General features: G+C 49.1%; 2 protein-coding genes and 1 long non-coding RNA gene across 3 annotated transcripts; 2 read left to right on the top strand and 1 right to left on the bottom strand.

Moving 5' to 3' along the window:
• Nucleotides 1-1,376: 1,376 nt before the first annotated feature.
• LOC311531400 (serine dehydratase-like) lies at nucleotides 1,377-20,061 on the top strand. The gene is made up of 8 exons (XM_084648732.1): nucleotides 1,377-1,458; nucleotides 6,800-6,985; nucleotides 7,464-7,503; nucleotides 8,705-8,844; nucleotides 11,346-11,434; nucleotides 13,918-14,145; nucleotides 18,857-18,981; nucleotides 19,663-20,061. Exons 2-8 carry the CDS (start codon nucleotides 6,818-6,820, stop codon nucleotides 19,854-19,856), a joined length of 984 nt encoding a protein of 327 aa, XP_084504858.1. The 5' UTR covers nucleotides 1,377-1,458; nucleotides 6,800-6,817; the 3' UTR covers nucleotides 19,857-20,061.
• A 21,979-nt stretch (nucleotides 20,062-42,040) lies between these two features.
• LHX5 (LIM homeobox 5) lies at nucleotides 42,041-55,912 on the bottom strand. The gene is made up of 5 exons (XM_084648642.1): nucleotides 55,589-55,912; nucleotides 52,726-52,949; nucleotides 50,492-50,769; nucleotides 47,533-47,698; nucleotides 42,041-43,254 (listed from the first exon to the last, which is right to left on the bottom strand). Exons 1-5 carry the CDS (start codon nucleotides 55,759-55,761, stop codon nucleotides 42,887-42,889), a joined length of 1,209 nt encoding a protein of 402 aa, XP_084504768.1. The 5' UTR covers nucleotides 55,762-55,912; the 3' UTR covers nucleotides 42,041-42,886.
• A 468-nt stretch (nucleotides 55,913-56,380) lies between these two features.
• LOC311531641 lies at nucleotides 56,381-57,192 on the top strand. Its single transcript, XR_014714256.1, has 2 exons — nucleotides 56,381-56,436; nucleotides 57,065-57,192. It is a non-coding gene; the product is annotated as an uncharacterized lncRNA (long non-coding RNA).
• The last annotated feature ends 13,437 nt before the right edge of the window (nucleotides 57,193-70,629 follow it).

Below are 70,629 nucleotides of genomic sequence, written 5' to 3' on the forward strand. Positions count from 1 at the left end.
TTTCTTGTGTTTGTTTTAAACTTGCTACCTCTTAATTTCATTTGGTGGCCCCTTGTTCTTGTATTATACAATCATAGAATCATAGAATCTCAGGGTTGGAAGGGACCCCAGAAGGTCATCTAGTCCAACCCCCTGCTTGAAGCAGGACCAATTCCCAGTTAAATCATCCCAGCCAGGGCTTTGTCAAGCCTGACCTTAAAAACCTCTAAGGAAGGAGATTCTACCACCTCCCTAGGTAATGCATTCCAGTGTTTTATGAGAAGGAGTAAATAACACTTCCTAATTTACTTTCTCTATACCACTCATTTCTATACCTCTATCATATCCCCCCTTAGTCGCCTCTTTTCCAAGCTGAAAAGTCCCAGTCTTGTTAATCTCTCCTCATATGGAAGCCGTTCTATACCCCTAATCATTTTTTGTTTTGCCCTTTTCTGAACCTTTTCCAATTCCAATATATCTTTTCAGAGATGGGGAGACCACATCTGCACACGCTATTCAAGGTGTGGGCGTACCATGGATTTATGTAGAGGCAATATGATATTTTCTGTCTTATTTACTATCCCTTTCTTGATGATTCCCAACATTCTGTTCACTTTTTTGACTGCCGCTGCACATTGAATGCGTGTTTTCAGAGAACTATCCACAATGACTCCAAGATCTCTTTCTTGTGTGGTAAGAATTACCACAAATATACATTGTATATGTATAGTTGGGATTATGTTTTCCAATGTGCATTACTTTGCATTTATCAACATTAAATTTTATCTGCTATTTTGTTGCCCAGTCTCCCAGTTTTGTGAGATCCTTTTGTAGCTCTTCGCAGTCTGGCTGGGACTTAACTAACTTTCTTTTTCTTTTCTTCTTTTCTTTTTTTTTTTTTTGCTTCTTGATAACCAGCGTGGGGGGGATCAGAAACACAATTTGTGACATGTTGGTGAGTTTAACTTCAGTGTTAACCACCAGTTTTGGGAGAATCTGCTCTCCTTTTTTGCAGCCTGCCTTGACCTTGGCATTTTCAGTGACGGCTGCCCCAGAGTTACACACCTAATAATTAGAAAAACGTGGCCCCAAATCACTTGTGGAAATGGGACTTTGGCAGCTTAATCACTCTGGTGCTTTTGAAAATGTTACCCTGACTAAACAGTGAAACTGACAGCATGCAAAACGCCAAGTAAATAGACTGGCGAATAGAGTGTAATCTGTTGTTCTTCTCTAATCTCGTCCAGTTCTGTTTTATTCGGCGATGTTTGCAACAAGAGCCAGTGAAACATTTTCTGGGCGGAAGTGGGCTCGTCAAGATGACGCCTCATTAACTCCCTTTCCCCGCCTCCATTTCTTAAACTTTGCTCTGCTGTTTGCAGTTTGGAATCACCGGCTCCTCCCCATCTGTATGTGTGGGGAAGGGCATCGCCTTTCGGGCCTGGGGCAAGGAGGCAAGAGATCCCAGCCAGAAACAAGGTAAATATTCCAAATATGAAGCAGATGGCAGGCCTGTCACTATGCAACCCAACTGACAGGCAAAGCTGCTAAGGACATTGCTAAGAGGGCTGGGGAGAGGTGAGGTCAGGGAGCCAGTCCTGTCCTTGCATGCAGGGGGTGTGTCTGACTCTAAAGGGATTTGCTAAGGACACAGCCTTGTTCTTTCAGGGAGATAATATTTTCAGTTTAGGCTGAGATTATCTGTTTATACCTGTTAACCCTTGAATGAGTCTGATGCACTTCCCTAAGTGCATGTAGGTCGTGCATATGTGCCAGGATCACACTCCATGTCAGTAAATAATAAATGAGCGAGTGAACTCTGTTCTCTTTCTTCAGCCCTCGGGCTTGTCAAGCCTTTGACAACTGGTCAAAGGTTCTGATCTCAAGAATTCCCCATTTCTGAAGGCCACGCTGACCGCAGCCTCCCTCGATCGCTGGGTGACGTTGGTTGAACCTGTGCGGCTAGCAATGGCCATCTTTTAGCTTTCCCACGCGTGTGCTCTCTGAAGCAAACTGCCCGGGGACTATGAAGAGCAGCTCCTGAATGGATCAGGAGAAAGGATCCAACTTGGATTCAGACAGGCCCAGATCCTCACAGATATTTAGGCATTTACCTACCTTTGAGGATTAGGGCCCAAGAATCTTCCGAAGGAAAGGGCAGGGCAGACGGGTGGGGAATTGGTGCCCTGTTCTGCAGCAGTGCTGTCACCCTCAGTAATGTGTTTAATATCTCTGGTGCTGGGCTAGATAGACAGACAGATTTCTGATTCTCAAGGTGCATCAAAGGGGCTTGCTTGGGGTCCGACTCTCAGTTATAATAATGCCCCCGGTGCCCTCTTGGCAGCATAAAGGGGCAAGGAATGAAACACCCCCTTGTGCAGAGGTTCTCCTTCGTTGATGTGGAACTAGCATGAGAGCTCTGCAATGACCCTACTTCCAGCTCCTGCCATAGAGGGCATGTTCGGGACAGAAAGGGAGCATGGCTGATGTGCACTGTACTACTCTCTGCTTCCATAGGAGGCAAATCCTAAATCAGAGCAACTCTGAGGCTGCTCTAACTTACACCAGGGACTGGAAAGTGTCCTGCGGAGCCCCCTCAAAATATGTATGGTTAAAGGAACCACAAAGATGGTTACAATCTCTTTTGCCCACCTCATTCCTGTCCCCAGAGTAGGCACGGACAAACTGAGCCTCAGGTCCCCAGCATCTAACAGAGAGGCAGCTGGCTAGCTATGAACCGGATGAAAGTGAGGTGACAGGGAAAGTGCCAGGAGAAATTGCAGAGATTGTAGCAGTGCCCATGGTTGACAAGGTGCATCTATTGCTTGTCTCCGAGGTTTGGCACTTTGTTCCATCCCCGGCTGCTGCTGGATTCCCAGCTTGTGGCTGCTATATATGTTTCCTATTATCTGCACTTAGCACAGAGGTTGAGTCCTTTCCTTTGGTAGTGGGAGCTTGCCACACTTAGTCTTCCTTAGGTTTTGTTCCTTCCTGTCTCCATCATTGCCAGGGGTTCTTTGTGAGGCTGCACATCTGAACCACTTGGAAATTGCTGTTAGCACAGAACACAGTAGCTGTGATTAGCAGGGCCTGGTGGAGGAAGCCCACGACACCCACCCTCTGAGATCTGCTGAGTGATTTCTGGGGCAAGCCTAAAGTGCCGGGTCTGATCCTTAAGGCCCTAAATGTCCCAGCTGTTGGAGAGATCTCCCTGGCCGGTAGTGAGGCAGTTAGTATCAGTGGAAGTAGAACTGGCACCCGGGCACGCTCTGTGCAGGATGCACGGATCTGGAATTCACTTCCTTCCTGCATTTGCTAAGCCTGATGCTGATGATGCTCAGGAGGCACCTGATTGTCCCCCAGCAGGGAAAGGCAAATCACTGGGATGGGTGGGCTGATGAGGAGACAGAGGCAGGAAGTGCTGTCTGTCTGTCATAGAAGATTAGGGTTGGAAGAGACCTCAGGAGGTCATCTAGTCCAATCCTGGGCTGAAAGCAGGGCCAACCCCAACTAAATCATCCGAGCCAGGGCTTTGTGAAGCCTGACCTTAAAAACCTCTAAGGAAGGAGATTCCACCACCTCCCTAGGTAACGCATTCCAGTGTTTTACCACCCTCCTCGTGAAATAGTGTTTCCTAATATCTAACCTAGACCTCCCCCACTGCAACTTGAGACCATTACTCCTTGTTTTGTCATCTGCCACCACTGAGAATAGCCAAGCTCCATCTTCTTTGGAACCCCCCTTCAGGTAGTTGAAGGCTGCTATCAAATCCCCCCTCACTCTTCTCTTCTGTAGACTAAATAATTCCAGTTCCCTCAGCCTCTCCTTGTAAATCATGTGCCCCAGTCCCCTAATAATTTTTGTTGCCCTCCGCTGGACTCTCTCCAATTTGTTCACATCCTTTCTGTAGTGGGGGGCCCAAAACTGGACACAGTACTCCAGATGAGGCCTCACCAGTGCCGAATAGAGGGGAATGACCACGTCCCTCGATCTGCTGGTAATGCTCCTACTAATGCAGCCCAATATGCTGTTAGCCTTCTTGGCAACAAGGGCACACTGTTGACATATTCAGCTTCTCATCCACTGTAATCCCCAAGTCCTTTTCTGCAGAACTGCTGCTTAGCCAGTCGGTCCCCAGCCTGTAGCGGCGCATGGGATTCTTCTGTCCTAAATGCAGGACTCTGCATTTGTCCTTGTTGAACCTCATCAGATTTCTTTTGGCCCAAGCCTCCAATTTGTCTAGGTCCCTCTGTATCCTATCCCTACCCTCCAGCATATCTACCACTCCTCCCAGTTTAGTGTCATCCGCGAACGTGCTGAGGGTGCAATCCACACCATCCTTCAGATCATTAATGAAGATATTGAACAAAACCGACCCCTGGGGCACTTGTCTTGATACCAGCTGCTATGCTGGGAAAGTAGCTGGAGAGTCTCTTTTTTGTTTGTTTCAGAGTAACAGCCGTGTTAGTCTGTATTTGCAAAAAGAAAAGGAGTACTTGTGGCACCTTAGAGACTAACCAATTTATTAGAGCATAAGTTTTCGTGAGCTACAGCTCACTTCATCGGATGCTGTAGCTCACGAACGCTTATGCTCTAATAAATTGGTTAGTCTCTAAGGTGCCACAAGTACTCCTTTTTTTTGTTTTGTTTGTGAGATACCCAGAGTTTAAACTGGCATGGCTGATACATTGATATTGATTTGGAAGTCTCCATTTCTTGTTTTTTTAACTTTCGGTCCCATTTCTTGTTCATGTGCTAGACAGAGCTTTTGATCTCTGGGTAAAGGGTTCAGAGCCACATTCCAGTCACCAGTGACATGAGTTGGCTGGGTCTCTGAGCAGCATAGGAATCCCGCTCCTGAAGGTCTACAAAACAAGCAGTGGTGTTTTTCTACCTCCCACCAAACCCCCAGCCATGGATGAGCCCCTCCCTGCTGGAAATTAGGGGATGGGTCATCATCTATGGGAAGAACTTGCTTTAGGATGTGGTGGATTCTTTGAGCCTTGAAACCTTTAAATCAGACTGGATATCGTTCTGAGAGAGATGCTGTAACTCATATAGAAGTTATGGGCTTGATGCAAAAATTACTGCATGAGGTTCTCTGGCCTGTGCTGTACAGGAGGTCAGATTAGATGAGCATAGTTGTGCCTTTCTGGCCTTAACAGCTATGAATTTATTAATCTGATATTTTTCTTTTTGTTGAAAACTGAATTTGTTGAAAACCAGTTTGAAGGGAAATTTTTCAGCCAGCACTTCTCATAAATGCAACCACTGTTTCGTTTATAATTAGTATCATTTTCCCCCAGTAACTCCGAAAAGTACATAGCATGGCCAGTTTGAACAGGGAAAGGTAATATCACAGTACAGACCCATTGGTCATCTGGGCATATAACAACATTAAATAAAAAGGAAAATTTAAGAAAAATACAAGGAAAGAACACAGGCCTGATCCTCTGCTGGTGTAAATCAGCGTAGTACAATGGAAGTCAATGGATCTCTCCTGATTTATATTAGCCAAATGTCTGGTCCAATGTGAGTAAAGAAAGCCAAGAAATAACGTATTCACTATTGATGTCAGCACAGTTATCCAGAGTAACTGCAATAAATAATTATTAAATGTTCTTTTCCCCCCCAAAATAGAAGAATTTTATTTTACATTTTATATTGTAATAAGCAGACTAGTGTCCAGGTGTCACCACTGTCTTCTACTGCATGATATCAAAATTGCTAACGGTGTGTCATATGTCCGATACTGCTTTTCCTAAAGGAGAGTCTCCTTGAATTTTAGCTCAAATGGGAGGAGGTTCTGCTTCTGGAGCAAGAATACCTGGGTTCTGTTAATTACTAGGCAAATGGCAGAGCATTTCTCAAGCAGTTTGTTCGTGACACATCCGGTTTTGTGGCGCTGTCATTTTTTTTTTTTTAAACAAGAATTTAGATGCAAAAGCCAGGCAAATCACTGAAGGCCATGCTGTTACAATGATAGCAATTTGACTCAAATACAGAGGCCCTTTTTCACTCAAAATAGCTCACTCTTGGCATTTTTGCACAAAAAATAGGGGGGGGGGGGTTCAATTTGGCGATGAACTGCACAAATGTTCCAATTTCAAGGCATTCAGATGTCCTTGAAAATAGCTTGCAAGGCATATCCTTCCCTTGGAGCCAGATCCTGCAACTTTAATCCATGCAAAGAGACCCTCTCCTAGGTCTTGACTTTTATTTTTCCCCGGCGGTGCTCCACCCCCACTCCACCCCGAGATCCTTCCCCCACAGCACCGCTTCCTCCAAGGCCCTGCCCTTGCTCCACCTCTTCCCGCCCCCACTCTGCCCCCACCCCTGAGTCCCCTGCCCACTGCCTCCACCCTCCCGCAAGCACCTCCTGCCAGCTGCCGCAGAGCTGATTGGCGGCCCTGCCGAACAGCTGGGGCTGGTGGGTGCTGAGCACACACTATTTTTTTTTCCATGGGTGCTTGTGCCCCGGAGCCCCCACAGAGTCAGCGCCTATGGACACTCTGAAGAATGGAACAACACCTCTGTGCAAGGACAAAGCCCTTGTTTTGTGGTACTGGTCATTTTGCACCTACCTACTTGGTTCCCTGGGCAGAGAGAGCAGATTTTGGCTTCTTAGATTTTCCCTGCACCCTTATCCATGTGTGGCATGAAAGGCTGGATTCCTTCACTTACTCCAGTGCAAATCCAGGTTCGTTCCAATAACTGCCAATCAGTGGAAATGCTCCAGGTTTAACTGAGAGTAGGATTTGGCCTCTGGTATCTTTTGCCTTATCTCATTGCCTTGGGACGTGCCTTGTCTGTACTTTAGGTGTTTCCTTTGACACCAATGGCAGCTCAGTTGGACAGAGATGGGAGAGGGTTCCACATCCTCACTCCTGTGCTGGAAAGCACGGCCCTGTCAAAGGCTGCAGGCACTAGGGTCTACATGAAGCTGGAGAATGTCCAACCTACCGGCTCGTTCAAGATTCGGGGGATTAGCTACTTCTGTCAGGAGGTGAGCCCAGCATTGGGACGTTAGCCCTTGCTCTTCTGATGTTTTGAGGCACTTGGTGACTGACACAGTGTGCCATGAGTATGCCCAGAAGAAGGATGTGTGCATTTCTGTGTGTGGGTAGGGTGGTGCAAAATGCATTGGTGTGGGCGTAGTGGTGCAGAATGCATTGGTGTGGGTATGTGTTGCAAAATGCACTTGTATGTGCTTGCAAAATGGTGTGGAAACATTAGTGTATATGTGTGTGCAGTATGGGTGCAATATACATTGGTGTGTGTACATGGTGGTGCAAATAACGTGTGCATATGGCACAGAATGCATTCGAGTGTGGGTGTCGTCCAAATTGTACAACTGCCGTTGCAGTATTATAGCTGTAATTTTATCACTAATTTTACCTCCAAACGGTCTTGGCTGATGTACAGGACCAGCCCTGAGAAGTGAGTTAAGTGAATTCCAAGCTCTACTTTCTCTTTGGTTTCAGGCTGCCAAGAAGGGCTGCAAACATTTTGTTTGTTCAACAGGTAAATTTACTTCAAACTATTCTTCTCCCTTGGGCTACTTAGCAAGAAAGGGCCATTCTGCTCCATCACCTGATCCTTGGAAAGGTGACCCAGGCGTTCCCTGGGATGCCGATGCAGATGTCTTTAAAGCATAGGGGAAGTGGGACATCAGCTCTCGCCCTGCCAAGGCCCAGGTGAGGGCATCTGGCCTTTCAAATCCAGGCCAGAGAAGACACATTTGGGACTCAGCCAGGAACCCAAGGAGAGGGGAGCAGTGTGAAATGATGCAGTGGATCATTTCTGGGCATAATGTTTGTGTCTTGAGGCAGTCTCATGACTCAATGTTTCTAGCCTCAGCAGTAAACAGAGAGCAGCAGGTCTGGAGGTACAGAGGGAAGGAGAAACGGCTAGTCATCTGAAGGGTGGAAAGCCAGACATTCACCCTCTCAGCTGCACTAGCCACCATGCTCCCTGCACTCGAGTTCACTCTGACTGCAGGATATATTGGGGGTGCATGGGGGCTTGGCCTGTATCGGTGGGTCCATATTACACTGCACCTGGCATGATCTTGCTCATTCCAAAGTCCAGTGGATAGGGAGTCTGTAAATCCAAGTGTGGAAATAGCCCCAAAGAGGCTGCGGGTTATTCTATGCTGTGTGTTGGCGAACAGGTCTTACAATCCTACTCTCCCTTTGACTTCCGGCCTGGTCTCTGCCAGGGAGAGCAGTAACCTGCTACTGAAGGGGGCTGGGGCTTAGAGCCCACTCCAGGTTGACACATCAAGGCTCTTTTATCTGAATTGCTTGGTCCAGATTCTGTCGCAGGTTGGAGCCATTGAGGCTGGTGCCACTCACTGCACATTTCTGTATCCGCCTGGGTGCCTGTCTCCACACGCCCGCTTCCAGCTCTGCCCCGGAAGCCAGTAGGGGCAGTGATTGATGCTGTGATCTTTGTGACAAGGGAGCAGTGTGGGCTAGCATGCTGTGATTTAGGGTCCCCTCCATGGTGGGGGGGCTTCACCCAAGCCCCAGATCCAAATAGCCCTCATCTGCAGTGTGTTCCGAATCCATGCGAGGACCCAGATGTGGAGACCTGGGTCTGTTTCTGATTCATTGGGTGGGGCCCGAATCCAGAGCCTGCTGGATCATTGTTCCATTGCCACGCTGGGGAGTCCCCAAGCCCCCACTGTTGTTCACCGATTCCTGTCTCCTTGTCCCTACAGGGGGGAATGCTGGCTTCGCCACGGCCTATGCTGCCAAGAAGCTGGGGATCCCTGCTACCATCATAGTGCCAACGAACACCCCTCAGGCCACAGTGCAGAAGTTGGAAGAGCAGGGGACGGAGGTGGAGGTCTTTGGGAAGGTACCCGTTGTCACGGATCCACAGGGTCTGTTCTGTGCCCCAGCCTGTAACCAGTCCCGTGGGAGTGACCCCTTTAGCAGGCCAGACCCCAAGGACCTAGGGCAGGTCCATGGAGTCCATGACACCAAAACTGGGCCTTCGGGCACCAGCAATCTCTGTCTCTCTCCGTGGCTCCCTGCAGCTGAGCCAGACTCTGGCTGGAGGCTTGTATCAGGCCCCTTTGGGGCGCCATGCTCCCAGGGAGTATTTGCAGCAACAGCAGGCAGCCTTTCCCAGAAACGGTAACAATTTCTTAGTCACCTGGCCTCCAGAATCCGAAAGTCCTTCGGTTAGCATGGAGAGGCAAAGCTTCAGGAACCATCTTGGCTCTCTCTGTCCCTTTGTCTGTCAGTGCCAGGTGAGAACTCCTGCGTGTCTGTGGGCTCAGCTCTTACCCCAGACACCTTTCAGTCCATTGTCCTCAGCCTGCAGGTCCAGGCTGAGTTCCTATGTTCTGCCTGCTGGACCTTGCCGTCGCTACCTGGCAGTGGTTCAGACATTGGGGTTCCCGTTGGCTTCCCAGATCCTCCATTGATTTGCGTTGATTCTAGCTAGTTCTCAGCGACCAGGTCGCATCACTCCAGAGAGCCACGTGACGCTAACCCCTTGTGTCTCCCGGTCTGCCCACCAGCAGCGTTTGAACCCCTCTGCGCTCACTGGCTCGCAATCCCAAAGTGACAGGGAGAGTCATATGGATACGTAGCGGGGCGCTCACCCGCTTCTGCCCTGAAGCCCTGGGAGAGGGCTGAGGCTGCGAGAGGGCTGCTGCTAGGGAAAGCAACCAGCCTCGGCTGATTGGGGAAACAGCCACAGCTGCAGCCACACCCTAATCAGGGCCCAGCTGGCCTTTATAAGACGGCAGCGGGCCAGGAGGATACAGTCTCTCTCTGGATGTTGAGAGGGAGGGGTCTGACTGCTGGGAGCTGAGCAGGATACCTAAAGTGGAGCAGGGCTGGGGAAAGGCCAGAGGAGCTGGGGAGCTCTGGCCTGAGAAACCCCCAGGCTGCAGGCCTTGATGAAGCCCTAGGAAAAGAGTACTGGGGTTGCAGAGGGTAGCTCAAGGGTAGGCAGAAGAAGCAGGTCCAGACCCTCCTTGCTGATGATGAGTGGCAATTATACTGCAGTCCACTGCAGGGAGTGGAGGCTAGATGGTGCCTGGCAGTAGCCAAAGACTGAGGTGAGGTGGGGATAGAGGGTGTGGGTTCCCTGGGGGGAGACCCAGATCTCTGGGGGTACTGCCAGGGGGCAGCACCCTGGTGTGAAAGGGGCACTGGGGCCTGGGAGGGACTCAGGGAGGCCCAGCAGCAGCAAGTGGGACACTGGCCTGCAGAGGGTGCTCTGGAGGCTGGAAACACTAATTACCTGGATGACCAGCAGGAGGTGTTGCAAGGGTGAGTCCTGCCCCACTACAGGATAGTTCATAAAAACAGTACAGAAAATTCCCACATTGATCACTTCTGTGCCCTGGGAATGGGGGAAAACAGCACCTGGCAAACCCCTGCAGAATGGCAGTGGGTAGTAAAACTGCTAGAGGCCAGCAATGTGCACCAGTGGGGTTCTGGGATAGCTCTGTCTGGATCAGAACCTCCCCAAGGGTTCATCTCCAGCTCCTTGTTTTTACTCTGCCTGGTGTTTCACTTGCCGTACATTACCAATGGGTGGCTAGTAAAAATGTGTAGCCTGGTGAATTCTACTGATCTGAATGGCCTGGGGGAGATCTGACACCCTTGGATAACAGGGGACATTCGGACCAACAGAAGTGCATGCCTGGCAACTCTCTCCTGCGGTTGCTTCCCCTCTCCCAGCTTCCCCTTCCAACCTGCAGCTCTGCTGCCTTAATGCTCATTACTCACCAGGGCTGGGTTGTGGGGAGGACACAGGCTGTTAGAAGAATTGAAATTCAGATAAACAGGCGTTACCTGTGTACTGAGGTGACAAAAGGAGCTGAATTCCAGCCTCATTCACCCTCTGGCACACAACCCCGTGCAGGTCATTGGGGAACAGGGCTGAATGCAAGATTTGGCCGGGTGTGTCATTTCTTGTCCCTGCAAGGTCCAATGCACACAAACATGCTCACAGAGCTGGAGGCCTCATTCTCCTCGCACACACAGACACAAACACACACCAGAACAAACATACAGATGCACACACTAAAAATCACTGGGCCTGATTCTCTTCTTCCCCCAGTTTTCCATCAGTGTAACTCCATTGCACTGGATGGGCTCCTGTCTCACCCTGACAGGAGAGGGTAACCAGGACCTGGTGCGTAGCCTCCCCTGACCAGCCAGGCCCCATTGGGCTTGGCACTGCACATACATATAAAGGCAAGATGGTCTGTCCCACAGAGCATGCAGTCTAAGTGGTGGGCAGCCCATTCCTGGGCAGCCAGGGTAGCGAGGGCTGGCTGAAGCTGGCAGTGGCAGGCAGGTCACGTATCCTTCCCTGCATCATTTTGTCGGTAGGTCTGGGATGATGCCTACGTAAAAGCCCTGGCGTTAGCGGAGACTGAAGGCTGGGTCAATGTCCATCCCTTCGACCATCCTTTGATCTGGTGAGAGATTAGAGCTTTGGCCCTTATACCGTTTTGTCTCTTCAGGCCTGGGGCCTCACCACACCCGCCCCTGCCCCTGCTCCCTGAGGCCCATGCCTGGGGCCTTGCTGGGACCCCCCCCCCAGGGGCCCGCACCTGGGGCCTTGCCACCCCTCCATCCCCAATTTCTGTGTCTCCCTCTTTCTTCCTTTTACAAAGCCAATGCCCTGCTCATAGCTGGGGCTGCTGTTTGTGTAATCAGGCTGCAGAGGGTTTGCCCTGTGCTGCTTTGGGGGATGTGTGTGTCCCCTCTCCCACTGCACGGTTTCTCAGTCAGCTTCCAGGGGGTTATTGCCGATCGGCCCCCGTTTGACTGACCTCAGGCTCCGGCAGGATCCATGTGATGAGATGAGCAAGGAGCCAGGCAGGGTGCAGAAGAGATGGCACTGGGGGGAGAGAACTGCACAAGGTTGCTGGGTTCTCCAGGTTCCAGCTGCTCCCAGTGGACTCTGTGCAGTGGGAGTGTGGGTGGGTCAAGCTCTTTTGTCCTCCCTTTGGACTGAGCTGGCAAGCGTATGGTCGCAGCCCAGCTCCAGAGCACGGAGCTGCTCATCAGACCAGATCTCTGCTCTCTGGGGCCGCTGTCGGGCCAGGCAGGGCTGGATTAACCTTTTATGGGCCCAATGCCCAAGATATTTGTGTGCCCCTATAGAAGCAATGGAGCCTGGCGTCGGGGGGTTGATCCCTGGAGCGAGGGGCTGGCCAGGGGCAACGGCATAGCACGGGTGGCCCCTCTCCGCCCAGCCCAGTGCGAGGGCACTATTTACAAACCAGCAGTTGCCAGACACACAACGGTCCGCCCGGCCCTGTGCTGTCAGCATGCCCCATGCCATGCCACACAACCCCCAACACCAGAACCCCCCACCCCGATGCCCTGTGGCCAGAGCTCCCCGGACCTGGTGTGCCCAGCACCCCCACCAGATCCTGCCACAAATGCACAGTGCCCTGCACAACACCACCCCTGCTCGCAGCCCCCACAGAACCCTCACTCCCTAGTGCCCCAACACACACATTTTCCCCACCCCCTCACAGCCCAGCACCCCACACAGAACCCCCACTCCCTCACAGCCCAGCACCCCACACAGAACCCCCACTCCCTAGTGCCCCAACACACACATTTTCCCCACCCCCTCACAGCCCAGCACCCCACACAGAACCCCCACTCCCTCACAGCCCAGCACCCCACACAGAACCCCCACTCCCTAGTGCCCCAACACACAGATCTTTCCCACTCCCTCACAGCCCAGCACCCCTCTCCCCAGGCCCTCCAGAGACCCACTCCCCCAAGGTCTGCTGCCCGGTTACACTCTGGGAGGCAACTGTATCTGCTGGGCTGAGCTGGTTCCAGGGTGGGGAATCGCCCCGGCCCCTCGGGAGTGATGCGATCAGCCAGGCCAGCGCCTGCCCCGGCCGGGCTCCATCAGGACCCACTTGCCTTAAGGGGCCCAGGCAACCCCCCCACCCCACCCCACTGTTCCCCTTCCCAAACTGACTGAGGCTGGCCAGGCTTCTGCACCAGTCCCAGGTGGCTCAGCTCCGGGGAGACAGGTGGGGCCCCACAGGTGGTGGGAAGCAGAGACTGCCCGGAGCCGGAGGTGCCCTGGGGTCCAGTCAGGGGGCAGAGAGAAGCCGGAGGGGAGGCCAGGAGATGGAGAGGAGCCCTCGGCCGACTGGCAGGCAGACAGAGAGGAGCAAGTGGTGGGTGGTGGGGGGAGCCAGCGGGCAGGTGGGGTCTCAGAGGACAGTGCAAGCAGAGCAGGACAGGGCCCCTTCTGAGCGTGGGCCCGGTTCCATGGTGCCACTTGTGCCATTGTAAACCTGGCACTGGGGCCAGGAGGCTAGTCTTTGAATGCCACCAGCTGGGGGTTTCCACGGGGAATTTGCTGGGCCTGGCTTGCCTGCCTGGTGTCCAGCTGCCGGTGCCGGTCGTTCCAGTGTCTCTCTGCGCCTGAGCAGTGGGAGAACGTGACCTGGCCGTCTGTGCAGCGGGTGTTCCACGCATGGCTGGCACGGCAGAGCGGAGGCGGGCAGCGCTGTAGTGATGTCAGACTTGATAGGCAGGGTGTGGCTAAGCCCGGAAATCCTGCAACTGCTCTGATGGGGAGCCTCAGGAGAAGAGACATTTGGGGAGCCCCTCATCCCCTCCACCCCCAGGTTGTGCCTGTGCATCTATCCATCCCTCCTCTCATGGTCCCAAGCCGCCTCCTCACTTCTCTGCTACCTCCAAGATTCTTGCCACCGCATGGCCCACCTGGCAGCCTGTGTCCTGACCAGCCTCCCTCTGGAACTGCAGCTAGGTCTGCCTGGGACTAGAGGGCTGGGACTAAAGCTGCCCAGCCATGTGCCCATTGTCAGACCCTGGCACGGCAGGGATGTGTCATACTGAAGTGCCCGTTGATTAGTTTCTCACAGCCGGTTTGCTGTCCCCACTCTCATTCCCACAGGCAAGGCCATGCCAGCATGGTTAGGGAGCTGAAGGATTTGCTCGGCCACAAGCCAGGAGCCATCATCCTGGCGGTGGGCGGTGGAGGGCTGCTGGCTGGAGTGGTGGCCGGCCTGCAGGACGTGGGCTGGCAGGATGTACCCATCATTGCTGTGGAAACCAAAGGAGCTGATAGCTTCAATGCAGCGCTCAGGGCTGGGAGATTGGTCACCCTGCCGGAGATAACCAGGTGAGGGTGAGTGTGGCAGAGACATGGGGGAATTGATTGCAAAGGGGGCTCTGCAGGGGGGGGAGGGAGGGTTTTCAGGGGGTGCGGGTAAGGGAGGGGCTCAGGGGGTGTGTGGGCGGGGGGGATCTGTAAGGGGTGTGGGTAGGGTAGGGGAGGGGCTCAGAGGGGGTGCGGGCAGGGGAGTGGGGATCTGAGGATATTATTATTATTTAATTGCCTTGCAACGGCATGTCGAGGCCTTGGCCAGGTGGAGCCCCGTTGCGCTAGGTGCTGTACAAACTCATTACAATGACAGGGAAGGGAAATGGCAGGCGCATGCGACGTACAAGTGGGTGGGTGGGGAAGGGAGGAAGTGGGACCAATAATAGTCGAGCTAGTGCTTTAGAAGAGGCGCGGCCCTAACCCAATGTGGTGGAGGAGGGGCTGTCACCCCGTTCCGCCCCTCCCTGCCCACACCTCTTGGCCCATGCCCCTCACTCACTCTCCTGTGGGGAGTTTCCAGCTGGTATCAGCTGCTGGACTGACCACTCTGGAGGCTGGAATCCTCTGCTTGGCTTTCAAATAGGAAATTCAAGGCCAGGCTTCCCTTCCCCACCTCCGACTGATGCAGCACACCCTTGCTTTGGAGGAACCCGCTCTAGGGGTGCGAACTTTTGCTGAATCACAGGCCTGGTTTTGTTGGGAACCTGCCTGGTTCCCTGCCAGCTTGCCTGGCTGGGTGCTGCGGTGCCCTGCCACGCAGGCTGCCCTGGGGCTGGAGAGACCCTGGGATTCCAGGATCTGCAGCTCTGGGGCAGCCCTGCCATGCTAGGCTACCCTAGTCCCACCCTCCCTCTGTGAATGATCTTCCCACCCTGAACTCCCTTGATTTATGAATGCCAGCAGCCGGCCAGGGACCTGTGCCCCCTGTCTGGCAGTTCAAGCCGGAAAAAGCTAGAAATCAGGACGGATCCTATCTCTGTCCAGGGCCCAACTTAAGAAGTGAGGGCGGTCCTGCTTTCAGACAGCAGTGACCTCCTCATTGTCTGGGCCTGGCGTGGCCTCTCAGGTACTGAGCTGGCCAGAAACCCGCTAAGATGATTTGGAAGCAGGGTGTTTTCCCAGGGATCTGGGGAGCTAATACCGTGTCCTCAGCTGAAATGAGCAAAGGAGATACCGAAACACAGGAACCCTCCGTAGCTTCGCTGGAGGCTGTTTCCTGAACTCCTGTAAGACTTTCTCTGCCATGAATTTTGTCCATGAGGATCTGATCGAGCTGACTAGTCAGACAGTCTTCCCTCTTAGGGCTGGGGTTTCCAGAGCAGGGTAAGCCTGTTAGGAGAGGAAGGATGGGCCAGTGGTTTGGGTGTAGCCTCAGGCTGGGGAGACAGAGGGTCTGTTCCCTCCTTTGCTGCAGACTTTGTGTGACCACGAGCAAGTCTCTTATCCTCTGTGTGCCTCAGTTCCCCACCTGGACAATGGGGAGAAGTTTCAGAGTAACAGCCATGTTAGTCTGTATTCGCAAAAAGAAAAGGAGTACTTGTGGCACCTTAGAGACTAACCAATTTATTTGAGCATAAGCTTTCGTGAGCTACAGCTCACTTCATCGGATGCATACTGTGGAAAGTACAGAAGATCTTTTTATACACACAAACCATGAAAAACATGTTTACCACTACAAAAGGTTTTCTCTCCCCCCCCCGCCCCCGCCCAAACCCACTCTCCTGTTGGTAATAGCTTATCTAAAGTGATCACTCTCCTTACAATGTGTATGATAATCAAGGTGGGCCATTTCCAGCACAAATCCAGGGTTTAACAAGAACGTCTGGGGAGAGGAAAAAACAAGGGGAAATAGGTTACCTTGCATAATGACTTAGCCACTCCCAGTTTCTATTCAAGCCTAAGTTAATTGTACCCAGTTTGCAAATGAATTCCAATTCAACAGTCTGGAGTCTGGTTTTGAAGTTTTTCTGTTGTAATATTGCAACTTTCATGTCTGTAATCGCGTGACCAGAGAGATTGAAGTGTTCTCCAACTGGTTTATGAATGTTATAATTCTTGACATCTGATTTGTGTCCATTTATTCTTTTACCTAGAGACTGCCCAGTTTGACCAATGTACATGGCAGAGAGGCATTGCTGGCACATGATGGCATATATCACATTGGTAGATGTGCAGGTGAACGAGCCTCTGATAGTGTGGCTGATGTGATTAGGCCCTGTGATGGTGTCCCCTGAATAGATATGTGGGCACAGTTGGCAACGGGCTTTGTTGCAAGGATAAGTTCCTGGGTTAGTGGTTCTGTTGTGTGGTATGTGGTTGTTGGTGAGTATTTGCTTCAGGTTGCGGGGCTGTCTGTAGGCAAGGACTGGCCTGTCTCCCAAGATTTGTGAGAGTGTTGGGTCATCCTTCAGGATAGGTTGTAGATCCTTAATAATGCGTTGGAGGGGTTTTAGTGGGGGGCTGAAGGTGACAGCTAGTGGCGTTCTGTTATTTTCTTTGTTGGGCCTGTCCTGTAGTAGGTGACTTCTGGGAACGCTTCTGGCTCTATCAATCTGTTTCTTTACTTCCGCAGGTGGGTATTGTAGTTGTAAGAATGCTTGATAGAGATCTTGTAGGTGTCTGCCTCTGTCTGAGGGGTTGGAGCAAATGTGGTTGTATCGCAGAGCTTGGCTGTAGACGATAGATCGTGTGGTGTGGTCAGGGTGAAAGCTGGAGGCATGTAGGTAGGAATAGCGGTCAGTAGGTTTCCGGTATAGGGTGGTGGTTATGTGACCATCGTTTATTAGTACTGTAGTGTCCAGGAAGTGGATCTCTTGTGTGGACTGGACCAGGCTGAGGTTGATGGTGGGATGGAAATTGTTGAAATCATGGTGGAATTCCTCAAGGGCTTCTTTTCTATTGGTCCAGATGATGAAGATGTCATCAGTGTACCGCAAGTAGAGTAGGGGCGTTAGGGGACGAGAGCTGAGGAAGCGTTGTTCTAAGTCAGCCATAAAAATGTTGGCATACTGTGGGGCCATGCGGGTACCCATAGCAGTGCCGCTGATTTGAAGGTATACATTGTCCCCAAATGTAAAATAGTTATGGGTAAGGACAAAGTCACAAAGTTCAGCCACCAGGTTAGCCGTGACTCTATCGGGGATAGTGTTCTTGACGGCTTGTAGTCCATCTTTGTGTGGAATGTTGGTGTAGAGGGCTTCTACATCCATAGTGGCCAGGATGGTGTTATCAGGAAGATCACCGATGGATTGTAGTTTCCTCAGGAAGTCAGTGGTGTCTCAAAGGTAGCTGGGAGTGCTGGTAGCGTAGGGCCTGAGGAGGGAGTCTACATAGCCAGACAATCCTGCTGTCAGGGTGCCAATGCCTGAGATGATGGGGCGTGCAGGATTTCCAGGTTTATGGATCTTGGGTAGCAGATAGAATATCCCTGCTCGGGGTTCTAGTGGTGTGTCTGTGCAGATTTGATCTTGTGCTTTTTCAGGGAGTTTCTTGAGCAAATGCTGTAGTTTCTTTTGGTAACTCTCAGTGGGATCAGAGGGTAATGGCTTGTAGAAAGTGGTGTTGGAGAGCTGCCGAGCAGCCTCTTGTTCATATTCTGACCTATTCATGATGACAACAGCACCTCCTTTGTCACCCTTTTTGATTATGATGTCAGAGTTGTTTCTGAGGCTGTAGATGGCATTGCGTTCTGCACGGCTGAGGTGGTGGGGCAAGTGATGCTGCTTTTCCACAATTTCAGCCCGTGCACGTCGGCGGAAGCACTCTATGTAGAAGTCCAGTTTGCTGTCTCGACCTTCAGGAGGAGTCCACCTAGAATCCTTCTTTTTGTAGTGTTGGTAGGGAGGTGTCCGTGGATTAGTATGTTGTTCAGAGGTGGGGAGAAGAGTATTGCCCAGGGCTGGTGTAAAGACAGATCCATTGAAGCTCATGAGGTGCTTGGACACTACAGTAGAGGGACTGTGGAAATATCTTTGAAAGCTAGGAGCCCAACTCTGTAGGCTTCTTTGGGAATCCCAGCCTTGGACTTCAAAGGCCACCTGTGACCATCCCTTTGCTCTGGATGAAATGATCGGACAATGCTCTAGTTTGCTGCAGTCAGGGCGATACAATCAGGTCCTGTCTAGGGTGCAAGCTCTGCAAGCTCTTTTAACACGCTCTGGAGAACACCATATTGAAAGGCTTTTATAGGTGGGACATAGATTGGGCTGCTGCTCATGCTCTGGGTCTGCAGCAGCATAGCAATCATTGCAGAGTTCCAGCACCTTCCACCTCTAGGGGCACTGGAGTTGAATCCAGCCTGAGTCACTAATGACTGCAAATTCTTACTGTGTCTGTTGACCCTTTGGTGGCTCTTGTGTGCAATGAGTTGGCAGGCCTCAGTCCAGGGCTCCACATCACCAAAACCCAGCAACACTGTTGGCCACCTTGGGGGCAATCCCAGCAGAGAGGCAAAAGACTGGATGGGCCATGGAGACCAAACTCCCACCTTGTAACCTTGTGATGGTTTCCTCCTACTCAAGGCTGAGGCTCATTGGTGGGGCTCACAGCTGTCCCGTGCTGTCTGGTCAATGTTGTTCCACAACGGCTGCCAGCCTAGAACCCTGCACCACCACAAAGTCCTAGCTGCAGAGATCAAGAGGTGAATTTCTCCCCACCCTCTGGCCTGGGGTGGATTTCCCAGCTCAGAGTGCTAATGGGGGCTCGCTCTCTTTTGCTCTCCATTTCCCAGCGTGGCCAAATGCTTAGGAGCCAAGACGGTGTCTGCCCGGGCACTGGAATGTGCCAGCGAATGCCAGGTCATCTCACAGCTGGTGGACGATGTGGAAGCAGTCCAAGCTGTGGAGCTGTTCCTGGGTAAGTCCTGCAGACGCTGGGTGCTGATGCTTCTCTGTGGCTGACTACAGTGAGCCAACAGCACCACCCAACGCCTATCAGAGGTGCTTCATGCTCCAACTTCTTTCTTTTTGATAAGGAAATTGTTGACCCTTGGTTTCTACCAGTTCTCTGCGAAATAGGAACTAAGGTTTAGTTAGCATTTTTCTGTCAAACAGGGACTGGGGAAATCGGCTCTAGGGATCAGAGGTACTGACAGACCCATCTGTGTTACAGTTATAGCCGTGCCATGCAATTACAGCCCCGCTGTGTTCCAAATGTATCCTAATAATGTATATTTGGTTTCACCCGAGAAGAGGGGTCCAAACTACAGCCAATAAAGGACTTGTGCCATAGGCCTGAAGAAATTAGGTGTTCCTCAACTGGCTTGGAGCACAATTTAATGGGAGGGAATTTGAACATTAGTGGACAGGTCAAGCGGGTCACGTATGCAGTATACCAGCTTAGGCTGAAAGCACAAGGGCTAGTCTCCAATTAGTGCCTAAAGTCATTCCTCCCTCTAGTGGCTTCCCCCTGTGAGGGTAACAGCCTACTGCCAGTGCATAGCGGAGTTCCTCCTTTAGCTCATGTGATGGAAGTTTCTGCTTTTGAGCATGAAGGATCTTTCTTTCTTTCTTTCTCCTTTGTGCCGGCATTGCCCAGATGATGAGCGGCTGCTGGTCCAGCCCGCCTGCGGAGCCCCTCTGGCCTTACTCTACACGGGTCGGGTTCAACAGCTGCAGCGGGAAGGGCTCTTGAGCCCGGACCTGGACTCCATTGTCGTCATCGTGTGCGGAGGAAGCAGCATCCAAATGGCTGGGCTCCAGGCCCTGAAAACCCAGCTGGGCATGAAATGACTGCAGATGCCGACCCCAAGATGGCGTATGGGGCAGGGGTGCATGGGATCCTATGGAGACACTAATAATTCATATCACTGGGTTTTTGTTAGTGGCATCTAATGGAATTCAAACCAGTTTATAGAATAAATATCAAAAAGAAAAGGAGGACTTGTGGCACCTTAGAGACTAACCAATTTATTTGAGCATGAGCTTTCGTGAGCTACAGCTCACTTCATCGGATGCATGCCGTGGAAACTGCAGCAGACTTTATTTATACACAGAGAATATGAAAAAATACCTCCTCCCACCCCACTGTCCTGCTGGTAATAGCTTATCTAAAGTGATCATCAGGTGGGCCATTTCCAGCACAAATCCAGGTTTTCTCACCCTCCACCCCCCACACAAATTCACTCTCCTGCTGGTGATAGCCCATCCAAAGTAACAACTCTTTACACAGTGTGCATGATAATAAAGTTGGGCCATTTCCTGCACAAATCCAGGTTCTCTCACCCCCCTCCCAAAAACCACACACAAAAACTCACTATCCTGCTGGTAATAGCTCATCCAAAGTGACCATTCTCCCTACAATGTGCATAATTAAGGTGGGCTATTTCCAGCACAAATCCAGGTTTTCTCACATCCCCCCCACCCCCATACACACACAAATTCACTCTCCTGCTGGTAATAGCTCATCCAAACTGACCACTCTCCAAGTTTAAATCCAAGTTAAACCAGAACATCTGGGGGGGGGGGGGTAGGAAAAAACAAGAGGAAATAGGCTACCTTGCATAATGACTTAGCCACTCCCAGTCTCTATTTAAGCCTAAATTAATAGTATCCAATTTGCAAATGAATTCCAATTCAGCAGTTTCTCGCTGGAGTCTGGATTTGAAGTTTTTTTGTTTTAAGATAGCGACCTTCATGTCTGTGATTGCGTGACCAGAGAGATTGAAGTGTTCTCCGACTGGTTTATGAATGTTATAATTCTTGACATCTGATTTGTGTCCATTTATTCTTTTACGTAGAGACTGTCCAGTTTGACCAATGTACATGGCAGAGGGGCATTGCTGGCACATGATGGCATATATCACATTGGTGGATGTGCAGGTATACGAGCCTCTGATAGTGTGGCTGATGTTATTAGGCCCTGTGATGGTGTCCCCTGAATAGATATGTGGGCACAATTGGCAACGGGTTTAGTTGCAAGGATAAGTTCCTGGATTAGTGGTTCTGCTGTGTGGTATGTGGTTGTTGGTGAGTATTTGCTTCAGGTTGCGGGGCTGTCTGTAGGCAAGGACTGGCCTGTCTCCCAAGATTTGTGAGAGTGTTGGGTCATCCTTTAGGATAGGTTGTAGATCCTTAATAATGCGTTGGAGGGGTTTTAGTTGGGGGCTGAAGGTGACGGCTAGTGGCATTCTGTTATTTTCTTTGTTAGGCCTGTCCTGTAGTAGGTAACTTCTGGGAACTCTTCTGGCTCTATCAATCTGTTTCTTTACTTCAGCAGGTGGGTATTGTAGTTGTAAGAGAGCTTGACAGAGATCTTGTAGGTGTTTGTCTCTGTCTGAGGGGTTGGAGCAAATGTGGTTGTATCGCAGAGCTTGGCTGTAGACGATGGATCGTGTGGTGTGGTCAGGGTGAAAGCTGGAGGCATGCAGGTAGGAATAGCGGTCAGTAGATTTCCGGTATAGGGTGGTGTTTATGTGACCATTGTTTATTAGCACTGTAGTGTCCAGGAAGTGGATCTCTTGTGTGGACTGGACCAGGCTGAGGTTGGTGGTGGGATGGAAATTGTTGAAATCATGGTGGAATTCCTCAAGGGCTTCTTTTCCATGGGTCCAGATGATGAAGATGTCATCAATATAGCGCAAGTAGAGTAGTAATGGTCACTTTGGATGAGCTATTACCAGCAGGATAGTGAGTTTGTGTGTGTGGTTTTTGGGAGGGGGGGTGAGGGGGTGAGAGAACCTGGATTTGTGCAGGAAATGGCCCAACTTTATTATCATGCACATTGTGTAAAGAGTTGTCACTTTGGATGGGCTATCACCAGCAGGAGAGTGAATTTGTGCGGGGGGGGGGGGGGGTGGAGGGTGAGAAAACCTGGATATGTGCTGGAAATGGCCCACCTGATGATCACTTTAGATAAGCTATTACCAGCAGGACAGTGGGGTGGGAGGAGGTATTGGTTCATATTCTCTCTGTATATATAAAGTCTGCTGCAGTTTCCACGGCATGCATCCGATGAAGTGAGCTGTAGCTCACGAAAGCTTATGCTCAAATTGGTTAGTCTCTAAGGTGCCACAAGTACTCCTTTTCTTTTTGCGAATACAGACTAACACGGCTGTTACTCTGAAACCAATAAATATCAAGCTACTCTTATGGCTTGGATCCTGCGCTTACCATTGACTGCGTTAATGCTGCTGGGCATGGCTGCCGTGTCCTGGGTAAGAATGAAGGAGGAGTCAGCCGAACAACGTTGGTTCTCTGAGCTGTGGCAGTCTGTGCCATTTGGGAAGGTACTTTAGGACACTCATTGGAGCTAGGCAAGTTAGGGATTGTGACTATCCATCACTGTGGTTTTAACCCATCTTTCTCAGTGTGAATCGTTCACGACTGACCCTGATTTCTTTTATTCACGGCGGTTTATTTGCTGAATAATTCTCAGACAATGGGGCAAAATGTTCATGTCAGCTCTTCGTTATTTGCGGTTGGTCACCAGTCATAACAGAGTTGTTTCTGCTTCCTGATTGGATGACTGAAACTTGTTTAGCTAGCAAATAAAGGAAAGTGAGTGACGGATTCCGCATAGCGCTCTTCACAGGCCAAATGCTCAGATGAATAAATATTTGTGCTAAAAATCTGTGAAACCCTTCTGGCTTCATGATCATTTTCATGAATACTCAACAGCACACTTGGGAGAAAGGAAGTCTTTGTTAAAGCTCTAACATCCCTTCCTGCTCAACTAAGGTGTCAGATCTGACAATACCCATCTCTGAGACCATCCAAGGAGTTCTCCAGCAAAACAGGCCTAGCTATTCCAGGTACTGTGTTGCCCATTCTGATGATTTTATTGTAAGTCTCATGATATTTGGTGCTTTTCTTTAGAGCTGTCAATTAATCACAGTTAACTCACACAATTAACTCAAAAAAATTAATCGTGATTAAAAAAATTAATCATACTGTTAAACAATAGAATAACAATTGAAATTTATTAAATATTTTGGATGCTTTTCTACATTTTCAAATATAGTAGTTTCAGTTACAACACAGAATACAAAGTGTACCGTGCTCACTTTATATTATTTTTATTACAAATATTTGCACTGTAAAAATGATAAAGAAATAGTGTTTTTCAATTCACCTTATACACGTACTATAATGCAATATCTTTATCATGAAAGTGCAACTTACAAATTTTGGAGTTTGCAACACTGCTTATATTTCTAAGCTAGAAAAAAATCCTTTAAAAACAAAAGCCTTTCAGGGCTGAGAAAGGAGCAAAAGGAGCAGGACTCAAACAAATTTAAACAGAATCCTTTGTGGTTCTCCTTAAAATCCACCAAAACTTTGGAATGTCCCCTGGACACGTCGTCGTCTTCCGCCAAACTCCCCTAAATGGCCTTCTCTCTTAAGCCTCACCCACTCTGTATCCTCCAAGGTACTCCTTGATCTCCTGTTCCTTGCCACTGTTCTCTCAACCCTCCGCATAGATGCACACGGCCTGATTTTTCAGAGGTGCTTGGTGTTCGCAGCTCCCACTGTCTTTAACTAGAGGAGTGGGAGCTCAGCATCTCTGAAAATCAGACCTGTAGGGTTTTCCCACTGCTACACTGGGTCCCCGCAGCCTGCTGGGCCCAGATCCCAAGGAATCTGCCTTATACACTCCCCTGAGGTCACAGTAGATTCTGGAGAGAAGAAACAAGCATCTGATGCAAGGAAATTATGATTTCAGTCCACAAGGGGGCAGCAGAGTCTCTCCGACCTGGAAGTTCCATACCTGCAGAGCACACAGCTGAGCTCCGCTCAGCAGTTCAAAGAGCAGAAATTTGCCCTGAGTATGAAAAAGTAAATGAAGAAATTAAGGGTAACTAGGGCGGGTGGCCAGTTCACATCCACTTTTTATATTTGTCTTGGGAATAATTAAAAGAGAGACAAGGTGGGTGCGGCAATATCCTTTATTGAACCAGCTTCTGTTTGAGCTTCTCTCTCCCCATCTTGTCTCCACATCCTGGGACCGACCTGGCTACAACACCACTGCAAACAATCGGGAATAATCAGACGTGCTTTTAACATATTTCCAAACTCAATCATCATAATAATGCTTTGCACCTTTGTTGCTTTTGCATGAACTTCGCAAACACTGATTAAGGCATCCAGCCATCTGCTAGGTGGGCAAGTCTCACTGTCCCTTCTTAAAGAGGAAATGGAGGCACAGCAGGGTTACAAGAAGTCTGTGTGGTAGAGTGAAGAATCAGACTCAAGAGTCCTGACTCCTGGGGTCTGTTTACACAGCAATGTGAGCCCGGGCTCAAGCCTAACCCCCGTTGAAGCCACACACCAATTGTGTTAATGTAGTACTCAGATCTAGGGTCCCAGAGCCCTGAAGGGATGGAGGATCTGGGCCTGTGTTAAAGTGGAACCTAGGGTCCAAGCCCTGTTGCTTTCCTGTATGCACGTGGTCTCAGCTTGATGGGTCGCACCAGTCCTCCGGATGTATCCCTGAGTTCCTTGGGGGCAATTTCCTTAGTTCTCTCTATGCCAACAATTTGGGGTGCAGTTTGTTGCACTCTATTGCAGATGGCAGCAGCTCCGATCAGCGTTAACGACCTACCTTCTGCTGAAAGCCAGACTGCAGGTAGGTTACCTGCCGCATTTGCAATGGAGACTGATCAGAGACTCTTTGCAAAGAGAGCTGCTTCCCGGTCACAAGAGCACTGCACATGGCCTGCCCAGGCAGTCCCATGGAGGGCAGGGCAGGGGGGAAGGGGAGTGGGGACCAAGCAGCTGCCCTGCTGGGAGGGGGAGCGGCTGAGCTCCCAACTCAGCATGGATGTGGGGGCTGATCCCCAGCCCCTGCCCATCCCTGGGACTGTGTGTGCAGGGGTGCTGGGGTAGCAAGCACTGTAAGGGCAATGAGTGGGAGTCAACCCCCAAACCTCCCAGCAGCTTCCCACGGGATCAGCTGCTGCTGTGCAGAGCTTGCCCAGCAGGGATCAATGCTGGCCAGCGGGAGGTGGCTCATGGCTGCCAGGATGTTGGGGGTCATCCATCCCCTGGCTGTGCTGAGCTGGGGGCTCTGCTGCTGTCTCTCCCTGCAGGGCAGCCAGTTGGTCCTGGGCCCCCTATCCTCCCGGGGGCTGTGTGTGCTGAGGCAGCTTGCGCTGTCAGGCTGGTGAGTGCGTGCCAGCCCCAAACTCCCCCATGCCTCCCAGGGATCCCTTAGCCCTGTCTCTCAGGCTGTGGTAGGGGCAGGGAGAAGGGATCCTGGAGGGTGGGGCTGGAGCACACTGCACCCCAAGCCCTGGGGATGCACTTCACTCTGCGGCCAGGAGCAGCCAGCATGTGTTTTCCTTTGAAACCTGCCTTTTATGGCAAACTTCAAAACAAACTGACAAAAATAAATTAAAAAAACCCAACCAACCAAACCCCCTTCACTGACCAGCCTATGTTAAAACTCAGAATTGCACAGTTTAATTTTACTAGTTTCCCAGCCCTGGAGCCTGATGAGCTAATTATCCTCAGGCCAGGCTCACCCGGGCATTGTTCAGCCAGCGTGACTCCACCTAGGCTGCAGAGCCCAGTTCTCAGGTTAGATGGGAGTTCAGTATAAAGCCTTCTCGTGACTGCGACAGCCATCAAAGGAGCTCATTATGTGGTGTACGGACTCATGGGCTCCTCAGGGGGCACCCGTGTCCCATCAATAGCGCCACTGCAGTTAGGAACCAGGGCGAGCAGTAGAGTTTTCACACAGTGCAACACGTTCCTAGGGCTAGAGAGTCAGCGCTTGGGGTGGGGGCGCCAGGCACTCGGGGGTAGGGTTACTTTGACTCGGGTCTGTGCACTGCAGTGTGGATGCCGGGGCCTTAGCTTTGAGCATGAATTAGCAAATCCTTAACCTAGGGTTACAATGCAGTGTAGACGCTCAAGCCCAGGGTTCCCTGACCCTGGTCAGCTGACCTGACTCCCACTAACTCTAGGCTTACACTGCTGTGTAGACATACCCCACATCTTCCCTAATGGCTAGCCCACCCTTTCAAAAATGTTGATATAGGTATATCTACCTCTCTAGTATACAGACAGTTGCAAATGCTCGTTCCTGTGCTGGATCAAGCGAAGCCTGCTGTGATATTGACCTCCTGGTGACGTGCGTTGAGACCAGCGGATAAAAAGCACTATACAAGAGCTAGGTGCTAGTGTGACACTTACTTCATCTGCCCTCTCTCGAAGCAGCACTGAAGACATGAGCATGGCAGCCCTAGATCGACAGCGTGAACAAGACAGATTTGAGACTGGGCCGTGCTGGCACCGCCAAACAAGTCAACGTGATAGCGTGGGTAAAATGACAGCAGCTGCCTGACCGCTTTCAACCCTAGCCCGTCCTCCCGGTGGGGCAATGTACCAGCGAGGGCACTGATGGCAGTGAGTCTCAGAGCCTGGGTCAACTGACTCAGGCTTGTGGGGCTCGCATAGCGGGGTAAAAATAGCAGTGTAGAGGTAGTCTATAGGCAGATTGCGGGCCAAATCTGGGCCACCAGACGCTTTTGAATGGACCATATATTATTGTTGTTGTTTTTGTATTATTTTTGCTGGAGCCTAGCCCTTGGCTGTACCTTGATGAAGAAATTTGGACCTTGACAAAAAATAGTTGCTTACCCCTGTGTGGATGTTCCTGCTGGGGCTCTGAGCCCCACCTCCCTCACCGGGTTTCAGAGCTCAGGCTCCAGCCAGAGCAGGAACGTCTACGCTGCTAGTCAGTTGACCCAGGCTCTGAGACTTGCTGCTGTGGGGTCTCTCTGTGCTTGATAGCCCTGCCTTACTGCACAGGAGATGGTGAGGCTAAATACACTAAAGCTAAGGAGACATTCAGAGATTATGGCAGTGTAGACAAGGACACAGAGGTTGTCCTTCCACAGCAGGGTTGAAGCATGTTGGGGAGGGGGACAAGCCTGCACAACTGTTTTCCCTGGACTCTCTTTGCTAGAGGCCCTCAGCCTTCAGGCCTGTCAATAGGGGTGGGGTTCAAATCCCAACTAGGCGTGGTACAGAGTTTAAATTCTATTGCTCCTTTGATTTAACCCCTTCTAGTTTCCTCATTTTGACCCTCTGATCTGCACCTGTTTGTTCATTCCCCCACCCCCATACTCAGCTGAGTCTGTGGCCCCTGCCCCTGTAGCTTCAGTGGGCTTCACTCACCATTCCTAGTCACCAAGTTGGCTGGCACTTGCCACCAGCACGAGTGGCTTTGTGGCCTGGTCGGTCCACTAGGAGCCCACAGAGGCTGCTAAACAGCACTGGAGATTTGGCCTGCATCCCCGACGAAAGGGCCTGGTGCTCACAAACCATCCAGCTCCCCTTCCACAACTGGCTTTAAAGCCACCTCTGATTTCTGTGGAAATAGGCCAGCCTAGCAGAACCAACCTCCTGGTTAAGCAGTTCCTGGCACAATGGGCAAACCTGGCACGTGTCCGTCTGAGTGTTGTGCAGTTAGCGGCTGATGCCAGGACGGCTTGTTGTTCCAAGGTATAAAAATAACTAATCCCTGCTCCCCTTTGCGAGTTCTCGTCTCCTGGATCTTTGCCTTTCCCGGATGAGTCACGCCGCAGCTCCTCTCACCTGTTCGCTAGGCCTTCATTCCCCCATTGTTTGCTGTGTGAAACCTTGGGCCCTGCAACAGCTGTTCTCAGCTGTCTTCTGTTTATGGAGCTCACGTACAGGAGCACGGGGAGCCCCATCTTTATTGCCTCTCCCATCCACCTGAGACAACAGATGCCGTTTTCACATGACAGAAAGAGCGGGGGAGCGGGGCATGGGGCTTCTGGAGGAGGTAGGTTGGTGGGAGACCAACTCTCCCATTCTCAGGCTGGGGGAAGGGGCGGGGGTGTGAATCAGCAAAGCTCTGCAGAGGGTGGACTCTTTTGAAAACAAGGCTGGTGCAAGAGGCTTGTGTGGGATGCTGCTGGCTCACCCTTCCCAGCATCCTTTGCCTTCTCCTGAAGAACTTGGCCTATTGGTTTGTTCTAGCCATCGTCTCTTTCACGTTTTAACTGGCATTTCTATTGGTAATTTTCATTGGCTGCCGGTAATTACCAAGGATCCAGTGCTGCATAACTGGTGAGTGGTGTGTGAGCCTGTTGCCTAGAAATAGGGGAGATGTTCAGATGCCCGCTAAACCTCTCCCTTAAAACTCATATAGAGATACATGAATAATTAGCAAGGCCAATTTTCCTCAGTAACTTTCCACAGCTCGACTTACTCCCTCTCCCTCTCCCCATTCACCTATCGGCCTTTAAGATCATGGAGGACGTCCATGTGTCCATGCTTCTCTTGGTAAGTGATTTGCCATAACGAAATATATGGGGCCACACGCTCAGCTGGTGTAAACTGGCATCACGCCACGGGCTTCAGTGAGTCTGTTGACGGGGCTCTGGCATGTTGTTGGGTGAATTAATACGATGTTATGGTTACACATTTCATCCAGGTGTATCCCGCACACTTTATGGTTTTGATGCAACATATAACTTGTCAATTAGTGCATGGTCGAGGGGTTAGAGTAGGAGACTTGCGTTCCATTCCTGACTCGGCCACTGACCTGCTGTGTCATTTCCAAGCTCAGCCTTTCTCTATCTTGTCTATTTCGACTGTGAGTTCTTCGGGGCATGGACTGACTCACGATGTGTATGTACAGCTCCTAGCTCAGTGGGCACTGATCTCAGCTAGGGGCTTCTAAGCACTACCATCATATAAATACTATGTTTTACAGCCTGTCTGTCTGTCTAGCTAATGTATATGCATGGAAATCATAGAATCATAGGGCTGGAAGGGACCTTGAGAGGTCAGCTAGTCCAGTCCCCTGCATTCATGGCAGGACTTAGTATTATCTAGACCATTCCCTTGTTCTATGCATAGCTCACCGAGCCACTCACTGAAAAGCAGCTACCTCTGGGGTGGATTGTATAAGCTGTTTTATAGCACAGCGCAATGGGTGTGGAACTGTTTAGGACAAGAACACAGCATTTCACATCTGTCAATGAGTGAAGCCTCCCGTTAGCTCGTTGAACAAAGTAAGTATCATTAGTCTCATTTTAGAGGTGGGGAAACTGAGGTACGGTAAGATGTTACTTTTGCCCATGATCACACCGCAAGTCAGTGGTGCAGCCAAGAGCGGGACTCAGCTCTCCTGGGAGTTAACCAAACCTCCCCCCCCAGCTGCTGACTTCCCATGGTAGGAACAGGCAGTGTGCCGGCTTGCCTGACCAGGGTTTTTCCATTGAGTCTGACTGACTCCCACTGGGGGATGTATCTGGGCCCTTTTTTGGAGCTATCAGCTCTCCAGCCCTAGCATAATTCCAACTGAATACAACTCTACGGCCTCACCTAGGCCTGCGGCAGGGGAGACCTTTAGGTGGTATTTCTACGCTGCAGCTGGAAGTGTGATTTCATTCATAGAATCATAGAATATCAGGGTTGGAAGGACCTCAGGAGGTCATCTAGTCCAACCCCCTGCTCAAAGCAGGACCAATTCCCAATTTTTGCCCCAGATCCCTAAATGGCCCCCTCAAGGATTGAACTCACAACCCTGGGTTTAGCAGGCCAATGCTCAAACCACTGAGCTATCCCTCCCCCCATGCGCTAGGCTGAATCAAGCTAGGGCGTTAAAAATAGCACCATGGTGGCGGCATGGGCGGTGGCTCAGGCTAGTTGCCCAAATACTATGCCAGCCCAGATCTGTGCGTGGGCGACTAGCCTGTGCCATGGTGGCCACATGCGAGCTTGACCAGAACTAGTGTGTATACGTCTACCCAAGCTGGGAATTGCACCTCCCAGCTGCTGTGTAGCTGTATTGTGGGAGAGGCCTGCAGCCCCTTACAGACACAGTGCTCTGCATCATAGGCCCAGAACCTCAAGCAAAGACCCCAAGGCAGGCTCTTAGAGGCTTGTTTGTTCCTTCAAATAGTCCCTCTGGCCCCGCAGCTCCCCACCAAGCCCCCCTGAACTCAGTGGAGTTCCCAGTCTAGCACACCAGTCAAAGCAATGTCATCCCATGCACAGCCAGTGACTGTGGTGCTGGCTTGAGTGCCACAGTGAGTATTATTGTTTATTATTCTTCATATTTCTCCTCAGTCAGATTGTTTAGACTGCAGCTCCGTGCGTTCATTAGCCGGCCCTCCTTCTCACTTTAATTACTTGGCTACTGTCTTTCTGCATTTTTATTATAATTATTATTAATTATTATACTCTTCTCCCACTCGTTCTGTGCAGGCTCTGGTCAGAAGAGAACAACACATAGAGACCTGCTTGTTACAGCGATTTATTGGCTGAATTCATGAGCAGTATTTCAAACACACCCGTATTCTCCCCCGCATCACACAGACACCCGCCTGTCACCATGCAGCGGACACCCATACCCCCCTCTGACCATATGCACACCAACACATACTCACTAATCACACACACACACAAACATACAGCCAACCCTCTATCCATATTTGCACATACAGATTCACAGACACGTGGAACAAACTATGCATACGCACACAGAGACGTGCCCATTTGCTATGCCGGTGTGCACACCCCCCCCCCAGCCATGTACACAAGCATACACACTGTAAAACATTCTAAACACACAGAGCTGCTGATCACACACACTCTGACACATCTGTGTACACAAACATATGCACTCACACACAGAAACATTCTCAACAACGCCCATCACTCTCTCTCACATACACTCACAAACACCTCCCCCCTCTGATCACACACTCATACTGACACATCTTCTATGCACACAAACAGATACAGTCTAAACACACACACACACACACACACACACACACACACACACACACATACAGAGCCAACCCCTCTACCCAGGCATGCACACAGCCTCCTCTCTACCCAGGCCTGGACCACCCGCCCGACCCCAGGTTTGGCTCAGTCCCGGTAAGCTGCAGTGTGACAATCCCTAGACTGTTTAAGCAAAGGCCACACCTCAAAGAGCCATCAAGGTGCTGCCAAGTGTGGCCTGTTTTCCAGGAGTCCTGCCTATATCAGGATTCCGCGGGCCAGTCGGCTTGTCCTGCGGTGGGGAGCACAGCCGATTCCTGGTATCGGGGCTGGCTGGCACATGACAGCAGCGTGCATGCTCCCTAGCTGGGGGACAAACCCTGCCCCTCTGTCAGCCTGTGGCCTTCTCCCCGGCACTTTGGCTGGCTGCAATTCCTGTGCCCCTGGGTGATATTGTGACAGGTCGTGACAGTCGATTGCCCTGCTGCTTAAGCAGCCTCTTTCTGCTTGGTTACACCTGCTGGCCGTAGCCCCTGTGGGCCCAGTCCTGAAAGGGGTGAGCTCCTTCAACTGCCACTGAAATCAGGGGGCCAAATCCGGAGTCCTTTATTGGGACCTGACGCCCATCGGAGTTTGCTGAGCCCCTTTGGGTTTGGCCGCTTAGTATTTCAGGGCCCTCTGCACTAGGCATGTTTGGGCCCAATGAGAGGATTTGTTTGGGGGCATTGGTTATTTAATAAAGTTAAACTGGTCACGTGGCAAGTTCCCACCCATTATAACTCCCTCATTCCCCTTTCTCTGTCTTTCCATCACTTTTCCTTCTTCAGTTTTTCTCTGCAGCTGGAATCCACCATTTTCCTATCATAGTTCATATAATCCTTTCCCCCACTCACCACTTCTTTTCTGATTTGGCCTTTCTCTACTTTGTCTCTGCTGGCTGCTCTCACCAATGGTCTCCTTTCATCATTATCTTTCCTCTCCCTCCTTCATTCCCTTCATTTCCCCCTCTGCTAAGAGCCATTTGCCCCAGATCGTATATTTGGGTCAATCTACTGAAGACATTGAGCTTCAGTGAAGCTAGACCTATTTACAACAGTTGAGGTCCTGGCCTACAGCTCCAAACCCTACTTTGGTACCTCAAAGACCTTTTGACTCAAACAATTAACCAGAATCCAGGGTCCTGTGGATTGTGTCTGTTAGGAGGGGAAATTGATATTGAGTCAGTTATTTCGTTGATGCAGTCCTGTTTAGAGAATGTACAAAGTTCTGTTTCCATGAACGCCAGAGGAATCAGACAACAGGAGACAGTTTCTTTGCTCGAGTTACAGGCCTCTTTTAGCCAGCACTTTGCCCAAAAGTTCTCTCCCTTAGCTTTTTCTCAGTGTCACACTGCCAGTGCTTCTTTGGCTGTGTCTGAAACTTCCTGGATGCCTTCTCTTTCTCTTTCTGTAGGGTTTCTAGCCCTCTGTTACTCACACACCATGCATGTGTCTGCTAAGGACTCTTGTACCAGTCATAGTGGCCACAGGTGATGGTTTTGCACCAGGCGTCATGTAGCAAAGTTCCCAGCTCTGGCTCTTTATTGACAAACAAGCCTGCACAAAACAATACCCAGTGAAAACCCTCCGCTCACACGTGCCTTCGCTTTGGGTGGTGACGTGCTTGCATTTTGGGTAGATACTTCTATTGTTTCACCTGGTTGGTTCCATAAAGGAGCTTAATGGCTTCTTGCAACTGTCGTAAGAGAAGGGGAGTGGTTAAATCCAGCCCGTAACAACACCTTCTCCATCTCTTCCACATACTCGCCCTGTGTGCCTCGGTGTATGGATCTTGCAGATACTCTAACGGTGGGTGATAAGGTGTATCCAAAAGGGCAGTGGGCGACGGAGTGAATCCACAGGTGTCACGCTCCACGTGCAGGCTAATTAACAACAGCAGATATCCTCCACCCTCAAAGGAGGTTTTGGTGGGGCTGTATGCATGTAATTGTGACATGCATTTAATGCTCAGTGAGGATGATATTAAAGCTGCTAAGTGCTTATATACTCTAGGCATGATAGGAAACCTAAGTTAGATACCAGCTAGGTTAGATATTCTACCATTATTGTTTTTTGCTGTTATTGTTAGGACTGTCCCTCTGCATTAGTGCAAATAGAGAGAGGACAGATGGTCTTGTATCTAAGGCACTGGGCTCGGAATACCTGACATCTATATTTGTCTCTGCCAAAGACTTCCTATGTGACCCTGGTCATGCTGCTTACCCTCTTTCTGTCACAGTTCCCATCTGTAAAATGGGGATCATAATATTTCCTTGTCTGTTTTGACTATTTCGATTGTAAGGTTTCCAGGGCAGGAATGTCACAGTGGATTCTCCATCACTCACAGTCTTTATGTCAAGACTGGGTGTCTTTCTAAAAGAGATTCTGTAGAACAGAAGTTATGGGCTTGATGAAAAAAAACCATCAGGTGGGGTTCTCTGGCCCATATTGTACAGGAGGTCAGACTAAATGGTCTTCATCGTCCTTCTGGCCCTGAAATCTATGATTCTCTTGTTATGTTTATGCCCAGCACCTACCACAATGGAGGCCTCAGTCTCAGTCAGCGCCTTCAGCCTGTAGTAATACAAATAATAAACAGCAACAACAGCTGTAGATTCCAGGCTGTTGTCCATGAGAGATGAGAGAGCTGCTGTCAGATCTGGAGGTGAAAGATCACAAGAGGTGGCTGTCCAGGGCAGACCTCTCAGAGCTGAATAACAAGAGGAGCAATCTACTATGTCTTCTTTTTTTGAATGATGCTGATTTTGTTGGGGGCCTAGTTTGCAACCCCCACTAAAGGATCTTTTCTACTTTATTTCCTTTCTTCCCCACCCTGATAAATGTTACTGGTCAGGCAACCCCAGGAGATATTTTCTGGAGGATGAAACCCCATAAATCAAAACTCTGCTGCTCCATAGTGGGCAATATCTTATGTAAAAAGGTGTTTCCATGGAGCGCCAAAGGCTGGAGAATCCTATTACAAGGCGTGCCATTAATTATAAGAAGTCAACCCAACTTACTCCAGCAATTTTTTATCTTAAGTCCAAAAACTGATTATTTTCTACCTTCCACAATCCTTCCCCTTCCAAAAAAGCAGAAAATAACATAAATGTTTCAGAACAAATGTAAAAACTTTCTCTTAAAAACAACATTGCGAACTCTCATCTGGATCAGTGGATGGCATGAGTTTACCATACATCACTTTTTATTGGGTAGGATCCTACACCTCAGGTCGTTAGCACTTTTAATTGCTAGCAGTGGAATGATGTCATAACAATGAGGCTCATTTGAAATTTTCAAAGGCCTTTGCTTTCAAGAGACATAATGGGGCCATGCCTAAAAAACTGGTTATTGCTCAGAAGACCTGGAGTCTAGCCTCAGTTCTGTCACTGCTGTGCTGTATGACTTGGGCAATTCATTTCACCAGGCTGTTTCTCCTCCTACTCTTGGGTATTCAATTTGCAAGCTCTTCAGGGCAGGAAGTGTCTCTAACGATCTGGAACAATGGGCCATGATCTCAACCCTTGTTGCTAGAGTCTGCTATGAGGTAGCAATGTTTCCCATTGAAACCACACACCTATTTAAAGTTAAGCAAATGCAGAAGTGTCTGTAGGATGGGGCACAATGCTCTATTTTGCAGCTGGGGAAACTGACGCAGAGAGGTCAAGTGCTTTGCCCCAAATCATCTGTCAATCCAACAGAAATTCTGTGCTTAGAACCAAGGAGTCTTGACTTCCACTGTGCACCAGGGAAGGCAAGCTGGGGCACGCTCCCCCTCCCCCATCCCAAATTAGTTCGGGCAGAGAGATCCTCTGGCTGGGGCAGGAGATGACAGTGACTCCAGCCCTGGGGCTGCGGGGCGAGATCCAGCTCCTCCAGCTGCTGGGGTGAGAGCCACCTCCACCGGCGCCGGGACCACCAGCTGTTGGGGGGACAGCCAGCTCCTCCACCCCGGGGGACACAGAAAGTGCCCCTCCAAAAGCACCCAAATTTTTATTCCCGTGCATGCCCCTGCTCCCTACTCTACTCTAACCACTAGTCCGCACCCTTGCTTCAGAAACTGACATCAGCATTATTGATTGGCAGTGCGTTTTCCATGATCCTCTGACGAAGTACCCAGAGCCCTTCAGGGTGGGCTGCAAACTATGCTGGAAGGCTTGATACACTCCGATTCAAGTTGAAGTCCAATGGAATTGAGGGTGTTTGGCCCCTTGCTAGATCAGGCTCTATATTAATTATTACCTATGTAACCCTTCTGCCCGTCAGAGTTGGCAGCAACAAGGGCCGGGTTCAATATCTAGGGGATTCATTCCAATAACACAATGCAAACCGGCTCGAGCCCCCACCCAGTGATCTGGGACAAATATATACCACCCCCGCTGGGTGCCTCCAAGAGGCAATACTTCCCCTCTCGCAAGCACAGAGTCTGAGTGTAGCAAAAAGCCTTTTAATAACAGAGAGAAACAATGTGGCATTATGTTGGGGAAACACCACCAACAGGATTCGTAACACAACCCATGAGCAAAAAAACCCACCCCAAGCAAATTGGGGCATGCCCTTTCCCTTTGGTTCTTGAGTCCAGCAACCCCAAATCACTCAAAATCCCAAAAGTCCAATGACCCAAAACTCTCTGTCCCTGGTCAGGGCAGCCCCAGAGTTCAAAAGTTTATCTGCAGAGCTTTACCTCCCAACCTGGGTGGAGATGGGGGGGGGGAGAGGGGTAAGGGGCACCTTACATGATCTGAAGCTGACCGCCCCACAGCTCCACAGGCCTTCGCTCCACCCCGCCAGCCACCCCACGAACTGCTCCGCTCTGCGGCCCACCAGCAGCTCCCGCCGTCCCACAAACTGCTCCGCATCCCACCAGCAGCTCCCGCCGTCCCACAAACTGCTCTGCATCCCATCAGCAGCTCCCGCCGTCCTATGAGCTGCTCCACCAGCCTGTCCACAAGGCACTCCAGCCCTCCCGCAAACTGCTCCACACTATATCTTCAGGCTCCCCCACTGCTTAACACAACGCTCAGTGATTTCAGCTCTTAGGCAGGTTTCAGAGTAGCAGCCGTGTTAGTCTGTATTTGCAAAAAAAAAGGAGGACTTGTGGCACCTTAGAGACTAACCAATTTATTAGAGCATAAGCTTTCATGAGCTACAGTTCAGCTTGTAGTAGGGGAGCCTCACTGCTGGTGCACTGTTAGTTCAAAGTGAGCTCAGCAGCCTGTAACTAGACTCCTAATGGAATCAAAATTAGCTCTGATATTCCACAGTGGAGAGAGGATACAGTGCAATTAGCATGTAAGGCCCTCACCTAGGGAGCCCATACCACCAAATATTAATACTTGTCCCCAGTCTCTTTCTCAATTCACAGAGTTTTGGAATCCATGACCCTTGCTTCGCGAGTGCTACTCAGTTGATGGCGAGTCCCTCCATCATAACAAAAGGCCAAGTACAGTTCCAAGCACAGTTCCCATAATCAGGGTAATAACAATTTATTCTTCCTGCCCCAATAACAGAGACACTGGGGATCCCACAGCAGCCAAAGTGACCATTTGGGCAGCTATGGCCTCATTCTAGGCTGGGTGGATGTGCCTATGCAAATGAGATCGGCCCCTGAAGTTCTTTTCCACAACTTGCCACACCTCACCACCAGATGTCAGGGTGGAGCTCATCCTGACACTGCTTACATCTGTTATTATTATTGTTGTTGTTGTGCCACGGTGCCATATGTGGACGTATTCTGTAGGTTCTGTTTGCGGCATACACACAGAGAAGTTAGAGAAAAACATCAGCACTCTTGCTGGAAGGCTACAGCGTAATGCTACTTTATTTCTTTACATGCAGAACAAGAACCCCAAAACAGAGACAGCCAAGCAGGCTATGCTGTAAAAAATAGACACATTCTCCTCACCACACTTTACCCTGGCTGCAAACTGACCGCTGTTAGTGCTAGGCCAGATCGCATCCTTCCTTGCAGAGCCACTTGCCTGCAAGCAGGACCAGGAGACCCCCTGAGAATTTAAAGCGATAGAGCACAATTTTAACAGAGTTCTCAGTACACCACACTGTATCAACAGGAAATGCAGTGGTACGTGCAACCCCGTGCTGTGGATATCCCTAGACCTCTGACTGCCAGAAGCTGGGACTGGATGACATGGGATGGATCACTCTATAACTGCCCTGTACTGGTCATTCCCTCTGAAGCATCTGGCACTGGCCACTGTCGGAAGACAGGATACTGGGCTAGGTGGACCATTTGTCTGACCCAATATGGCTGTTCTTATGGTGTGAAACATGGCTGCCACTGCCTGCAGTTTTCCATGCGGGGCTGGTAGGGCTGGGGGTCGGCAACAATCCATTCCTCCCCTTTCTCTGACAGGATGGCAAAACCCCTGTTTGCAATCTGAGGCCAACCTGGGATGCTAAGGCAAAAAGATCTGGTGCAGCCTATCTGATTTACTACAGCAAATTCTTTCCCAGGTGTCTGGCTAAGCACGACCTTATGTGTGTTCATGAACTGGAGCCCTACTGATTCTCTAGCTGGAGTATGGAGTGGGCAAGGGAAAGGAGTAAGGCTGGCGATGGGGACTGCGACAGAGGTGCAAATAAGCAGCTCCAGTAATTGCAATGAAGCTGGTGTCAATTTCCCATTTTGCTTAAAAATCACTTGAAATCGGGAAGCTCATCTTGGTTCTCTAGAATAAAAATAAATAAATAAAAATTTTAAAATAACAAAATAAAAATCCGACGTTCTGTCACAACCTAATAAACCAGGAAGGAACCTTGATCCTCTGCTTTATAATCACCATATGAGTGCTCTGAAAAAGTTATTAACAACTTCTTAAACTTGCCTCAGTCCCCTTATAAAAATTCCTATTACCCTAATAAAACAAACAACATTAAAAAGGGGAACAAGCTCAATTTAACCCTGAGCCAAGACTGGTGCAGTCCAATGAGTAAGATCCTCAGTGGGTGTAAATTGGTGTAGCTCCAGAGATGTCAATAGGGTGATGCAGACACGCTAGCTGAGGATCTGGTTCTACAATGTTTATCCTGCTAGCAAGAGTGGCTTGCTTCCCTGGCATGGACTGCTGAGGGCGTGTGTGGTTGGGAACCCCATAGCTATGCCATGGTATAGGAGTCAGGCGCACCTGGAAACTTGTTCAGGGGTAAGGCCATAGTTACACTACCATAAAACTGGGGGTAGGCCACTGGGAAATTAGGCCACTGGGTTCTACTCTCAGGTCTCCTATTGACCCACCCAATCATGCCTCCATCTTGTGCCTCAGTTTCCCTACCTGTAAAACTGGGATAATGCCACTCACCCAGCTGAGAATCTAGAATAGACCAGTACTGCCTAAAAGCAAAGCATTAGCCAAACTAGGAGTGAGAACACAATCTCATTCCTCAGGAATCCCGTAGGTTTCAGTTCATCATTAGAATGGCTCATTTACAATGATAGGTAACCCAGTTGTTAAAAATCTTTAATGGTATAGGAAGGATAAATTCCATCACTTGGCTGAACAGAGAAAATATGCAGAGAAGTGACTGGGTTTTCATAAATCACTAGTGCATGGTGGTACAATCGAGTTAGGACTTAAAATTCAGGTCAGGAGATAGGTAGTCTCATAATCCACCAAGGGAAGGTAATTTATTCTGTTTATATCTTTTTACTGCAAGCCAAGGGGAAAAAAAAACTCCACAATGATTTTGCATTTTAAATATTAGTTCAGAGCTGCCGCCTTCCTTGGACTTTATTTATTTATATCTCTGGGAAGAAAAAAAAAAAAAGAGGTGAGAATCTTTAGCTGTTTGGCAGCAGGGCTGTGTGAGTGATACGGGCTGGAATCAATATAGTTTAACTGCCACATCTTATTAAGAATTACAGCTCTGTGCAAGGCAGGATAAATAAAACACACAGATTCTGGGCTTTAAAGGCTTGCACCTAGGCCAGCTGTCTTAGAACTGTCCTTGTTTTGTTAAAGTGACCCCCTGCTTTGCAGGCCTCTGAAGTCATCTGACAGATTAGAGGGGGAAATGGGAGGATGAAAGTAAAGAGGTAGGTGGGGAGGTATATGGGTGGAGTGGGTGGAGCAATAGATAGATAATAATGAAAGAGCAGGAAAGAAGAGAAGAGAAGAAGACAATAAGAAAGAAAGAAAGAAAGAAAGAAAGAAAGAAAGAAAGAAAGAAAGAAAGAAAGAAAGAAAGGTCATAGTGGGTCAGACCAAAGTTCCATCTAGCCCAGTATCCTGTCTTCTGACAGTGGCCAATCTGGCAGTGCTCCAGAAGGAATGAACAGAACAGGAAATCATCAAGTGATCCATCCTGTTGCCCATTCCCAGCTTCTGGCAAAGAGAGGCTGGGGACACCATCCCTGCCCATCCTGGTTAATAGCCATTGATGGACCAAAACTAAACTCGATGAGGACAGCCACAATCAGATGCCTGGTTCGTGCCCTGACGCTCCAGCTCCAGAATAGTGTGGATGGGAAATGGTCTCCCTGGCTCTGCATTGTGGCAAAGCTCTGGTCTCCTCTCCTTGATCTGGGGGGGGTCTCTTTTCAAGTCAGGATAGTGGACCCCGGAGAGTCTTCTGGGCTCTGCTGAGCCAGGGAGACTTTCCACTGATTTCAGTGGGCACTGGGTCAGGCCCTAAGGGAAGTCACCAGTTTGGGGTTCCTGTGAGAAAGCCAGCCCATCATAAAACGGGGAGAAGGCCCCAGCGAAGGGACTGAGGGGCCAGCGAGGCCTTGTGGTCGGCAGTTGCCATGTTGGCCCTAGGCTAGGAGACAGACAAGGTGGGTAAGGCTGTATCTTTTACTGGACCAACTGCTGTTGGTGAGAGATGTGGGCCCAAGGAAAAATGTTACCTCACCCAGCGGGTCCCGTGATTATCTCACAGTGGCAGGGGCTATTTCCAGAGTGAGGGGCAGCTGGGCTGCCCTGAAGAGAAGGATCCTTTAACAGCGCTGGATACACAAGAATCACACGCCCTTAGACGTTGGGCAGGGGAGGATCAGGGACGGTTCCTGGCTACTGCAAGTTAGCTACACCTCAACACAAGGCCTCCTCCCCAACCGCCCCATCATCACCTTCCCTGCCTGTACCCCAGACAACGAGCAGCGCACAACAGCAGCACCATTCGGTTTCTCCAGCAATGACGGGGCTGCTGACTATATCACCTCCCCCGACACCCACAGAGCGGGAGCTGTGCTTCCTTGAGCAATCCCACAGCAGTATGGGCCATCACCAGTCCTGGGCCCCCTGCTCCAGCCCGGAGAAGGTATTTTTCACCCACACTGAAAGGGAGCATGAGCCATGTAAAAAGGTCTCAGTCTCTGCCCTCTTTCCCCTGCCCCTTTTCCTTGGCACAATGGGTTTAGCTCAGGGGGGTTAACAAACAACTGCAAGAAAGATCCAGCAGCATCAACAAGCTAAGCGCTGGTTCTGGGGCTTTCACCTGTTGTTTCCCAGGTGACCCCCGTCTTCTCCCACCATCTTGGGCTGAGAGGCTAACGTCAGCAGCCTTTGGAGCCAGCGCCAGCCTTTCCCATACCTCTGCTCTGATGACGCACCCATAGTTTGAAATCAACATGTGTCTCACAGCCCCCATTCTACCCCCGAAAGCCTCACTCCTAACACCCCCATGGGCAGCACTTGCTTCTTAGCAGAGAGAGGCCTTGTTTGCATGGGGGTGATTAAAAAAAAAACCAGGGCAATTATTTCCAGAATTGTAAAGTAGCATTGAAAAGAAAACAGGGGTGTGTGTGTGCCTCTGGCTGTGTGTCTAGTTGTGCATCTGTGTCAGTCGCGTTTGTACGTGTGTGTGACAAGATTATGGGTATAAAACAATTGAATTACATCCTTCAGCTATTCATGCTGAGAAACTGAGGTCTGTCTCTCTCTCTCACACACACACACACACTTTTAAACCAATCATTGCAGACAATTTTATTTTAACAAAACTGATCACCTAGCTAGTTACAGCGATAAAGCTGCTTAGCGCTGAGGCAAACAGAGTAGTTACAGAATCCCATAGCTGCTGTTCTACTGATTCCGCCCTTGCTGGCTGGGCTGCACTGTGTACAATTCCGCCCTCTCCGAACGGGCTTTCTTCTTCTCTCGGGCTGCTGCTGCAGGAGGAGGAGAGAAATGTGGCTGCCTAATTAAAATTGTCTCACTCCGTCTCTTTTCTTGGGCTATTGTGACAAGTGCGGCACTCACTTGGTAAATCATAAATTTCTGGGTAGGGTTGGAGACTTGTTTGGGGGGGTGGGGGTGGTTTGCAGAGAAGATGAAAAGATAATCAAAACATCCATTATCACTCTTTGCCTGTGTTGTGTATGCATTGACCTCAAGCTAGTATGAATTTCAAGAGGCAAAAACAAACTGAAAGCAACCCCTCCTTGAATCTCACGGTGGCTCGATCCAAAGCCCACTGATGAAGCCAATGAAAGTCTTTCGGTCCCTTGACTCGGATGGGCTTGGCAGTTTGACGAAAGCCTGGCAAACCTCTCTGAGGGAAGATGACTTGGCATTGGAGCCTGGCATTGGAGCTCTCCTGACTCACAAGGGTTTTAATGGGCCTGCAGAAATTGGGTACTTCCGTGAGTAAGGGCTACTCAGCTGAGTCAGGACTGCAAGATTAAACCCCTGATGTCATAGACACTTCTTGCCGAATGCTGGAGGGGGGCTATAATAACACTAACCAATAAATACCTCTGACACTGGGCAGCACCATTACAGTACATTGTAAAGAAGAGCGCTCGCTGCACAATATTTCAGCTGCACTGTCTCGTGCCAGAGTTTTTCCAACAATGTCAAGAAGCTAAAGCTATTGTGGCAGAATTTTTTAAACCCCAGTTGCTTCTTTCCTTTTCTTAAAAAAAGGGACCAGGTAAATGAGGATTAGTTAACTAACAGGCCTTGTATTCACTCTGAACGACACGAGCTAGTCACGCTGCCACCAGCTGCAAGAGGCAGTGGTGAAAGGAAATCCACAAGGCTTTTGAAAAACAATTTCTTTTCTTTTTAAAAATTATTAGCCTTTTAAATTTTTTTAAGCAAACCTCTTTCCTGTCACTCCCCTCTCACCCCCCCCCTTAAGAATATAAAAATGTTGGAGCATTAGTTGACTAAAGTACAATAAATAACCAGTAAACACAAAAACATACTTTATTTGTTTCTTCTTTATACAAAATAAAGAAACTAGAAGCAAAAACTATAATACATCCTTCAATCCGTGTGGCCTCCAATAAACTTTTGGGTTTGAAGTGGTGTTTGCCAGAGACATTCGGACTTGGATCGCTTTTTTATTGGTAGTTTTAGTTATATTTCTGCCCAGTGGAAAACAAAACAAACCCCAAGATTCTCCAAACATTAAAGTTCCACAGTCCTGGAAAGCTAAACCAGAACTAACCACGAGGGGTCGCCTTGTCATCAGTGAAGGTTTTCTTTTGCAAGACACACCAATTCCCATTCCCACCTCCATCACCACAAAACGAACCTTCTAATTAAAAAAAAGTGGATTATGAGGGGGTTCCCCCCTTTCCAGATTAAGATTAAAAAGATGCAATTCTGGATTGAAGAAAGAAAGAAAGAAAGAAAGAAAGAAAGAAAGAAAGAAAGAAAGAAAGAAAGAAAAGCCCCCCCCCGCCCCCGAAAAGTAGGCAGTCCAGTCAATCAGGAAATCTGTGATCCAGTCCAGTTCAGCTTTGGTCCAAGAGATGCTGCTTCAGATCCTTGCAGAGGTTAGTCAGCATTGGCACGTTTCGGCAGCCGTGCCTGCTCACACGTGGCGAGGAAAAAAGACACTGAGTGCGGGGATCCCCCGCGGCCTGTGTCCTGTGGCTTGGGGTGGGGGTGGGACTCCGGAGAATTTTGGCATCAGTGTCAGGCGGCCGGTTTTGGTTCCTGGTGTCTTAGCCGGGGCTGGGACGAGGAGGCTGGATCTGCCTGGGGCAGAGGGAGCCGGGGGTCCCCAGCACCCCCACACCCTCTGGCTGGGTCAGCCCTACCACACCGCTGCCTCGTTCAGCTCCTGGTTTGGATGCGAGAGGGGGCCGCTGTACCCGCTGTTGCTGGACATGGAGAAAGGGGGGCTGGGGCCGCCGCTGAAGACCTCGCCGGGAATGGGGTGCAGCGAGCCGGTCAGGCCCGGCTCGGGGCTCGGGGTGTCAGGGTGCGAGATCATGTCGGTGTACCTTTGGTTTTCGGAGGAGTGGTGTCCGGGGAGCGGGGGCTCCAGGGGCCCCAGGGGCGTGGAGCCGGGCCCTGAGGTTGGAAGGTAGCTGGAGTCTGCTGGGGACTGGGCTTGCGAGGGAGGCCCGTGGGGGAAAAAATCGTAGTTCCCGCCTGGCCCGTAGTAGTCTCCTTGGTAATCTGGAGCAGGGGAGAGAGAGGAGGGTGAGGCGGGGCCGGGGCGCTCCAGAGCCTTCCCGGCCCAGCTGAAGCCAGACTCCCCCAGCGCAGAGCCCGAGGGTTTTCCGGGACTGGCCGGAGCTAGCGCCTCCCACCCCCAGGAGCGGCTGCGAATTGTCTGCGCGTAGGGCCACACAGCCCCGGGGGCCAGGTGCGCACCTCTCTCCCCGCTGCCGGTACCCAACACACGCGCAAAGGCGGTCAAGGGGTCCGGGTACAGCAACGCGGAGAGGGGCAGGCCTTTGCAGCCGCCTGGCCCGTCGCTTTTGCTCCACCACAGAAGAGCAGCTCATGCAAGTGAGCTTTCAGGGTCCGGCATTTATTTGCTGGCTGCGTCTTTCACTGCCTGTCCCCACCCTAAGCCGAAGGACACCGATTTCCAGATCCTGTGACAAAAACCAGGGAGGGATTGGTTCAAACGCGTTACTGGGGTCCCACAATTATCCAGCTCAATTGTCCAACGGGCGAGCAAGGTCTAGGATCAGAACCCGGGACATTTTTATCAGCTACAGAGATTTGTATCTGACACTTGCGCGCTTTTTTCGGAAGCCACCAAGCTGCAGAATATCCCACTTTCATCACGTGCAAAAGAACAGAATAAACAGATTCCTAACCGGGCACTAGTGACTGTAACCGTTAATAACCCCAACGTCTTCCACTAACCAGATAAAGCGGAAATGCTTTCAGAGGAGATAGAATTATAACAACACGTCTAATAAATATTTTCCGGAGGGAAATGGGATTAGGTTGTAATGTTTAAAAGGTTTTGCTTCAAATAAGTGGGAGCGGATGGAAAAAACAGTGTATTTAAGTCGATGAACCCCCCTAAGTAATATCGACATTGATTGCGCTTTCATCCTGACAAGCAACCTTCCCCCAGCACCCCCCAGAACAACAGCATCGCAGTCGGAATCTTTGAAAATAGCGGAAGTCTCTGGAAAGCCGCGAAATCCTGGACAGGATTAGAAACCTGGGGGGGGGGGGGGAGGAGAAACTGAACGCGCTGAATTTCTTCCCAAACCTAAAAACAAAATAGTCTCCATAATTGTAACTGACCAAAAATTAATAAAAAGAACTAGAAAAGGTGTCACTGTCTATAGCGCTCTGTTAAAAAAACAAAACAAAACAAAACAAAACAAAACTACCCTCACAACTCCAGGGAGATCTTTCTCTCTAGATACAGGAGGAGGATGAGAGAGAGAGAGAGAGAGAGAGAGAGAGAGAGAGAGAGAGAGATTGTGTAAATGGCTGGATGGAAAAAAATCTCTTATTTAGCTGGCACAGAAGGAAAGAACAGGAGGATTTTTCCCCCGCTCAGCAATGGCAGGGTTGCAAGGGAGGGGTCATTTTTCTAAGCCCCCAGCTCACGCAGCAGCCAGGCAGGCTGGCAACCCCCAGCTAGGGCTAGCTCCAACTTTCAGCGCCCCCCCCATCCCAAGCTGCCTTCAGTGGCGGGGCAATGACCCCCCTACACACCCGCACCCCAACAGGCACCGCTAGGGAGAGATCGGCCCCTGCGTGTCGTGAAGGGGCCGAATTTCGAGGGGCCACATGGCCCGAGCGGGGAGGGGAAGGAGCCGACAAGGGGGAGAAAACAACTAGCAAACACGCAGGGCCCGGCCCCTGTGATAGTGACCTTCCATATGCTCCGGGAGCTCGGAGGTAATTGGAACAAATGCCGTCTGAAAGAGGTACAAAAGGGGGCAGCTGGAGCTTTGTTCCCGGGCACACACGCGGGGGGGCGGGGGCTGAGTGGGAGCGGGGCTCTGTTCATTCAGACAGCTTCATCACAATGCCCCTTTCTTACTTGCTGCAGGGGTGCAAACTTGGCCAAGGACCGGACGGAATCTCTAACAGGGGGATTAGAGGAGATCTCGACAAGCTGAGCTCGCATTCAGGGCGAGGGAGGGCGGGGGGATGTGGGCGGCTGCGGGGGTGGGGGGGGCGACGACCTTTCAAACAGATGCCACAGGAAGGGTGGCAAAGTCATGGCAACCGGCCCTCACCTTCCCTCCTACCCGCTGCCTTGGCCAGTTGGGTCCTTAGCTCTTTGGTTTCTGGGCGAGAATGATCCGTGATCGGTATCTCCGGGCCAATGAGCAGCGGGGGCGAGAGAGAGAGAGAGAGAGAGAGATGGAAAGAAAGTGAAGGAAAGATGAAGGGTTGGAAGGATGGAAAGAAGGAAAGAGGAAGGGATGGAAAGAGAAAATGATGGAGGAATGGAAAGAAAGAAAAAAGGATGGAGGAATGGGAAGAAAGAAAAAAGGATGGAGGGATGGAAAGAAGGAGAGAGGAAGGGATGGAGGGATGGAAAGAGGAAGGGATGGAGGGATGGGAAGAAGGAAAGTTTGGGAATATGTTGTATTCAAACTCCTCGAACCCAGCGAGATTCCATTACAGCCTGGGGCTGGGGCTGCCGGGCCCCTCTGAACTCCGAGCGCCTTGGGCGGGTTTGTGGACGCGCTAGCCGAAGCCCCGCGGCAATGAACTCACAGCATCCCCGGGTTTCGCTGCTGGGGAGCAGCGGCAGAGGCAGGGCAGCCCCCTGCCTTTCCCGTGTTACTTTCTGTACAAATGATGCTTCCTTTAAAAAACCCACCCAGTCTCTGTAAGGGCAGGAGCGCGCTCCATCTGCCATGCGATGTATTTCTAAGGGAGGGACTGGGAGACGAGGGAATCCCCTTCTGCCTCAAAAGCCAAATCGACACAACCACACCCCCCAGCCCCTCACCGCGCCTCTCCTCTGGCCAGGAAACAGCCCCCAAGCCGCAGGGAAGGCATCTTTCTCCTCCTGTCTGTGAGGTGGGTTTCATGACCATTTGCCAACTGTGCGTCTAAATCCGGAGCGTTTACTCCTGGGAGTAAACTTTATTCAGGCGACGAGTCCTACAGAGCCAGAATCTGGGGTCGGTTACACCGGTGTGAATCCGGATTCACACCAGGGGTAACTGAGGTCAGAATCCGGCCCCTGGCTGTGGACAGGACAGGAGTAAGGTAACCGGCAGGACCGCGCGCCGGAGCAGTAAATTTACCCCCAGTAGTAAAGTTTGGAGGATCGAGCCCTACAGCATCACAGCGGGAGTTTCTCTATGGCGCCCCGCGCAGCTCCTGTGAACTCCGGAACCCTTCACGTACGGGACGGAGAGGGACTTTAACTGGAGATTAACTCTTTCCTTTCTCTCGGGAATCCCAGATTGCATCAGCAGCGCATGGGTGCGATCTAACCCCTAGGGGCACGAGAGGCGGCAAAGTCCCCCAAAGACCGCATCTCTTCCTGTCTATGTACAATCGCCGAGTAGAAGGAGACACACCCGGGAAGCACGGCTCCCCGACTTCTCCCGGCTGCGGAGCTCCCGGAAATAGGACAAGGGCCTACGCGCCGGGGTTTGCTCCACTCAGGCGATCTTCAGGGCACAGAAGGTAACAATTTTACCAGACCCACAAATTCCTTCCCCCCCCCCCGCACCCAGCCAGGAAAGGCGGTAACAATGAAGAGAATCCGGAGCTAACACTTTGGAAGGAAGTGGCGTGAACCGGATTGGGAGAAAGCACCAAGACCTTCCCTTAAAGACAAACTCCAGAGTCTTACGGCCAGTTAATACAGAACGCAAGTAGCGGGCTCTCTCGTTTAAAAGACACAATGAAATGCTATAAAATGTAATACACTTCAGAGCCTTAATTTCTAAAGGTGGCAAAAGAAAGAATAAAAAGAAACGAGAAAGAAAGAACAAATGAACAAAAGAAAGAAAGAACAGTGATCAAATAGAAAAGAACGAACAAATAAATCGATTAACAGGGGAGAAAAATGAAAGAAGGAACAGTGATCAAATACAAAAATGAACAAATGAATTGATGAACAAGAAAAAAGAAAGATGAAAGAATGAACAATGATCAAATAAAATGAACAAATGAATGAACAAGAAAGATAGAAAAATGGAAAGAAAGAAAAATGAAGAAGAACAATAATCAAATACAAATGAACAAATGAATGGATGAACAAGAAAGAAAAGAAAGAAAGAACTATAATCAAATAAAAATGAATGAAAGAAAGAAAGACAAAGAAAAGTGAAGGAATGAAAAATGATCAAGAAGAAAGAAAGAATGAAAGAAAGAAAAAGAAAGATTCCTCCAGCCTTAATTTGTTTGCTCTGGGATCTGTGTTTGTTTTGTTTTTACAATGTTTGAATACAAAGAGTGTTAGGAGGTCATCCAGGAAGTGATCCATAAAATGCTCATTACCTCCATAATAAGAGTAAGGGGTAGAACCCAACATTTCAGATTCATCCAGCCTGCCTCCCAGAGGGCGCATGCGCCGAGGACTCCTGAAGAAGGCATGCCTCCTGGCCCCCAGCGCGCTCAGCTGTTTCATTCTCCTCTCTTTGGACCTTCGATTCTGGAACCAAACCTGCGGGCAAATTAAACAACATCAGCAACGTGGTGACAACATCCCCCACCCAGCCCCCCAGCTCCCGCCAGCTGCCTCCCAAGGCCCCGTCAAGCCACACGGGCGCTTTGGAGAGGCCGGCGCAAGAGTTCTGATCTGCCTGCTTTTAACGGGCCTGGCCTGTCTCCTGCACTACGTGTCTGCCCCAGGGCGGCCGCGGTCTCCAGACTAATCGACTAACGCACGGACTGGTCTCTGCGATGTAGGGGCGCATAGATCTGCTGCGGTACACACGTATACAGCCAGCCCAGGAAGCTGGTGGTGTTAATAGGATGCCAGCTAAGAAACGGGTTCCCTTCACATGATCGCCTCAAGATGTTCCAAGTTTCTCCTGCAGGATTTGCCAGATGAAGGCAGCAGCAAGTCACATCCTCCCCCCCGCCAACTCCCAGCTGACAGGCTCCCCGAAGATCCACTTTCCCATTCTTTGGACAAGCTGAATACTTTCTGGACCCTTTACAAGAGGCAGGCGAAGAGGCTCTGAAGAAAAATGAAGAGAAACTTCCAACCGGGGGATTAAACTCTGCAGTTTAGCCAGTGGAGCAGATTGGCTTTGAATTAAAAAGAAGAGGAAAGTTGCGAATGAACTCTGAGAACCATCCAAGAGTGAAGGATTTTTGCACACCCTTGGAGAGGTTTATAATGAAGTGTGCTTCCTACCCCCCCCTCCTCTAAAGCCGAGAAGACATATTCATAAAGGCAATTAAAGGGACTTTTCAAACTGCAAACAGTTGTGGGGGTGCCTGCTTTCCTAATCTAGCTATCCACCCATCGACAGAAACGTAGAGCAATACAGAGTGTATGGAGACAGATAGAAATGTATAGCGATAAATGAGAACACGGAGAATATGTACAGCGCCCGATGCTAAAGCGGGAGGTGGGGGGCAAGACAGGCATTCTTGGACATTTTCCCATCTTGCAGATTTCAGAGGTGAAATACAGAACACTCCATCCCCCCTTTTGTTTGGTCTGGAACAATTTTTTTTTACACGCTCAACACTATATATTTGCCAACAGTACGGCAAAAACGCCTTTGAAAGTATTACTTCAGCAGTAGCAAGAGACCCGAACATTCTTCTCTGGTTTACCTCAATCTATGTCTCTGTTTTGGGACTTGTTTTGATTCCTCCCCAATTTCCTCTTTAATATAAATGTGCAGATTCTCTTAACCAACACTGTGAATAAATCTTGTTGCAAAATGTCAAGACAGACAGCTCTCGGGTTGACCCAGTTTAAAGGACTGATGTTAATTTCTTCTCTAGAACCCCCTTTGCTTTGCAACTTTTTTTATGATTTTCACTTTTAATTTATGATTAGTGGATTTTTGGGCGGGGACCGTTCTGAACTCTTTTCCGCTGACTGGCTTAGCCTGAAAGTCCCACCAGGCAAATACAGGATAAAGAGATTTTAATGAAGAACTGACATTGCTTCAAATAAGTAAGCAGGGAACTGAACGAAGGTTGAGGCATCTGGTTGACATCGTGTTTGGAAGAACTTGCCATCAGGTATTGGATGGAGATGTAATAATCCGGCCTGCTGGATTTTGCATCCAGCACCAGATACAGCCTATAGACCCGGAGTCTACTGGGGACTGCTTGATCGTTTTTTGTTTTTGGCTAACATGGCCTCCATTTGGGTTGGCATCATCTCCCACTGATGTCAACCGGAGCCTTTTCATTGACCTCAATGGGAGCTGAGTCAGTTCTTTAGAGAACTTGGGTCTGATCCGAAGCTCACTGAAATCGATGGGAGTCGATCCACTTTGGATAACTCACTCAAAGCGCTGCCCAGAGTGCGTGGGGGGCTCAAACCCGCACGGGAAAGGCTGAGTCCCAAACTCCAGGCCTGGGTTGGTCAGCACGTCTGCAGATCCACGTCTGGCGTAAGGGCCAGGTCCAAAGGACTGGAGCCTTTCCATCGAGTTCAGTGGGCTCCGGAGGGGGCGCTAAGCACACCAATGCTTGAGACTGAGTGCTGGCTTTCGCCTGAGGACTCTTCAGATGAAGAAAACAATTATATAACTAGAGAGCTTTCAAAACAAAATCTCTGATCATCATCGCTAGTACTAACAGTGGCCAATTATTAGAACTGTTATCATAATATTGACAAGAGGAAATTGTCCTCTTGGTTAGGCGAGAGGAAGAGTTCAGTATCTAGAGAACACCACAAGAGGGACAGCAAGAATTGAGCAGTGGCGTGGGAGTGAGGGGTCCTAAGTTCGAGTTCCAGCTTTGCCACATGGATGAACCTTTGCAAATCACTTCGCTGCCTTGTGCCTCAGTTTCCCCATCTATAAAGTGGGGGCTTACCTCATTCGTAAAGCCTCTTAAAGGGGTATGTATAATTATTACCAAGGGGAGATATTCATGGCAAAGATCTACTTGGCCTCGCCTTTGTTAATATATGCCAATTTCCTCCGACACTTTGGCATCTTGCCAGAACCCTTTTCTTTAAATATCAGAATTTTCTGTCCCCCTCCTCCCCCTCCCACTTCTCACAGCCCTGAAGTGGGACTGCTGAGTTTGGGACGTCACAGTCATCTCCATGGCGACAGGCTGTGATGTAACAAAAGTAGGTGGCTGGGAGCTGGACCCCAAGGGATCCAAAGAGAGGGAAGCAGGAATGACTCGGATACGTGCTCGCCCCACCTGGTTAAGCAGATGGCGATGCTATGGGCGGTCACTCTAGTCCCTGTTTTTGATCCTTTCTCCTATGCTCTGCTATGACACCTCTTGTAGCTGCGCTTGTCTGTACCTGGATCACTCTCATGTTGAGCCCTGTCTCCTGGGCCAGCTGTTCCCGGATGTGCCTGGTAGGTTTGGGGGTAGCAGCAAAGGCAGCCTTGAGAGTCTCCAGTTGCTTGGCTTTAATTGTAGTCCGAGGTCCCCTCCTCTTGGTGCCCGAGTTCTGTTCCTCGTTCTCGTTGTTGGTGGTCTCTTTGTCCGAGGAGGTGGAGTTGTCTGTTTCCTTTGTATCATCCTGCATGGGGTCCTGAAGATCCGGGGACAAACTTCTGTCTGTACAGGAGGACACTGCAAGGGAGAGGCAGAGGGAGATGGATGACTCTGGGCAGAGACGGGACCTTCACCCCCACTGTCCCTCCCGGGGAGGGGGGGGGTTGAACTTCTTTGGAGGCTAGATCCTCCTAACTCTCTGCGCTAATTTAACACGAATCAATCACTCCCAGTGAACACCACGAAGAGTTAATGAGGGGTCTGAATTAGCAGCAACATGGGCTCATCGGGCTATGTGGCAACAGGGAAACACAACACCCCCGGCCTTTTCTGCCACTCGGGCAGGCAGAGGGTGTGACTCCGGTGTGAAACCTCTGGCTTCGGTGGCGTCGCATCGGATTTACGACAGGGTGACTGGATCCGGATGGCAGATTTGCAACCCATTGGCATAGAGGGTGCTGTCCAAGGCTCCCACACTGGGGAAGGAAGCGCTTTCGTTTGGACCAGCTGAGCGTTTTCCTTTAAGACACAAATCGAGCCATAGCTGGGGAATAAGAACCCCTGCCACAAAGCCTTGGCTGTAACCACCGGGGCTCGGGGATTTCATTCACCGCCTTGGCCCTGGCTCATCCCCCCACGCTTCGGAGCCAGCAAAACCCTGACCCTGGGATCGGAAATAGGCCAGCTGCCCGCCTCCCCCGCTCCCAAACAGGCCCCTAATGTGAAGACCGCCGGGCAACCTCTGCTCGCCTGGCTCAGAGCAGCGCCCAAGGGAGCCGCCTGGCAAGATCCAGCCGCAGGTATGACCCCAGGGAAGGGGGTGAGCACAGGCCACAGGCATAGACCGCTGTGCCAGTGAGGACCCGATCCCGCTGCCCTGATGCCGAGACAGCTTCCAAGGAAGTCAAACGGGAGTTCCGCCTCTGCCTAAAGAGAGGAGCATCGGGCCCACAACGCGTGCTCCTGTGAATGCGAATAGCCTGCACTGCTCACACACGCCGCAATGAGACACAGACACAGCAGACTAACAGAGCGGGGGAGCTGGGGCATTCCATCCATTGCGTTTTATGAGGGGCTCTGACAGAGAAAGGAAGGAAAATCTGAGGATCTGTGTGTGATTCTAGGGGAAAGGAAGGCAGTTTATCAGTAGAGGGAGAAAGTGGAAGGCCTCAGGCACTGTTAGCCCCATGGCAGTGAAGGGATCGCTCCCCTGAGCGAGGGTTGGGCGCTTGGGGCCTTGTCTGGAGTCTCTTCGCACATAAGGAAGCCGGGAAAATATCCCAAGCCATGGGGATTTTTTAAAGATCGCAGAGCGTGGATGGCGTTTAGGGGAAGGTAATGTTCGTAGCCCAAATCAAACAGGAACCCGGAAAAACAGCTGTCTCCCCAAACTGCCACATCCCCCTTCCCGGGTCTGGTCACATGTTCCCAGCTGGGTCTGTAAATGTAATTGACAGCGGTCGCTTTGCCCCAGCGCCTGCTGAATGTGCGGCCTGGATTTTTTTTAAGTGGAAAAATCTCTTCGCTCTTCACTTCCAACCCTGGCTTTACCCTGCATCCTCCTCCCACTCCAGCCCCTTCCCCCCAGCCCCTCCCCCCAGGTTTTAGTCCACTTTTCTGCTCTCCCTCCACCCTCTCCGAACCGTCCGTATTTTGAGAAATAGGAAAAAAAGAAAAGGGGGAGGGGACCCAGATATATGTATAAAGATCGAAAATAATAAATCGGTAAAGGATCCCCCCCAATACACCCACACTTGTGGGTATCGGACAGCGATAGCTCAGGTTGTATCTGATGCCAGAGCGTGTGTGTGTGTGTGTGTGTGTGTGTGTGTGAGAGAGAGAGAGAGAGAGAGAGAGGCCCAGCCAATACAAAAAAGACTTCAAAACCCTTCTTGTTTTCTAGAATTTGCAGTTTTCTAGAATTTGCTGTTGGAATAAGAAACTAAAATCCCCTCCCGGATGCGTTTTAAATTCACACCTATGCTAGGCCTCTACGGTCCCACCCCCGGTTAGAGGCTGGCGGAGGCTCCGTACCTGAGTTGAGGCTCCCTTCCTTTAGGCTGGGCGAGTTCAAATAGTCCTCTTTGCAAACGAATTTGTTTTCGTCTATGATATAAAGTTCCTCTCCGGTGGAGAGCTGTTTGTTGCAAACCATGCACGTGAAACAGTTCAGGTGAAAGACTTTGTTTCGGGCTTTCCTGACGAGGTCGCTTGGAGAGATGCCTTGGGAGCAGCCTGCGCATTTGGTACCGAACCGCCTAAAACCGGAGCGAGCGAGAGAGAGAGAGAGAGAGAGAGAGGAGGAAAGTAAATACCCGGGTGCTTAGCGCCCCGGCCTCCCAGTCCCCTATAAGTGCATCCCCCCAACTGCAGGCGCGTGGGTGGAGGGGGTGGGGAGATGAGGCCATGAAAGCGATTGCCTGGATTCCGACAATGAAAGGAAAGCGGATTTGGTCGCCAACAAAATGCGTGCGCAAAATGATTCCTCTGGCGGCGAGCAAAACGCGTCTCCAGTAGCCCAAGAGAGGACTCGCGTTTACTTGTGAATGATCGCCCAGCACCGAGTGCCCTTGTTTGACTCCATACAAATGGACACCCCCCTCACCCGCACTTCAATAGTTCCGTCTCCATGGGAAATATTCTGGGGTGTCTGTTTTGTTTGATCCCTCCCTTATCTCCGGCAGGTAGAAAGTGTCCTCGGCATTACAGCATTTGCTCAACTCGCTTTTGCTCAGACACGGCGCGGAGGAAGGGAAAAATCCTTCTCTTTGGGCCGCCCAAGTTGGGAGGCGAAGGGGCAATTTTCGGAGCTGTATTTTGGGGCAGACATGCATTGGTAGCTAGATCGCAGCTCAGAATAAGGCGAGGGAAGTGGACCAGGTTTTTATACATGCACATGAATGCCTGTGATGCAGATGGGCCGCTTTAAGGAGCGGCCACGGTTCGGTGTAAAAAATAACGATCCGCTTTGGTTTTGCGGGATTTATGGAGCAATTTTTACACCCCACTGTATCCACCAGAAAGCTGCAGAGCGTTTGCATCCTTTTTCAGGCTGCATTTCGCGAGGACATAGGAGGTAATCAATGGATTTTCCCTCACAGTCATAATTCCTATGAATATTCCTGTTCTCTTCCATGAGGTCACATCTCAGTTAGTAAATATCTAACCGGGACACTTTGGTTGTTAGAGGGGTGGTTAGTTCCAAAAGAGAAACACAGAGGGCTGCTTATTTAATTCAAAATACAAGTGGGACTAGGGGATATGAGGATCCTAAAAAGGTCTCCCCCTTCCCCAATAAAACAACCCACACACCAGTGCTGAAAATGGGTCTAGTTTTGATCTCCTTTTATTCTGCATTCCAGCCCCCTCCCCGATTGATTGAATGATTGATTATTATTAATTATTATTATTATTATTCATTGCAGAAAGGGAATATTATTCCTAGGGAATGATCTATATCAAGCAACAGAATCGTATCTGTTTTTCAAAGCAGGTAATTTAGTTTCCACTTTGGGGTGTTGATTCGGGCTCCCTAGAGGTTTGAGGGCTAGTGGAAGTGGGGTGGACGATGGGGGAGAAGGTGAGGAATAAAACTGTTTTTTCCCCTCCCTTGTTTAAACACAACTTCTAACAGCTTCACTTTCCATGACGTTGATTTAGTGAAAGCATTAGAAGTCATAAGTCATTTTTTTGTCTTATCCTGGAGCATAATTGGCTCATCTGCACCTTATCAAAAATCATTAAAGGCATTTAAGGAGTTGCAGCGTGAGGGGTGCTGAATGCAAAGGGGCCGTTAAAGGTAGTTTACATGTGTAAAGGCGAGTGTGACACTTAACCTATTCAAATTCACCTTCATTAGGGCCTACTGGACTAGGAAAACTGCCGTCTCCCTCCACTCTGTATTAATCATCCCCTGAGCTTTTCACCCTTTAGCTAAACAAATGCCCACATTTACCTCAGTTACAGCCAGAAACAAAAGGCCAGGCGATATTTAGGGCGATTTTACATTTTCAATGAGTTCATTTGTTGATTTAAAAGAAAAGGGGGGGAGGGAGGGGAGGGGACGGGACAGGACAAGTTTGCTCTGCGCACGTATAGCCAATTAGACCACAAAGCCTTGCTCCTAACCCTTGCTAGGAACTTTAGTGTGCTTTTGAGAATTCCCAGTTCAGGCAGGAATGTTGGGGCAAAGGAGTTTGGTGATGTCCCCCCATATTCCGCTCTCTGGCCTCTCTGCACTTGAGTTCTGATTTACGCTCTGTCTCTCCGCAATACAAGTAGCTTTGTTTTTAAAGCCCCGGGGCATTCGAAAATCAGTTTTCTGTTGAGAGAAGTTTTATTCTTCTGTACTCCGGAATGATTTTTTTTAAAGTAACCTACAAACCCATACTCTCTCGCCTGGCGTGCGATCCGCTCGGATCTGGCTCAACCGTGTGCATATACCTACATTAAAAGCATTCGAATCGGGTTACAGAGCGAACAAGGAGCGTGGAGCCCCCCCCCCCCCAGTTCTAGGATCTTCCCTTCTGTACAGAAAACTCTGAGGAATATCGCAAAAGGAGGAAATTGACAATAGGGACAACAAGACGCCTGCGGATTTTAAAAAATCACTGAAACCGACCTGGCCGTGCGGCTAATAAATGGATCCCCCCCCCCCCACAGGCACATATAGGGTTCCTTTGGGGAATTGGAGTGGCATATAGATCTGACTCCTTCTGCAGCATCGGGAGTCCACAGCGACCGATGGAGGAGACTCCAGCAAGGTGCCAATTACAGAACGCGCTCAGCTTAGTGGCTAGGACGCTAGGCAAAGCGCAGAAGCAGGGTATCGCTCTGTAACCTTGCCCCGCTATGCTAGCCAAGCAGGCGGGGAAGGGTTCCTCCTTGCGGGACTTACCTGAAAAAGTCATTTTTGCAATAAAGCTTGCCTTCCCTGGAGAAGCATTTCTCCGTCAGGTTGCACTTGCATTCGCAGCACTGGACACATTTAATGTGCCATGCCCTGTCCAACACGTTCAGCAGAAACCTGTCCAGGATGGGCCGCTCGCAGCCTGCACAATGCACCATCATGACCTCCGCAGAGGAAGGCGAGACCAGCAAAATAAAGCAGAATGCAACCCCCACCCCGCCGCCGAAAGCGATCGCAAGGGGGGGAAACGGAAAACAACACTGTCAGCTTCTTGCCTTCTTCTCCTGGGCGTCCTGAGGGCAGGCAAAAAGTGTCGCGTGGACTTCCCAGACCCCCCCCCACTCTTCCCCCACGCCCCCCACACCTCTCCCAGCAGGTTCAATGTGGGGAAGCCAAGCAAAGATATCCTGGTGGGGTGACTTGCCCGGTGCCTTTCAATTTAGCAGCATCTCGGCCTGGAGCAGCATCAGTGCCTCTGTGGAAGCAGCCGGTCCACGAAAGGGATTAATAATAACACATAACAATCATAATAATCAGGAAAAGCCAGGAGCCCGGTGTTCCTACGTGTAGATGGCTGGTTGGGACTTTTCTCCACTTTCACGCTGTTCCCATCTTCAGCTTTGTCTCCCAGTTTAGTAATTCGCGCATCCTTATTCAGATTTGGTGACGTCTCGCGGAACGTAGAGAGGCCGAGGGCCAATGAGAAGGCGGTGGCCATGGCAACCTCTTAATTTATAGCATATCTAAATTGGCTCCAGCCTTGTGCTTGGCACAGAGGGAAAAAAACAAGGCAGCACTATTGTTGAGTAGTAGGTTTTACCTGGTGCGGGGGCTAAGTAAGTACTTACCTTTATTTTGTTTGCAGGGGTGGGTGGGTGCAGATTTACTTTTTGCGGTGGGGGGAGGGTTAATATTTTATCTTTCTCTTCTTGGGGCGCTGGGGGGAATGAGACTTCAGAGAGGTCACTGCACCTGCAAAACCAGCTCTGTTTCGCCTCCGTGTCAACAGAAAGCCAGTGAAAGCAGCTAATGGCCTCTTTGCATAAGCAGAAAAGGTGGAAATTCTGGTTCTTTTGTCAAGTGATCTCCATGAAGCCAAATTTAAAAAAGAGAAAAGCCAAAGGACCCCGATCTAGGGGGTGTTTAGGCCACTGGCATGTTGAGGGGAGTGCCCCCCAGGAGAAGGCAGGTTCAGACTATGTCTTGGGATGAAAAGTTATCTGTCTTGTACTTCTCAGATATTAAGGTAATTGACCCCCCGGCGAGCTAGTTGGCCTTTGTTATACAGATGGGCTGGGGGGAGCATTTTAAAAAAAGGGTTTACTTTGAGTAATTTACAACATCTTTAAAGCCAGAGTCAACATGAGAATGAAGGGAGGAGAACCAGGAAAGCAAACCCCCTTTGGAAAGAGAGAGCCTTTTTGTTCTTGTGCTGCTGTATATGATTTTTCTCTTTAATTGCAGGTCCTGCGGACTTTTAAATGACCCAGTCACCTTTGCGCAAGGTGATGGCTCGAACGAATTTACCTTTTTAAAGAAATGTTCTAGAGCTGAAAATATGTCCGAGTTAAAATAAAAGTTGTTGTCTTCAACTGCTACTCTGGGAGAGATGGATGGATGGATGGATGGATGGATAGATAGATAGATGGATGGATAAGAAGTTATAGCAATAGATAGATGATAAGATGTTGATAGCTCATCTATCTAGCAATTAGATAAATGAGAGGGTATAGCAATGGATAAAATAGATTAGATGATAAAATGTTATTGATAGATGATCTAGCTAGCAACAGATAGATTAGAAGGTGTAGCTCCAGATTAACTGGGTAGACAGACAGAAAATTAAATAGATAAGAATGTATAACAACAGTGAAGAATGTATATAGCTGGTTAGGTAGATTGGAACGTATGGGGAGGAGATATTGGAAGGTACAGCAATCGATATATGATAGATAAGAATAAATGGCAATAGATAGATTAGTGGGTGTAGCCATAGATGGATAGATAGAAATACAGTTAAACAGATACAAATGCATAACAATAGTGCAGAACCTCAAAATGGGATTTTCTCTAAAAGCTCTGCTCTGGGAATTATTTTGCGGGAAGTTCTCGGCCTGTTACACAGGAGGTCAAACTAGATGTTCACAGTGGTCCCTTCTGGCCTTGGAATCTATGAATCTATCCCTGTGCAGGGATAGATAGATAGAGAGATAGAGAGATAGATTGGGCTCCCTAGAGATAGGTGAATCTGTATAGCTATAGATAGATCAGTACATTTCACTTAGCATCGTTGGATTAATGTACTTGTGAACCTAATAAATCTAATATTTGCAAATGTTTCAGTAAGAGCGCTTTTCAAGTGTGTAAATCCGAGTTTTGGAGACAGGTATTTCAATTAATCCATCCACAATGCCTTAGTGAGCGAGGCCGGCTGCAGCTGGCCTGCTAAACAAGGGGGGACGGTTTGTTTGCAGGATGTGGTTGTTGTTGTTACTTAGGTGTGTGTGTGTGTGGGGGGGGTTTGGGAAGGCCGATCCCCGGCTTCCTCCTCCTTTTGTCATGTGAGGGACAAATGACAACTCTGGCACAATAGATTAAGTTATAAGGTTCTCTTGCTCTGTCCCCCCCGCCCCCATTCCCACCCCTCTAGAAGGGGAGGGCTGGACAAGTGTTTCACAAAGCGTTTGTTAATGGGAAAGTACCCAAATGTTTAGTTAGTCATTTCATTAAGTCTGGTAACGAAGAGAACACTTAGACACCAATGCGGAGAGCTGCATTTTTTCCGGAGCCTTGTGGGGTGAGGAGAGGGTGAGGGGCGCAGCTTAAAAGCAGCTCCGAGGAATCCTGCTATAAATAAAATAACCTCTCTCCCAAGCGCCGGAACCCCACCAGCAAACGGGGGCCGCTAGAAATCCAGGTAGATGTGCGGAGAGAAGCCCTTCTTCCGTCAGCGGCATCGCTGGCTCAAGGATCTAAGAGACATAGTTTCCCTTTCACACTTACTAAAAATCTTTCTTCGAGGGAAAAATAATTGACTTGAAGTTTAGTGATACCCTCCCTCTTTTACAAAAAGGAAAGGGGAAATTAAAAAACCCTGAGAGTCTTTCCAGCCTTCTTCTATGACAGCAGCCTGGCAACCATTTGTACGCACAGAGGTTTCTTGTTGTTCGCTGATTTTCTTGTATGCATTTTTTTTTAAGTCGGGAGACCAAAAGCGTTTTTGGTTCCTTCTTGGGGCTTTAAAAACCTGGATTTCATGAATCTTTTGCACTAGTTAATATGTCAATAGGGAAATTCCCCATTGTAGCGGAGAGGTACCCCTGGTAGGATAAATAAAAGTCAATATCCATTAATGGTCTCCGTTCCATACAAAAACAAACTGATCATTCACCAGAGCAAACAGCAGAGTCTGAAATTCACAAAAAGGGTAACATTTTCTGGAGGGAGGAGGAGAGAAAAATCTGAGGAAATATTTTTACAACGGTTAGGTCAAAATATTATATCTCCGGGCAACACGAAAATTACTGTGTTTTTTTGGTTTTGGTTTTTGCTTTGGAATGGAATAGTTCTTTCCGGAATATGAGTCAAACGTGTGAATATTTAAAACACACACACACACACACACACACACACCTTGGTCTGTTTGCTTCATTGTTTATGTACATATACAATATTTACTAATATATAATTTATAGACATATGTAGTCTAAACCCACGGCTATTACACATTTGTACACACTATACTATATACATAGTCACACACATTTTCTATCTTATCTAATATAACACTTATACCAATTCTTCATATTTATTTGCCCACGGGTAATATTCGAACGCTTATATCTGCGCACGCCTCCCTCCCACACCAGTTGTGATCACACAACATAGTCACCACGTTTCACACACCAGCCCGCTCCTGGACAGCTACTCCACGTTCTAGCCATGTATCCACCCCGAGAATTTATTTTACCAGCGTTTGCACATAGACGCGAGCAGGCGGGACCGCGAAAGCGAAGCCAGCGGCTACTTTGCAAGGTCCGAGATATGCTCAGGGTCTGGGAGTGCGTTCATTTACCACGAAATAATTCATATTGATTTTCTTATGATCGGACCCCTTCCCCCTCAAGGAAACACACTCGGGGAAGAATCGTAATTGTCGTCTTTGGTATGCTGTAGGTGACCCCTCACACAGAGAAGTTTAACTCCCGTGGACACATCCAGGGACATTAAAAACATAAATGAAAGGAGGCGGATTGATTTCGGTTTCTCATGAACACTGGCCACAAACGAACTAGGCTGAAAAATTCCCCCCGAGCAGCGCATCCGGAGCACGGCGTGTGGCTGGCATGGCCCCACCCGGCGTTCCTGCGAAAGGGGAGCCGCCGGTGCTGGGAGTTTCAGAGGGTCTGAACCAAAGAAAGTGGGGGCCGGTCTGCATTCGGCACTACAGAGACTGTGGAAGAATAACTGACCCGTGCTTAAATTGCCAGTGTATAAAAGGAGAAGTGCCATTATACAGCTCGTCTTAGCTACAGCACAAGTATAATGCACACCTGTAACCGTCTAGTCACACATCCGAGGTACATTTCAGCCTGTATTCATCAGACTGCATATTTCATCATTCTCTCTCTATAATTTTAATATATTATATATATTTTCTGATGAACACAGGCAGAAATGAACAGCAGAGATGTGTGTATAGACGGGTATGTATGTACATTTGCATTTCAGATTATATATGTTCTGTGTTCTTGCACCTATTATATACAAACACATGCCTACATCCTTATATGCACACTATGTTGACCTATGTTGAATTCCTTTGTATCTTTGCGTGTGTAGGTGTCTATGTATCAATATAGAGGAAGACTCAAATAACAGAACTACGGGCCTAGAATAGTGCAAATAGGGTTTTGTCTCTGTAAAGACCACATGCTATATACAGATTGATACAACCAATATGACACCCACACACAGTATCTTCTCTCTCTCTCTCTCACACACACACACACACATGTTCTTTCGTGTCTCCTTTCAGCGCAGTAAACATGTCCTCTACAGGTCCCGGGTCCATTTCCTGTATGTCACCTGGTATTTATTTTGACTGGTAATGTGAAGAATAAATATGCAGTCACTCTAGCCTGGGCAATCAGCACCTGCAACTAGCAGATAACAACCGTCATTTGGCTCTGTGGCTTTCCACCAGCCCCCCCACCCCCTCCCCCACCCCAACTGCTTTCCTCAGCAAACCCTTCTTCTCCATTAGCTTTGGGGAAAGGGGGTTGCTTTCTCTTTCTTAAATCTCCCAAGTTCTACTACAAACCAAAACACCAGCAAGAACTATTAGGCACATTACCCCTATGCTAACCGTGGTGACAGATGGTTGTTCAGGCAACATAATGTCCTCCTATATGTAACTAATAAACCTATTGTGTCTTAACAGGGTAATGCATGGAGAAGCAGTGTCACTTATACAAGATGGTGATGGAATTTACTATATAAAAAAATCCCCTTTCAAGAGTAAAGTGTATCAACATTACAACACAACAGACGGCAGAGGGATAAGTAAAACAGACAAAAGACAAACAAGATAATAATCTGTTTCCAATCAGTTAAGCCCTGTAGAATTTGTAATATGCAGTTTGCATATTCCCCCTTGTGTTTGTAATTAATTATCTATCTGTTAGGATGCTCCGCAGACGAGTTTGTTGATATTTCATAGTTTTGTTTTGTTTTTTTTGGTCGTGGTTCATCATCATCGTTGGTCTATCTTCGCCGTGTTACTTGAAACAGCTGGGGGTTGATTGTGTCCGGGGGAGTGTTATTCTGAAGACAGCTCCCCTTGAACAACTGGAAGGTTTAAAACACTATTTTAAAAAAAACCGAGAGACGGATTCCCCCATTTTGCATTGAAATTTCATTTGCTCTTTCTTGCAAAAGTGGCTTCCGTTCAAGCACTGGGATAGCGGCCCGGAAGAGGGTGATGCGAAAGCGACTCGAAATCGCTGATTCTGTGCTAGCCCCCCCGCCCCCCCTTGCGTCACGAGAGATGCAAGACATTTTTTTGCATGATTTTCATCATTAAAATCTCCTCCTTTCCCCTGGTAAAGGGACGGTGCAGTTTTTAACATTAAACAAACCCAGCAAGAATCTCGTGGCTGGGCTATAGGCGCTTTCTGAGTGGCTGCGTTACAAATTGTAAATTTAAATTGCTCACAGGATTCATTACCTCCTGCGTTTGATTTCAGCCAGCCGTGAAAAATTGTACTGGTCTACCACTGAGAAAGGGTTTGCTGCAAAGAGCCGGAGTCTAATCACCAGCGCTCTCTCTCCAACAAAAGTGTAATTATTTTGTTTTGGGTGTAAATATAACCCACGGTACAAAAAAGACAAACCCCCAACAGCGTCTGAATGCATTACAGGAGCGTTTAAAGAGATCTGCCCTCAATTAATACCAAGGTTAAAGGAAAGGCAGCTGGGGAATTTGGAACTTCAGGGCACCCCCTATATACATATATACACCCCCCCAACAAAACACTGCACAACGCCGAAATAACAGAGCGCACTCACTTCCACACACACTCAAAGTAATAACACTGCTTGCCTCCCCCCCAAATATCCATACATACAAAACAACACTGCACGCCCAATCTCACACACATACATGCCGAACAAAACATACAGATATGCACACACGCAAAATAAAACAATTCCACTGCGCACACAAACATACTAACATGACTACACTACACCACAGAAAGTAATAAAAATGCGCAACCCCCTGCGTGCACCCGGAAAAATCAATTACACCACACTCACAAACAGAGCAAGATAACACATCTTCACAAACACACAAATAATAACTGCACGCACACCACTCATGCACAAACATACCAAAATGACACCACACACCCACAAGAAAATAACCCACCTTAAATGCACACTTATGCAAAACAAAATAATTGCACTGCCCCCCCATTATTGCAACACACACATGTGCAAACACAAAACAAGATAATTATACTGCACGCAACACACCCGTGTTTTTGCACAGGGTGGGGCATATGTATGTATAAATGTGTAGGTCTAAAGGTAGCGTTTAGATTACTAATTTACAGCAAAATATTATAACAGATATTTGCAATTAAACATCTGTACAGAGTGACCGCTTTCTCTCAGGGTGTGTACATACACACGTTGGTAAGATCTCTGTGCCCAACCCAGGGCATGTGTGTTTCCTATGGTGTCTCTCTATAGACTAAATGCAAATACAACCAGGGCTAATATTTGATAAGAATCTGGAAGCCCATTAGCCATTTGGAGCTGGGCAGGTCTGCAGTGCTAGGAGACTTTCTCCTGCAACCTCTAAATGCCAATCCGAATTTCTTTCTTGGCATCTTCCGTTCTGGTTTTTTTTAAATTTCACTAGTGCCAGGAAAAAGGGTGCGCGGGGGGGGACGGGGACCAAATCAAGTACATTAAATCCTGGTAATTAATTGTCTCATTAAATGGGCATTTCTTTCACCTACAGAATGAATGTGCTACCGAGACAAAAAGGAGGGGGGCTCATTTTCCCTGTCCTTTATCTTTCTCTCCGAGCGGCAGCGGGCTCTCCCGCAGAGTGTCTCGGAGGAAGTTATGGAAAATGAAGGTAACCAACTAAGCCCCAAACAGGACTTTGAAAGGCGCAGGGCTGAATTACTAGCGCGAGGGAGAGACAGACCAAATCCAATCAATGCCGTTTAAAGAAGAAAACCAGAAGGGCGAGGCACCGACCCTCAGCGCGCCATGGCTTTCCCGGTGTTTTATCACCGGTGTAAAAATCACCTGCACATTAATGCTGGGCTCCCTTTCAGATAAACAGCTCGCCTGGATCTTTGAGAGACGCTGCTCCCCGGCACGCTTCGTTTGCTCCTCCGGGGTGGCTGGGTTCGGATTTAAGCAGCGGGTGTATCCGGAGGCTCTGGGGGGGGGGGGAAAGGAACACAAGCGGTATTTTAGGGTGATTTTCAGTTACTTACTTTGAAGCTGTCTCTCTCTCTCTGTCACACACACACACAGAGGAGTAATACATGTACTCGGTGGGCCAGATCTTTCAGCCTTCCCTCTCTCCCCAAATCCACCCCACAGTGGTTGGACGGATGTAAACATAGTGCCGTTGCCCAGATATATTCTATAGGGCATGTCACCGAGAGGAAAAACGTATAGATCCCTTAATACGGATCCTGTTGTCATGATATTCGTTATTGTGTATCCGTCTATAACCAGGCGTGTGTAGAACATGCATGTGTGTTATACAGAGTAGTGTATAGGTGTATACACAAACAGAACTATACACAGCTGTCACTCGATTCGATTTAGTGACAACTCCTCATAGCAATCAGGCCACAACACGCCTGTTTCTCCTAAAGGCCCCCGCTTTGGAGGTGTTTAAAAGGGCGGAGGCCCCCTGGATTGGCTTTCCCAAGGAACCAGGCCGGGTTCCTGGAGCACTGCCTTCATTTGACCCGGAGCTGCCGTGCCCTGCCAGCCCCAAGAAGCGAGCTTTGGGAGTATGTTATTCTCCCCTGTCCGTCCCCGTGCGCTGCACAACGCGCTCCTGACACATTTACCTGAGCGCCCCCCTCGCAGCGAGCCCCGGGCTTTGCTTCCAGGCTGCGGGCTAGGAGAGTGGCGACCGCGCCTTCCCCAAGCCTGCGTCTAGGAGACCTGGCAGCGCCAATCGCCCGATCCAAAGCCTAGTCAAGGGGAATCTTTCAGCTGACTTCAATGGATCAGGCCCTGAGTTCGGAGCAGGGAGCCAAAGGAGGCCCTGGACTGGGAAACTGTCTGGGATCCCCAGCCTCCAGCCAGTGCGCGTTTTCTTATAGGAAGGGTATTTTGAACAGTTGATTTTGAATTGTATTTTTGCATGGCACTTCGCCGCACCTTGCCCACACCCAGCACTTACGGAGCCTAGTGTCCGGGTTAATTTCCAATGCAGCCCGATTAAGCGGTAGCCCGCAAAACACGCCTGCTAGTGCAGTTTCTGATGCCCAAATTCTTTCACTTCCCAGCCTCTTGTCAACGGCTCACAGCACAGAGGACAGCCGTGCTGCTCCCTGCTACCGTGTGGCCGGGCATGGGCTGCTCTGCCGTTGAAGGAGAACCGACCACAGGCTGGATCTTGTTTCGATGCGTGGACCTGATCTTGAACAAAGATTTGCGCTTGAGTTTTCTGGTGTGTGCGAGTGTGAGTGAGTGTCCTTTACATAAAGCTAACAAAGGCAAACGAACACTTACCATCCTGCATTATTATTAAATAATAATAATAATTAATTATTATTATTATTATTTTATTTTAGCATTTGTGTTTCAGTGAAATAAAAGATCGCGATGCTGGTATAAAAAGCGTGGCTGGGAAGAAAGACAGAAGCCCTTGAAAACTTCAGCAGCAGGAGGAAAACAGCCCAGGGCATAACTGTTCTGTCTCTGCTAACATGGGGGAGGATTTGCAGAGTTTGTTGATCCAAATTTTGGTTGCAGCCCTCTTCTCTTATATCCCCTTGTTAGTTTAATTGCCCTTTTGAATGACTCGTACTTTGGTGGAGAAATTCTCTCTGTGTGTGTCTCTCTGTATTTGCGGCTAATGATTGCCTGTTGATGTAGCGAGCAATGCCCTCATTTGCCTTTGTTTAGAAAGTGTTAAAAGGGAAATCTGCATTAGAAAGCTCGCTGCATCCACAGCTCAGCACAAGGCGGGGAAGCCCCACACCTGGGAGCTGGGCCCGCAGGGGGAGAGAAGGAAAAGCAGGGATCGGGGTAGCGGGTTTTTAAAAGTAATTTCCAGTATCTTTGGAAGTGACCTGAGCCGATGGGGACGGAGGGCGGTGTGTGGGGGTGTGGGGGTGTCTTGTGAAACTTTAATCTCCTGCCTCCTAGATCTACCCCAGGGGCTTGAGAGGGTAACACTCTGGTCCCGTTAGTGAAAGGGTGGGGCCAATCAAAGTGCGTGTGTGTGTGTGTTGGGGGGGGGGGGTTCCTCGCGGAGAACAAAACGCTCTTGTTGTCAGGTCCAGATTCCGTCTGCGGAATCTAAAGCCGGTCCTTTCCCAACGCGGCCCAGGACAGACGGGAAAGGAAACAAATCCCGACTCTGCTCTTCTCTACGTTCCGCTGCCGGGGTTGGAGACTGTTGTGGGGACAAAGGCTGAGTTGTCACGGTCACACACACTCCTGCGCCGGTGGAGAGGTCTGGTGTCTGGGGTTAATTTCTACGGGGATGAAATGATATGGCTGGAAGGGTTCACGACAGCCTGGCGGGGAAACTTGTGTCCGCCAAGAAAATGCGCACACCTCTCTCTTCCTAAACTTTATTTTAGATCGTTGTTTTTTTAAATAGTCTTTCTACTCAGTTACGGAAAGTCCCACATTTTTCCTTTGGGTACGATTCAGGAGCAGTCGATAGTGTTGGGTTTTATTTTAAAAGATGCACTTTTCCTTCGTTATTTATCTCCACATCTCACTCCTCAATCCGATTTGCACGGGGGGGAAAATGAACGCTATTTTTTGGAAGGCTGTCCAGCTTTTTGGTGCTAAAAATTAAACGCACTTTAAAACCAAGAAGTGTGAACCTCCTTCTTTGTTGGCTCACACAGCTGATAAATATACGGGCGTCTCTCTCCAGCGCACGGTTTTAGTTGGAAATGCTGTTAAAAGATTTAACTTAAGACCTTAGAAAAATATTTTATATTTTCCCCCAATAGGGTAACTTAAAGGAAAATAAAATTTTAAATTACTTGTTTTTATTGTTTAGATTTGGGTTTTTTAAACCCTCACGTTAAGCTAAGAAGGTTTATTTAGCTGTTCCGGGGGGCGAAGGAACTGGCAAGAAGAAAAAAAGCAGAAACATAAAATAACATTTACAGAGGTCTATAATTTAAATATCTGGTTTGTCTTGAAGCCTGAATCTGAAAGAGATCTAATAATTATTTCTTTCATCCCGGCTAACCTGGTGAAGATGCTTGCTATGCCTGGCGGACAGTGCACCTTAAAGGAAAGAAATAATCTGATTTCTCTCGGCCCTCCCTCTCTCTCCCCCTAAAAAGAGGTTGGCGAAGGGGGTGGAGAGTCCCACATCTTCCCCAGAGAGCAGCGCGCACAGCACGGTCTCTTCACATCGCTTTGTACTCTGTGAAATCCTGGCGCAAGAAGACAATGGAGAGTTCGCTGCGCACCGAAGCACCCGGGAGCTGGCCAGGGTGCTGAAAGCTCGATGCATCTAGAATGGGTTACTCATCGTTACAAACTTCCTTCCTCCTTTCCCCAGAACCAAACACTGATCCCGCGCAGATCTTCCCCGTCTTTCTCACTCCTCTCGCAAAGAGCTAGATTTGCAGTAACATAGTGCAAAGCAACCACAAATATGATCATATCATTATAAGTCGCAGCACTCAGATAGGACTTTATATCTTCCACGCGCTGAATAAACATTAACTAATTAATTACAAAGAGCGAACTCGCAGCTTTTCTACTATAAATTGTCAGTTGCAGGCACCGGTTCTATTTCTCGGTGCAGAAAAGGTTTGATCGTTATGCTATTTTTCTCACCAGCTGTGATTAAAAATAATAAACAAGCTCTACGTAATATAGCTAAACCCGCTAAACACAGCATATCAATTTCCAAGGGTTATTTTTTCAGAGATTTCTAATGGACACAAGAAACCTTCTCTCCCCGCCAAAACAAGGTTGTATCTGAGACCTAAGAAGGAGAAGCACCGCTGTCTTTATTGGGTGAAACAGTTAAAAATAATCCACGTGTTTCGAGTTGGATTGTTACATACAAAGAAATTGCAAGCCTGGTTTATTTAACTCTTTCTGGAGACGGTTGCGGTGTTGGTTTAATGAGAAAGAAAGAAAGAAAGAAAGAAAGAAAGAAAGAAAGAAAGAAAGAAAGAAAGAAAGAAAGAAAGAAAGAAAGAAAGAAAGAAAGAAAGAAAGAAAGTTCTCTTGAGTTCTTTCTTTCTAACTCAACTATCACACACACAAAAATGTAGTTAAACGATTTCTCTCTCTCTCTCTGTCTTTCAGACCCCACCGACCTAACAACCCAGCTTACCCTTTCACACACAAGCACACGTTCATCAATGTACTCTGATTTTAAAGCAACACAATTAAACAACTAGCTCAAGTGGGCAGGCTGGACTCGTTTGCATCGTGGGGGCAGAACTAACGAGAGAAAAAAACAAGCTTAACTTAATTTTAAATTTCACTTTCCTTTCTGATCTCGAATTGAAGCCCTAACCTCGGGGAAAGACAGGGAGATCAGAAGTCCCAGCAAACGTTAACGATTTGCAATAGAGCTTGTCTAGAAAGCAAGGCAAGGGTCATCCTGATCCAGTCAGATCTAGCCTCCGAGGGGCTAGCCAGTGATCTGGCTATTGCAAGCCGGACAGTCAGGAGGCAACACAATCGGTGTCATATACAAACAGGGCTTCAAGGATATCAATTTGCATAGCCTGCTGCCCTTTGCTGGAGTTGTGCCATTTACACCTCTTCGTACAGCTTTGGTGTGACAGTCAGAGATGAGAGAGAAACCAGGCGGCCATATCCCACTGGGATAAATATCACATTTCTGTTAAAAAAGAGCGAGCCAGCTCCCACCCGCGGAAGCGACTATCAAACAATGCTTTGAACAGAAGTGAAGTTCAGCGACAGTCTGAGCAAAGCGGGAGACTTCAAAGTTCCCAGACTTTCCACGAGATTAAAGAACTCTGATAATTTCTCTGCAGAAGACTCCCAGTTTGGCCTGGATTTGGTGTCTTTCATTCATCCCGCCCCCCCGCTCACAGACACACTTTTCTCTCAACCCCACCAGTCCAGGCGACCTTCCTTCTGAAATGAGTCCCCGCAGAGCCCATCCTCCGCTGCCGGCGCCTTGTCTGCCCCTGTTTGTAAGACAGGCGTTTTCCTCTGAAGAATCACCCCAAACCTCTCCATCTTTCAGCGCTCCCAGAGCTGGAGGGAACGGAGAGATCCCTCCCTGAATTCAGACTGAACGGTGCTTTCGGTCATCTGGTTCAGGAGAGCGCGGCGCGGTGTGTGCGCTGGAAGCGAATTGCGCCGGGAAAGTCACCCTGGGGTGGCCCCCGTTGCTACCAGTGCCCTGTGCGATCGAATCGGATCCGAACAAAATACCAGCAGCCACTTTTCCTATGCATGCGAAGGCTCTCCCCTCCCCCAACTTTTCTCTTGCTTATTCATTAGCTGGTATGAGCGGGGAACACCTGCCCGATCGCGGATTCCCCACGACACACGTTTGGCTTGGTTTCCTGCCTCTGCCCCAGCCCCCAAGAAATGAATGTCTGCAGAGTTCTCTCCCTAGCTGAAACTGTACCGCTGATGCCTGCACTTATGGTAGGCCTCCTCTCTATACACCTGCCATTGCATGGAGGGGCCATGTAGTGAGGAGGCCGAGTTAACTATCCATCCTCATATGTGCCCTCTCTCTCCTTTGCCATATGTACCTTGCCTTCCTCCTGCCATGTTCATTCCTATGATCGTTTCTGCGGTGAACGGCAGGGTAGAAGTCCCCCTTAGAAACATGCAACATTGCGGAAGGTAATCAAATCCAAACACGTAGGCAAACCTGCTCCTCTCGGCTTATAGCTTCCAGTCCCTGTGCATCTATATTTAAGGGCATACCTCTCTAGCTGCTCCTTTTGAGCACTGGAGTGTGGCCCGAACGATTCCTGATGGGCGTCTGTGCTCCTCTCCTGCACTAATTCACCCAGCAGCTGGTGAATAAATGTTTGCTGAGATAGTTTTGCCTTTCCCATTTCCAAGGGAGGTTTTAGCAACATTTGCTCCGTTAGAGAATCAAGACTAAAAATCAAGGAGTAATAGGCTGTAAAAAACAATCCCCTGCCTCCCACAGGCTCTCGGTTCCCTTGCTGGGAGCCTTCTAATCCTGCTCCAACCTCAGCTAAACATCCCCTCTTCCCTGACACCTTAACTGGGGTTCAGAGAGGTAGTGGGATTCTGGGGCCACCTACTATGCTAGTTATAAGCCAAGCAAGAGGTAACATTTCAAATCAGGTTCTGATCTCAGTTACAATGAGGAATAATAAAGCTACTCCAGATTTACACCAGATTTAAATGAGCTCAGAACTGGTCCCTATATGTTAAAAGCAGAATTTACACAGTATCTTATTGTGCTGATGATAGAGGAATTTTCACATTTTGGAAGGGAGGGGTCTAGCTCCCCCCTAGGGTAAGTGGGTTCAGCATCAATAGATTCATAGATTTCAATAGAGATGAACTTATTAAGACCAGATGCGAATTTGGCCCAATCAAAGACACTGTGGGCTTGACCCCAAAACCCACTGATATCAATGGGTTAGGGTTAGGCTTAAGACTTTCACTGACCTCAGAGAGGTTTGGATCCAGTCTTACATGAAGTATGGGCCCAATCCTGCAAACCCATATTTACACAAGTGGTCCTTCCCTGTGCAAGTAGTTCCAATGAAATGGCTAGGACTACTCACTTAAGTAAGATAATTGAGGTGAGTCAGAATTAGCAGGATTGGGCCCTTAAGGTGTGTTTTAGTATAATGCTATAAAATATGGTATTTTCAGTGCAATGATGAGTAGACACACACACATCAGGCCATCATAGCATGTTAACAGTACAAGGCAGATAACTAGATGGGCCCTTACAGGTTGCATGGCCTCCTTCAGTCCTGAAATATTATGATGGGCCAGATCCTTCAAACCCATGTTCATATGAATGGTTCTGATTCTCACAATAAAAGAGTGCTTTAATGGCAAAATTTAGTTATCACCATGTCTTTACTTTATAACAGTAGGACAGTATTCAAAGGGATGAGCAAAAGAAACAAAGACTATTAAAATGAGCAAGGGCTTGTAGGACCAGCTCCTGTGTTGTTACATTACTGTTAGCAAAGGACACTGTGGTCAGCTTCCTATAGGGGCTCATATAAGCCTGATGACTAGATTTACATAGAAAACCTGACCCTAAACCGGAACTC

This window comes from Lepidochelys olivacea, assembly GCF_965140295.1.
Source record: "Lepidochelys olivacea isolate rLepOli2 genome assembly, chromosome: 15".
Classification (NCBI taxonomy): Eukaryota; Metazoa; Chordata; order Testudines; family Cheloniidae; genus Lepidochelys; species Lepidochelys olivacea.

Bases quoted from the DNA above. Each gene is read 5' to 3' on its own strand.
- LOC311531400 (XM_084648732.1), top strand. From the start codon at position 6,818: ATGGCAGCTCAGTTGGACAGAGATGGGAGAGGGTTCCACATCCTCACT. The intron at 7,504-8,704 runs GTAAATTTACTT...TTGTCCCTACAG, and splicing joins ACATTTTGTTTGTTCAACAG to GGGGGAATGCTGGCTTCGCC. The intron at 8,845-11,345 runs GTACCCGTTGTC...TTTTGTCGGTAG, and splicing joins AGGTGGAGGTCTTTGGGAAG to GTCTGGGATGATGCCTACGT.
- LHX5 (XM_084648642.1), bottom strand. From the start codon at position 55,761: ATGATGGTGCATTGTGCAGGCTGCGAGCGGCCCATCCTGGACAGGTTT. The intron at 52,950-55,588 runs GTAAGTCCCGCA...CTCCGGTTTTAG, and splicing joins TGCAAAAATGACTTTTTCAG to GCGGTTCGGTACCAAATGCG. The intron at 50,770-52,725 runs GTACGGAGCCTC...TCTCCCTTGCAG, and splicing joins GGAAGGGAGCCTCAACTCAG to TGTCCTCCTGTACAGACAGA.